We start from the raw sequence: 71,329 nt of genomic DNA, 5'->3' as shown, positions 1-71,329 counted from the left end.
GGGTGAGGAAGGATGGGCAGAGGGGATCCCAGGGGTCCTTGGGGGGGGGGGTGGGCATCTGAACAAGCAAGTGCATGTGCACAGGGTGTGTGTGTGTGTGTGTGTGTGTGTGTGTGTGTGGCTCGCAGGCCAGCTAGCACCCTCCTGCCACTCCTCCTGCCCCTAAAACTCACTCAGTGCTTGAATGGAGAAAGCGAGAGGTGGGTCCCCACTGTAACTCCTGCACTCATGACAGCACACAAGTGTTCTTGTGGGCCAGGGGAGGTGACGGGTACAGAGCCCTGCACCCCAACTCCTTTGAGGGGTCCCTTCCCCCAGTCTCTATCATGCTCAGGAGCCAATACCCCTCCCCCCTCTCTGGGCCTCAGTTTCCCACTCAAGACTGGGGTTGTCATGATAGTCTAGCGTGGAGGGTGACCACATATCCCGTATATTTGGGGTTCCCTCGGTGCAGAGCCAGAAGAAACCTTAAGCACTGCTGGGTGTGGCCCCAAACCAAAACAATTCCCAAAACGGGGTAGGTAGGGCAGCTAAGTTTTCCAGAAATGCTCACGATTCTCCCTATTTTCCCAACACGGATGTCTGACAATCACTAGAAATCCACTGGGCAGGATCTGGGGGGACCGACCAGCCCAACCCCGGCCTCCCCAGGGGCCGTCTGCCTGTGGTTGGCTCCACTCACCACACTCAGCAGACCATGGATGGAGGCCGGGTGGGCCCCGTGAAGCGGCTCCTTGGGTGCAGCGAGGCCTCAGGGCTTGGCTGTAGCAGTCCTGCAGCAGCCCCCAACCCTGCCAGCCTCCAACGGCCTGTGCGCAAAACAAGGAAGTGGGGTGCGGTTACTCAGGGGGACACGTGATGGCCGCCTGGTAGCAGCATAAAGGAAGGACCTGAAATCCCAGCCTCACACCTGGAGTCCCACAAACAGACAAGAACCGCATGGACAGGTTCTGGGAAGGGTCCCAAGCTGTTGGTGGCCGAGTTGGGGTGAGCGGTGGGGGTGTCTTCTGCCATGAAGAGCAGCGAGTGGCTCCTGAGCAACATCTCAAGGGACCTGAGGGTCATCAACCACCTCCTTGGGGAGGGAAGGACCCTCTCCTCCTCCCAGAGCCAGGCTCGGCATGACCAAAAAGTCCCATGCCTCAGTTTACCCAGAGAATGATGCACCTTCTGGGTGTGCCCAGAGCAGCCAGTGGCCAATTCCCTGGCCAGGGTTGGTGGGATATGTGGTCCTGCATGGTCCCTCTCTCAAGCCTCAGCTTCCTTATCAACAGAAGCTTTGGGGCCTTGGGCCCTGTGCCCAGTGCTGGGGAGTGAGCAGGATTGTGAAGCTGAGATGGGGTCAGGGAGGGGAAATCGAAGCTGCCTATGATGCTAGCCTTGCTTGCCACCCCAGGGTCAGGCAGAGCAGGACATGAACCCAGGCAGGCAGGAAAGCATTGGGCACTCCTCATCAGAAGTGAGGATATGAACCCTTGGCAAACAGTTGGGCTATGTCCACGGCGTCCCTGTCCTTATCCCAAGCCACACACCCACGGGTGGGCTGAGGACATCAGACTGTCAGGCACCACAGCCCCTGACCTCTTGGGCACTGAATGGGAGTCCCCCGCCCCGCCACATCAAAGAGTCCTTGATGGCCTGTGACCTTGATGGCCTGGTGGCTAAGAATCTGCTCACCTCACCTGCCAGCCAGGGCCTTGGGGAGAAAGAAGCCTCTTGGAGCTGTTTCCAGCTCAGCTGCTCAGTTGCAGGTGGAGGTGGAGGGAGAGAGGGATAGACAGGCAGACACACAGCTCCCCTCTAGCAAATGGAGTTTGGGGTCATGGGCAAGGCAGGAAACTGCATGCCGTGGATGCTCAGGATTTCAGGGCAGGCCAGGCCAGGCCGCGTGTGTATTCAAGGAGCACAAGCAAGACTCCAGAAACGCTATCAGAAGGGGGCCAGAGCCATTGGACAAGGGAAGGTGTTTGCCTTGCAGGCAGCTGACCCAGGTTGGACCCCTGGCATTCTGTAAGGTCTCTGAGCACCGCCAGGAGTGCTTCCTGCGATCAGAGCCAGGAGGAACTCCTGAGCATAGCTGGGTGTGGCTCCCCAAACAAAATGCCAGAAGGAAGAACTGGAATGATCTCAAAACTGATCTGGGTTTGATCACACACGTGACCTGGACAGTCAGTCCCTGAGCCCTATAAGGAGTAGTCCTGAGGGCAGAGCTAGGAGTGGCCACTGGGCGTGGCCCCAAAACAAGACAAGCAAACTGTCCCCCAAGATCACGGCAGGGATGTGAGTTGTACAAGTGGTAGCAAGAGACTTGCAATTCACTCCCCAACATTGTCAGTTCCAGGAGTATCTGGGTTTTGTCCTCAGCACTGCCAGGGTGGGCCCTGGTGCCAAACCATCAGGTCAGGAGCGCTGGCATGACCCCAATCCCCAGTACCACGAGAGAAATCCTACCTAGGGCATAGTTGGACCCCACTCTCTGTGCTCTCCTTACTTACTCTATATTCCAGGGCAGAAGCACTTAAGAAGCTCAGGGGTTGTTTTTTTTTTTTTCTTAATTTTTGGACCACACCAGACAGTGCTCAGGTGTTACTCCTGGCTCCGTGCTCAGGAATCACTCCTGGAAGGATCCTGGGACCATATGGGATGCTGGGAATCGAATGTGGGTCCTTCCTGGGTCGGAATGTGGAAGGCAAACACCCTAAGCTGTGCTATTGCTCCGTCCCCTTTTTATTATTATAAATTTTTTGTTGTTTTTTGAGCCACACCAGAGGGTGCTCAGGGCTTGTTTCTTCTTTTCTTAACTTTTGGGCCACACCAGACGTGCTCATGCATTACTCCTGGCTCCGTGCTCAGGAATTACTCCTGGAAGGATCCTGGGACTATATGGATGCAGGAGAATAGAACCCGGGTCCATCCTGGGTTGGAGTGTGCAAGACAAACTCCCTACGCTGTGCTATTCCTCCTCCTCCTCCTCCCTCCGGGGACCCTATGGGATGCTGGGGACAGAACCTGGCTTGGCCGCATGCAACTCAAACGCCTTCCCCACTGTGTAAGCTATTGCTTCAGCCCCATGAGCTATTATTTCTGGGTGAGGGGTGCAGGGCAGGTAGCTGCCCCTCCCCAAGAGTGCCAATGAACCCTGATAGCAGACACAGAGAAAATAGCAGGTCTTGGAAAATGGGGCGGTGGTGGGGAAACAGGAAAGCTTGGCTCCTCGGAACCAGAGCAGCCGAGGAGCACATATGTGGCTCACTTCCCATTTGACCAATCCCATTTCCCTAAAAGTGGGGAGAAGGCATGAAAACACAGGGGTGGCCCCTCGCCTCAAACGGTGGCCTCAGCTCAGGGAGGGGCTCAGAGAGGCTGCGGTTTCCTCTGGAGCCCTGAGGTGGCAGATGGATACACAACAAAGCCAAGGTCGCCTGTCCTAGTGACAACAGGGACTTGCAGAACCCAACCCTGGCCCCACAGGGTCTCCCCACAACTAGGAGGAGCCCTCTAACTGCTACACTTAACCCCCACCACAGTGAGAGCTGTGGTCACGGGCCAAGGAGGGAAGAGGAGGGGGTCACAGCCAACTGCCTGCACCTCACACCCCACAGTGACCCCACCCTCTGCCCCCACATCCTCTCACCCAAGGAGGGCTGCACTCATGTCCCACAGATAGGCCGCCACAGCTGGGGCTCAATTCCCTTCTTTAGGGGACGGGGCTTCAGGTACAGGTGCAGTTGCCACCTTAAGTAGCACCGGTATTGGCCTCCACGTGGGGAGACAGCAGAGTGAACCCCATTCTCACTTCCAAGGTCCCGCTGGGCCCCAGGATGGCAGACAAGGAGACTCAGATAGATGCTCCAGGTGCGTCTCCCGCATCCCGGTGCCCAGCACCTGGGTGGGCTGCAGACTCGCTCCAGGTGCCCCAAGCCAGGTGCTCTGCCCTGAAGGACACAGGCCAGACACAAACAGGCTGATGTGGCCCCCAGGGCTCCAGGGGCAGCTCCTGAGCTTAGATTTTAGATCTAGTGCTGCTGGGACCCTCCTGCAAGGCATCCTAGCTCTGTGCCGCCCAATCGGCTTAGCCTGGGAACATTCTGGAAGCAAAATGCTGTTGAGTAGGTCACCCATTCAGGGCCAAATGTGCCAACCAGCTCTGGGGGTTCAGCAGACAAGCCGCTGTCCCGGCAGTTGACTCTCACTTTAGGGGAGTCCAGAGACCTGTCTCTGCGCTGGCCTTGGTCTTCCAACCCCAGGCATCAACAATGACGCAGCCAGGTGGTTCCCGTCCGTTGTGGGGAACTTTGCTTCCCCTCAGTGTAATGAAGTCACCGAGAAGTTCAGCCTGAAGAAAGAGCATTTCAGTTTTGCTGTCATTGCCCAACTCCCCCATGGGGATGGGCAATGGCAGGCAATGGGTGCTTTAAAATGTGGGTGACATGTGCGATATATATGTATATATGAAAAGGTGGTATGGTAATAATACCCAAAGATAAGAGACAAGGGCCAGGAGGACCAGTCCGCAGGAGGAAGATTGTCACCAAGAGCGGAGAGTGCAGTTAGGGCAGAGAAGGGAGCACTATGACAAGGAGGGTTGGGAGAGATCACTCTGGACCGGAAGTGGGTGTTGAAAGGACATAGTGATGGTATGCATGATATTCTTTTAGTAACAACAGTGCAATACTGTGTAAAAAAAAAAAAAAAAGGAGAGACAGAGAAAGAGAAGAAAAATGTCTGCCCCAAAGGCAGGCAGGGGAGAGGGAAATGGGAAGGAAAGGGGATATTGGGAGTGGGAAATGTGCACTGGTGAATGGTGTTGGACATTGTAGGGCAGAAACTCAACCATGAACAACTTTGTAACGGAAACAAAATAAAACAAAACAACAAAAACCAGGGACCAGAGTGATAGCACAGCAGAAAGGGTGTTTGCCAGGCACGTAGCCAACTCGGGTTCAATCCCCAGTAGCCCATATAGTGAGTGCTACTGCCAGGAGTACCCACTGTGCTGAATCAGGAGTAACCCGAGTAACGCTAGGTGTGACCCAAAAAACAATATGAAAAACCACACCAAAAAACAAGCCCAATTGTATTATGAACGATGTTTAAATAAAGTAATTAAAAATTTAAAAAGTGGGTGACAGGACTGGTGGTAGGGCACTGGCCTTAGACGGAGACATAATTTGGATCCCCGACACCCCCTATCCACCCCAGCCCACCAGGCCCTGAGCACATGTCCAGGTGTAAGCTGATCACTGCTGGGTGTCGGGGATAAACAACCAGAAAAAGTGGGTGGTCTGAGAAAAAAAAAGTGGGCTGTAGAGAAGGGGCAGGAATTGTCCAACAGTGTAAATGTTGGTGTTTGGGAGAGAACATAGGGTTCAGGCATTGGCCTTGCACACAGCCAACAACCCCTGAGCACTGTCAGCTGTGACCCAAACAGGAAAAGAAAAGGCACCCCAAAAAGCAAAAATGTCAACACTATTGTCACCATATGACTTTAGGTACTATTTAAAGAAAACATATGAGTTATTGGATGGTATTCAATTTTTTTCATGGACATGAACCTTGGAATTTTAAATTTGTTTTAGTTTGGCTTTCAGGCCACACCCAGCAGTGCTCAGGGGTCGTTCCTGGCTCTGTACTCCAAATCACTCCCGGCAGGCTCAGGGGACCATGTGGGATGGTGGGGTCAAACCCGGGTCAGCCATGAGCAAGGCAAATGCCCTATTCGTTGTGCTATCGCGCTGGCCCCGGAATTTATATTGTTTTTGGGTCGCACCTACTGGTGCTCAGAGCACGCTCCTGGTTCTGTACTCAGGGATCACTCCTGGTAGGCTTGGAGAACTATATGGGATACCAGGGATCGAACCCATGTCAGTTGTGTGCAAAGCAAGAGCCCTCGCCACTGTACTATCTCTCCTGCACACTGGAATTCAACTTTTACTCCTCAGTGTTTTTTTTCTTTCTGGTTTTTAGGCCACACCAAGAGGTGCTCACAGGTTACTCCTAACTCTGAGCTCAGGAATCACTCGTTAGGCTCACGGGCCTGACTATATGGGATGCTGGGGATCGAACCTGGGTCAGGTTCATGCAAGGCAAATGCCCTTCCTGCCGTGCTATCATTCCAGTTCCCACCTCCCTGTTTTTATTCATTATTCAAACAAATTGCTTTGTGGGCTTAGAGAAAGAAGCTTCTAGTAGGCAAACCCACGCCTCAAGAGCTCAAAGACTGGTCAGGGTAGGCTGGACTAGAAAGCCAAGACCGAGAGTATCATCTGCCACCATCATCAGGCCAGGGCACCTGCACTTGTCCACTGGAATATGATTCTGGATGTGTTGATGCTCGTAGTTGGGTTTAACTCAGCGGAGGGAGGAAAGCCCGGTGGTCCTGCTGCCATGTGGGTGAACATTCTATCCAACCAGTTGAGACTAAAACCATAAAGCTCAGTACCAGGGACACAGCCTGCCAAGCTCTGCTTCCGTCCTCAGAGTTGGACTGAACTACCCTGGGCCACCATGTGACATGGCCTCCATAACAAGGCTCCCACCCTTGCGCCTCAGGGTCTTTCCCTTCCCTGTGCCCCACGTCCCACATCTGAGGTGTGGGGACCCACAGCAATGGGCTCATTTGTAACAAGGACCAACAGCTTCTCCTCCAGATCATTCTAGAAAACGTCCCCTGGAAGCCCACACAGGAATAGGAGGGTTGGTGGTGGCCAGTGTCCGTGTCTGTGTAGTCTCACTACGAGGAGGGGGCTGTCTGGCTGGGAAATCTGCCCCCCCCCCCCACATTCGCCTCTTCGTGCCACTTTCCGGCCCCTCCCTCTGCCGGCTGGTGCCCTTGGTGAGATAAGAACTCCTGTGTCACTGGGAACAGGCGTTGCGGCTGCACTCGGAAGTCCACAAAGCCGTTCTCCAGGTTATGCTTTATCTACCTCAGATCCAAACGTCTGGGGCCGGAAACAAACCTGCAGCAACTTCCTGTTATTTATGGGGTAACTTCCCACTTCTTGGGTCTCGTCAGCATAGCCCAGGGTCTTGGGGTTGGCACTTAAGCTGAGGCACCCAGTACCACCACCCTGCCCAGGGTCCTCCCCTGCTCCCTGGGGAAGGTCCGGTGTCCCCAGGGGCTCCCACTGACCAGCACTGTACCCAGTGCAGGGCAAGAGATGGATGGGTCCCAAGGGGGCAGGCAGCCGGGGGGTGGGGGGGGAGGGAATCTGTGACCCATATTGGAGGGGGAGGGAATCTGTGACCCATATTGTGTTGCAGTTGGGGCTCCCCTGGCCCTCAAGCTGGTTCCTCCCCAGTTCCTCTGCCTTCCCCGGACCAGTGCGGAGCCCCCGCTGCTTTACTTAGAAACTCTGGCTCTTTGCTGTTGGACCACACTTGGAGGTACTCAGGGCTTGCTCTTGGCCATGCTCAAGGGACCATACAGGATGCTGGGGATCAAAACCAGGTTAGGAGCATACAAAGCAAATGCCCTAACCCCGGTACCATCTCTCTCCAGACCATCTGGCTACCTCCATCTGCAACTGCCTACCAGGTTTCTCTCTCCCGACCAAGGCCCCTTACAACTTTATTCCCGTCCTGGGGCCTCTGTTCAACCACTTGGTCTCCTCCTCTCTGCCCTGATCCCCTTCCCCACAGATAGGATTTTCACCTATTGAAACTAAGCTGGGGCCTCAGATCTAACGCTAGCACAGATGAGGCCCCGAGGGTTGAATGCTCCCCTGAAAGTCTCTCCCAAAACTCACCGCTGGCCCATCCAACTCTGAGCAATCTTGAGACTTCAGGACTAGTGTGGGGCAGATTCCCAACCATCAGTCAGCAGCAGCTCAAGCATTCATGGTTCTGTGAACAGAGGTTTACTTTCTCAGGGCCCAAGAGAGTCTAGCAGTGAGGGTGCTCACCTTTCATGTGGTTTTGGTGCTCTTGCCTCTATGCTCTGAGATCATGCCTGACAGTGCTCAGAGGAACAGATGTAGTGCCAGGAAGCAAACCTGGATTGGCTACATGCAAGGCAAGCCCCACTGTACTCTCTCCAGCCAGGCATTAACTTTCAACACTTGAGAATATGAAAGCTTATAGGATGACTAGAAAAATTCAGTCCAGCAAAAATGACACAACTGCTACCTCCACAGAGCAACAAGATGTGCTTTTTTTTTTTTTGACTTTGGAATTATGTGTTGAGGGGCCAAAGAGATAGCACAGCAGTAGGGCATTTGGTCCCCCAAGCCTGCCAGGAGCTATTTCTGAGTGCACAGCCGGATGTAACCCCTGAGCGGTGCTGGGTGTGACCCAAAAACAAATAAAAAGGAGTTCAGTATCCAAATCTGAAGTCAGGGCTGTTGAATAGTTTTCTCTGGGCAGTGATTCTAGTTAGCTGAGCCACAGTCAAGCTCATGTAAGGGCATGGAGCAAATCCGAGACTTTTGGTCTAGAAATGCTGGTCTGTGGTGATTTCTTTTGGTTTGTTTTGAGGCCATTCCTGGTGACACTCAGAGATTACTCTGGCTTAGAAATTACTCCTGGCGACTTAGAGGACCATACAAGATGCCAGGTATAGAACCCAGGTTGGCTGTGTGCAAAGGCAAAGGTCCTCCACTGCTGTACTATCTCAGATTCACTTTTCATTCATTTATTTTTTAAAATTCATTTTTGGTTTTGGGGCCCAAACCCAGTAGTGCTCAGAAATTACTCCTGAGATGCTGGGGATCAAATCCGTGTCTGCCCCAGGTGGGCCACGTGCAAGGCAAACAAATGCCCCACTGCTCTGCGATCACTCTGGCCCCCCCAGATTCACTTTTCAAATGTTTCCTCTTTATTCTTGGTCATCTTTAAAGTTTTCTGGGGCCGGAGAGATAGCATGGAGGTAAGGTGTTTGCCTGGCATGTAGAAGGACGGTGGTTTGAATCCCGGCATCCCATATGGTCCCCCAAGCCTGCCAGGAGCAATTTCAGAGCGTAGAGCCATGAGTGACCCCTGAGTGCTGCCGGGCATGACTCAAAAACAAAAGAAAACAAAAAAGTTTTCTATTTGCTCCTTTTGTAGGGGGTGGAGGAACCCCCCCCCCCCCGAGCCATACCCAGCAAAGCTCTGGGCTTACTCCTGGCTCTAGGCTCAGAGGTCACTCCTAGGGGTGCTTAAGCAGTGGGAATTAAACTAGGTACAGGGGTCCTCAAACTTTTAAAACGAGGTCAGTTCACTGTCTCTCAGACTGTTGGAGGGCCGGAGGGTCAGACTAATTAAAAACAAAACAGGAGCCGAAGCAGTGGAAGCGGTGGCAAAAGCCCTAGGGCGTTTGCCTTGCAACACGCTAACCTAGGACTGACCACAGTTCCACCCCCCAGCCTTCCATATGGTCCCCCAAGCCAGGAGCGATTTCTGAGCTCAGAGCCAGGAATAACCCCTGAGCATTAACTGGTGTGAGCCACCCCCCCCCCAAAGCCAACAACCATGAACAAAGTCCTATGCACACTGCACATCTTATTTTTTGTTTTTGGGCCACACCTGGTGGCGCTCAGGGGTTACTCCTGGCTCTGAGCTAAAGAATCACCCTTGGCAGGTTCAGGGGACCATATGGGTTGCTGGGCATTGAACCCGGGTCCATCCCAGGTTGGCCACATGCAAGGCAAACGCCCTACTGCTGTGCTATTGCTCCAGCCCCTGCACATCTTATTTTGAAGCAGAAAAACAAAACAAGGGCCGAAGAGATATCACAGCGGTAGAGTGTTTGCCTTGCATGAGCTGACCCAGGACAGGCAGTGGTTTAAATCTGGGCATCCCATATGGTCCCCCTGCCCCCCTCCCCCAGTACCTGCCAGGATCGATTTCTGAGAGCAGAGCCAGGAGTAGCCCCTGGGCATTGCAGGGTGTGATTCCCCCAGGGGGAAAAAAAAAACTGAAAGCAAATACAATATTGAACAAGTAAAATTAAATCAACAAACTTACCAGTGTTTCAGTGGGAACTAAGGGTCTGCTTTTGGCGGGCTGTAATTTGAGGACCCGTGCCCAAGGCTGAGAGGAGTCCTCAAGAGACAGAGAGGAGGAGGGGAGTTGGAAAGCGTGGTGCACACACCACACATGCACACTGTAGTCCAGGACACTGGCTGCTAAGTAGGACAGGCAGAATCGGCAAAAACATCCGGCCGGTAGCCAGAGTGATATAGCACAGTGGGTAGGGTGTTAGCCTTGCACGCAGTGGACCGGGGTTTGATCCCTGGCATCCGTATCCCACAAGGTCCCAAGCCTGCCAGGAGTGTTTGTTTTTTGTTTGTTTGTTTGTTTGTTTTTGGGTCACACCCAGCAGCGCTCAGGGTTTCCTCCTGGCTCTACGCTCAGAAATTGCTCCTGGCAGGAGCTCTTGGGGGACAATTTGAGATGCCGGAATTCGAACCACAGTCCTTCTGCATGCAAGGCAAACACCCTACCTCCATGCTATCTCTCCGACCCCAGGAGTGATTTCTGAGCGCAGAGTAAGGAGTAACCCCTGAGCACCACCAGTGTGGCCCGAAAACAAAAAACAAACAAACAAACGGCTATTTTAAAATGGTGAGAAATTTTCCTTCAATAAGAAAGGTGCTTCATGGCTGGGGTGATAACACAGTGGATAGAGTGCTTGCCTTGCATGCGGCAGACCCAGGTTCAATTCCTGTCATCCCATAAGGTCCCTTATGTCTGCCAAAAGTGATAGATGTCCTTGGTGGACTGCATGTGGCCCATGGGCCACAGTTTGGGGACCCCGAACTAGGATCATATGCAAAATCAAGTGTGTGATCTGCTGTCCTCTCTCTGGCTCCCGTGGCATTCTTTCAATGATTAAACTACATAGAACACACTGGTGGATTGTACCAGCCCATCTCCAGAGCTGGTTTTCACTCTTCTGGGAAACAAGAGCCTCCCTCTAGTTTCTGCGAATGAAGGAGTAACAAGTCTCAGTCTGGGGAGAAGGGGAGAGCACAGAGACACCTGGTTTGGGGGTGTAGTCGCTGGTGGAACACTAACCTACACTCCACCATGTCCTGCAGTGTGGGAAGAGGTAACGTTTTTGGCTCCAAAAGGCAACAAGTTGTGTCCCAGAGGATTGGAGCTGACCCCGAGCCAGCTGGGGCCCACAACATGCAGGCAGCAAGGGCCACTGAGAGTTAAAAGGACTAGGAAGAGCCAACGCGACTGTTTTCTATGCAGAGGACTTCAAGCCCGGCAAGGGAAGTTGCTCAGATCAAAGCAGAAGTTGCCCCTGACATCTGGGACAGACGTGGTGACCTCGAGCTCCTGGCACAGCCAGCACGGTGGCCCGAGTCAGACACCAGCCACAAACACCCCCCGAGCCACGCGTCTGCCCCCTGACTGCGAGTACCACGGGGGTTCCACAGGGCAGATGCCAACTTCCACTTCCTGCCAGTGGTCCCTGGTCCGGTGCCTATATCTCCAGTCATGGGGCAAGTCAGGGTGTCTTGAGGAGTGGCGCATCACGACAGTGACCATCTTGTTTACACACTGGCAGTACTCAAGGGAATGCTTGGCAATGTTCACCTGGGGAGAAAGGACTGATCTACGCTGAAATCCTCCTGCTGAATTAAAAAAAAAATATCAGCCAAACCAAGAGACATGTCTTCTGAGGAAACAAGGACTCATCAGGAGGCAGCAGCTGGGAGGGCTCTGCAGGGTGGTTCAATGGCCCTTTCAGGATAAAAAAAAAGAGAAATGAAAAGAAGTAGAGAACATGCTTACACCTCACCCAGCTGAGAAGGCTGTGAGTGGGACTCTAAGTCAGTGGTCCCTTCAGGGCACCCCAACTCCATGCCCCTCCACTACCCGGCTGAGCCCACACCTGCCCAGGACTTACCAGATATCCGGCAGGGAGGCCAAAAAAGCACGGACACACCATTTGTAATCAATGATTTTTTTAATCTTTGAAAATGGAAGCAAGTGTTTTGACAGAATACTATGGCCGCTCTATAAGAGCCAATCTAGGAGTGATTCACTGGTTCTCCTCTGGGACAGCACGATTTTGGGGGTGGGGTAGGGGGAAGGGATAAAAGGACAAAATAAGAAAAATGATCCACAATGCTTCAGGCACCAGACTGGCTGGGCCTCTAGTCTTTAAATTAGTCCAGAGCTACACATACTAAGATCAGGGTACCTTTTCCTTGCCTCTACCCTATACCCCTCTTCTCTTTGAGCCAATTTCCTCTGGTGTTTCACCGCCAATACATTTAAACTAACAAATGAACAAAAAAAAAACCAAACAGAATTTGTTATCAGAACCTTAGAACATTTCTGAATCTTAAACATGTCCCCAATAGATCACATGGATTAAAACATGGACAAGCTTGACTACCATTGGAATTCTTGTTTCTTTTACTTCTCATTATCCACTTCAATATTAAAAATACCACACACATGTACACACACACGCACATAAACACACATACGAAGCCACATCATACATTCAGGTGCCCTAAAACTGTGGAGACAGAGGTCCCAATGTTGGTCAAGAACATGGTACCTTTCCCATGTGAATGGTCCCCCCAACTTGGCTGTGCTTTCCTTCCAGCCAAGCTCACCACATGATGCTCCCTCTGGTTCTCTGGACACGCCCTGGGACAGATGCCTCAGGCCCCCAATGCCTGTCTTCAAGCTCCCTGCATGGACCCAATGGCACTACTTGCTTTGTTTTGTGTTCGACCATACTTAGCCCTTTCCAAAACATGCCTTCAATCTTGTTCAAACACGTGCAAGATGAGAACATGGAAACAGAGAGAGCTTGGTAAGCGCAGGCCTAGAATGGGGGTGCCAACCTGTCTTGAGACCCCTTTGACTCCCCCCAGTCTGGGGGAGTCTCTGTGCTTTGATACCGCCCCTGTGGTATCAGGGGCAAGCCTTGGGACTGGGCACGATCATAGCACTGCCTTGCACCCCGGGAATGCTACATTCTAGACCATTCTCCTGGGCCCAACTTTCTCCAGCCCCTTCCTCTGGTGTCAGTCTGCCTGTGGGCGGGCTGAAAGGCAGGAAGAAGAGAAGGGAACATGGGAGGGTGGGGCGGGGGACCCCTGAGAGGAGGCTGCTTGGCAGGAGAGGTGAGGGCAGAGGTGCCGATGGCCTCGGACAACCGCTCACAACCCTCCTCCAGCTCAGTGCAAGGGTAGAACGGGGGGGAGGGTGGGACACATGGGGAGGAGGGACTGTCTCGAGATGCCCCTCCAAGCGCCCGAGTTGCTTTCTGTTTCTCAAGAGCACGACGAGCTGCAAAAACTGACCACAAGGAACAAGGTCTTGCTCCGGGCACCTGTCAAGTATCGACCAAGACCTGAAATGTGATGTTTCAAGTGAAGAATGTTCCGGAATCTCTGGGGGAGCACATGCTGTGGCTAGAGAGGCCAGCTCAGGGTGGGGGGGTGAGGGGGCTCGAAAGGAGAGCAATGAAAGAAACGACAGGCTCTGAACTTTAGGGATACAGAAGACCCAGTGGAATGTGGGGTGGTGCCAGGGACCCCAGTGGTTCTCCAAGTTCTTGTCCACTACAGGCCATGCTGACCAGCCAGGGCAGCTACTGTACAGACTGTTTTCAGACACGTGTTCATACAACAGGATCTTTTCTTCTCTGTGTTTAGTTTATAAACATACACAGTGCTATCCCTTTCAAATTAAGGTAGAATTAAAAAAAAAAACAAACAAAAAACAACCACAACCCATACACACAAATACTGCAAAAAGTAGTAAAAGGCACAGAGAAAAAAAAAAGCTACTTTTGGTTTTGGCAACATTAAGGGGGGGAGGAAATATAAAAAGCAATGTGGCATTGGTCCCTATTTGTTTCAACAAACCAAACCAAATCAAAACAAAAAAACCCCAGGACTTGGGCATGACACTGAATCAGAATTTGTTGGGTTTTCTCAAATTGAAATAGATAGAATTTTTAAAAGCATGTTTGTCTTTTAAAAGTTTCAGCAAGTCACATTAACACTTAAAACATTCCCCCTACCCCACCCCACCCCCAAAAGAATAAAGCTTCCGGATTAAAAAAGCTGACTTTGAAATCACATTTTGTTTCTGCAAATTTGAGGGGTGGACAGAGTTGGGTCTGGAAGGCGGCCTGTGTTTGGTAATGGACGTGCCCTTAACGGCAGGTGGCAGGGCCCCCCTTGCACCCTTCCCGGGACCACACCCATCCCAGCTACCAGGCAGCAGTTCTTGCTCCCATTTGGGGGGTGGATGGCGAGCCTTCAGGCCGCTATCTTGGCCATCTGTTGCTCTAACTTGGAGATTCGCTCGTCTTGATTGCAGATTGTGTCTTTTATTGATTTGATCTCTTTTAAAATCTCATCCAACTTGGCTTCATTTTGCTAAGGGGACAAACCAAAAACAAAGTGGGGAGGTGGATGGTTAATGAGGTTAATTAAAAAGCAGTCAACATGCTGGAGCAATAGCACAGCAGTAGGACGTTTGCCTTGGGATTTGGGACGGAACCAGGTTCAATTCCCAGCATCCCATTTGGTCCCCCGAGCCAGCCAGGAGTGATTTCTGAGTGCAGAGCCAGGAGGAATGACTAATCTCCACTGGGTATGGCCCCAAAAAACCCAAAAGAAACCAACAAAAAAAGCAGTCAACAGGGGCCAGTTGGACAGCACAGCAGGGAGGGCATTTGCCTTAAATGAGGATGACCATGGCTCAATTCCTGGCATCCCTGCAAGGAGTCATTTTTGAGCAGAGCCAGGAGTAACCCAAGCACCTTTGGGTGTGGCCCCAAAACCAAAACCAAAACCCCACCACACAGCGCATCTCTCTCCCGGGTCTGGTCTCCCTGGCCCCAGTATGCTGCCCAACAGTATGTCCCCAGAATAAAGCCGTGTATATCCTCCACAGGGAAGGGACAGGGATAGGAGCTGGTGGGGAACTAATTGCCGAGACCCAGCACCTCATTTGGCTGCCACCCCTGGAACTCACCACGCTGCTTGTGTCTGCAGTTTTCTTGGGGACGCTGACCAGGTCACACTTCCGGTTTGCAGAGGGCTTGCTGTCCAGAATGTTCTTCTTCACCACCTTGAGGTCCCTGTTCTTGCCCGGAATGTAGCCATGCTTGAGGGAGATGAGGATGGGGTCGGCGTTCTTGCCCTCGAACCACTCCTCTGCCTCCAGAGCTGCTTCTGGCCCAGCGGTGTCAGGGTACAGATCATCTTGGAAAAGGTCAGACTGCGAGAAACATTTTCGGGGGAGGCCCCTTAAGTAAGAGAAGGCAGCCAGGCCCAGGGTCTTGGATGCCAGGGAAGCCAACACTCACCTTCCTGGGGACGGTCATGATGATGGGCTCGCACTTTCGCTCGTGGAGTTTGAAGAACCTTGGAGGGTAAACAGAGACATTTGAGACAGAGGTCAAGTGAACTGTAAGATTTCGACTATGCACAGTGAGGATGGAAAATGCTCAACCCTGCCCCTCACAGGCTCAGCCCTGTGTCTCCACTGTAGGTGAAAATGGAGATTAGACGGGAACTGGAGACAAAGGTCAGGGGTAGGGAGAGGAGCAAACTTTCTGGCAGTGGCCCAATTCCAATGATTGGGGGGAGGAGGGCAGATTAATGCTGGTGTACATGCCCCATGACAATGAGCCAAGGATAGGAGTGATAGCACAGAGGAAAGGACATTTGCCTTCCGTGTGGCCAAACCAGGTTTGATTCCATATGGTCCCTTGACCCTGCCAGGAGTAATTCCTAAGTGCAGAGCCAGGAGTAAGTCCTGAGCACAGCTGGGTGTGGCACAACAATAGAAGCAAAATAACAAATAAAAAATTCCCTGCATGTAACAGGTCTTTGGGGACCTGACCCCCAAGGACCAGAGATCTGGCTCAGCATGCCGGAGGCCCAGCTCATCTCTTACACCAGCAGAGTGGCTGCCAAGTACTGAGCCAGGGCAGCCCCCTGGCACCACCAAATGTGGGCCAAATTAAAAATTTAAAACTTAATTTTTTTTTTTTTTGGTTTTTGGGCCACACCCAGCGTTGCTCAGGGGTTACTCCTGGCTGTCTGCTCAGAAATAGCTCCTGGCAGGCACGAGGGACCATATGGGACACCAGGATTCGAACCAACCACCTTTGGTCCTGAATCGGCAACTTGCAAGGCAAACCCCGTTGTACTATCTCTCCGGGCCCTAAAACTTAAATTTAAAACAAATTAAAAATTAAAAACCCGGGGGCCGGGCAGTGGCGCAAGAGGTAAGGTGCCTGCCTTGCCTGCGCTAGCCTTGGACGGACCGCGGTTCGATCCCCCGGCGTCCCATATGGTCCCCCAAGCCAGGAGCAACTTCTGAGCGCATAGCCAGGAGTAACCCCTGAGCGTTACCAGGTGTGGTCCAAAAACAACAACAACAACAAAAAAAAAAACAAAAAAAAAAATTAAAAACCCGGCAACAAAGTAGCATCCAGACAGTTGATATGTTTAGCAGTATCCAACTCTTTAGCCAGAAAACGAAGAAAACAGAAGGGCTCAGAGCCACAGCACAGCGGGGAGGGCATTTGCCATGGGTGCAGTCCATCTAGATTCCACCCCAGCATCCCATATGGCCCCCTAGGCCCTGTCAGAACTGGATGTTCTGAAAATGAGCAGCACAAAGGGGAAGAAATGATATATATGATGTTGAAATGCCCAAAGCCAAGCTAATTTAACACATTGGGTTTGTCTAATTTAAGATCCAGAGCCAGGGGCTAGCAAGATGGCCCAGTGGGGAGGCAGTTTGCCTTTGCAGACTGTCAACATAAATTCAATCCTTGGCATCCCGAACGCCTGTTACACAAACAACCACCAACAAAGATCCAGAGCATCCAAAAGGGAGCCAGGCCATGACTCATCCCTCTGCAGGGTAGGCCAGGGTATTTGGTCCTGAGAGGACAGGCTCTTGCCCATGTGCTTTCCCAGGGATATGGCCAGACCCTTCCTCTGAAGCTGAGAGGTGAGGCTCCCTAGTAAGAGGGCACGGGGGTGGGGTGGGGTGAGGGGAGGTGGAGAGTCAGTGCAAGGGGAAGGTGCTTGCCTTGATGCAGCTAACCCTCTGTACCTCATCTGGCAGGTGAAAGGCATGTAGGCGGCTCACCAGGGCCCACTGTGACCCAGGGGGACACAGACATCAGCCCCGCTCACTCCTCACCTGGCGATCTCGCATTTGTTCACATCCAGTCCTCGCTTAGCCATGTAGCCCATCCCTCGCTGAGGCTCCTTGCTGCTGAATGTGTTGAGATAATGCACGTAGGGGGGCTCATCCGTGATCTCAAAATAGCGGATGCTGCTGTCGCCCTACAAGAAAGCAGGCAACTCTGGGGTGGGGGGGCTCCAGAGGCCACCAGCCCCCCTTCTCTCTGGCCGGCAGCAGGAAGTGGGCCTCTCCCGTGCCACACCTCTCCTTCAAGCACCGCTGTTGTTCACCACAGTTCCCTCCTTTTTAATTTTGTTTTGGGGGCCACACCTGGTAGTGCTCAGGTGTTAATCCTGCTCTGCGCTTAGGAATCACTCCTGGCAGACTCAGGGGACCATATGGGATGCTGCAATAGCCCCAAACGCCATATTTTCACCCAGAGAAAGTGGTCTGGAGCAAGGACCAGCACAGGACATAATCGAAACAAAGCTGAGAGTAATTATGTGTGGATGAGTAGCAATCTGTCTTGTCAAATCAGCTGCCTGCCAGAACTGTAGGTTTGATTGAGTCAAGAGACCAACCCTGGGCAGAAGAGTAAAGGACAGAAGGCCTATCCTGAGCTAGTCTCTGTTTGCCAATCTGTTTTGGGTTAAATCAAGTTGTAAGAATACAGAAACAAAGAAACCAGGGATGGTCTTGGTTTTGGGTGGAATCAAGTTAAAAGCTGTAAGCGAATTGGGTGAAAGAAACTGGACCCGGTTCTGCCGCATGCAAGGCAACCAATAACCATCCTCCCTGCTATTCTATGGCTCCAGCCCCCTGAAGGCTAAAGGTGACATCATCAGCCAAGGCCCAAGTCAGAGTGGAGGAAAAAAGGAACACGTCGTTCCTCTCTGATGTCAACACTCCAAGAGCATGCCCACAGAACACGAAACAGAACAAAAGCCTCATCTAGAGGGCAGCTGACTACAGGACACTATTCACTGGTACCGAGTGGTGCCACTGCGGGGGCCCGGGGCACGAACAGAAACAAGCAGGAGCTGGTAACAAGGGAAAGGCTTTGGTTATGGGAAATGTGCTTTCGTAGTCCGCCTTTCCCTTCAGAAGACCGTTTAGCTCTTTATCTTGTGTACGCTGATTCCAGGCTCTGCTCACTTAGAACAGTCTCTGAGCTACCACCAGGTGCTGTCAGCCTGAATGGGAAAGGCAATGCCTCTTGGCAGAGAGATGAGGTAAGAGCATCGCTTGTAGAGGAGTGACAGAAGAAGACACACATGTGGACAGGTCTTATCACACTCAAGCTACACACCCCACACTCAGGGCTCCTGTTGGTTTCCCTGTTTGAAATCCCTATGACAATGGGCAAGAAACTCCATGTGCCATCTGTGTTCTGCATATTCAGGATAATTTTCTACCTAGTGCTCAGAGCGTCTAGGCAATCACTTATTTTTTGCTTGTTTTGACACAGTGGGCAAGGTTAAGGTATGTGTACAAAACAGCTGTTAATACAGGCTGACTTAAGAAAAACAGACACCAGGGCTGGAGCAACAGCACAACGGAAGGGTGTGTCTGCTTTGTACGTGGCTGACCCAGGCTCAAACCCTAGCATACCATATGGTCCCCCAGACATGTAGGAGTAATTTCTGAGGGCAGAGCCAGGAGTAACTCCTGAGTGTCACTGGGTGTCGTCCTCTCCAGAAAAAAAACAAAAAACAAAAACAAAAACAATAAAAGGGGGGCAGGGAAGGCAGTCAGACAAGATCTCATTTTTTTTTTTTGGTTTTTGGGCCACACCCACTGACGCTCCTGGCAGTCCGTCAGGCAAGGCAGACACCTTACCTCTAGTGCCACCACCCGGCCCCAAGATCTCATTTTCTAAGGGAACTGACCTACAAACATACACACACACACACGCACGCACGCACGCGCGCGCGTCTGTGGTGTGGGCTCAAGAAGCTCGGGCAGATTCCAGCTTTACCGAGCAGGGGGCGGCAGTGCTGTTCAGAAACTCATTTCCAGGACACAATTCGAAGGCAGGGCTGGAGTCACACACAGTCCAGTGGGGAGGATGTCTGCCTTGCACGAGGCTGACCAGGGTTCAATCCCAGAGGTGCCCTACCACAGAAGTGATTCCTGAGTGCAGAGCCGGGAATCAGGTCTGGGTACTGCCAGGTATGGCTCCAAACTCAAAAAGAATGTCTAAGGAAGCATTGTGTAAGAGACTAAGGGTGTTGGAGTCACTGAAGTAGAGAGCTACCACAGGCTGATCAGTGGAAAGGAAGCGTTTTCCAGCTCAGCATAGGGCCAAAACCATGACAGGCAGACAGACAGTCTCTCGTCTCATATATATATATAATATATATATCTATCCCCCTCTCCCCCCACCCTCTCTCCCTCCCCCTCTTCTTCTCTCTCTCTCTCCCCCTCTCCCTCCCTCCCTCCTTCCCTCTCTCTCTCCTTCCCTCTCTCTCTCCTTCCCTCATTCTCTCCCTCCTCCCATGCCTGGTGTTCTCACCTTTCTCTGCAATGCCCACCTACCCTTGGGCTGCACATCTTTGTGCTCTAAGGGAAACTGCAGTGCTGCTGGGGGTGGGGCCAGCCAGGGTGGCAGCCTGGAGCTGGCAAAGGCAGGCATTTCACCACTGTGCCATGCCAAGACCCACACCACAGAATCTGAAGTCCCAAACTTCAGGAAGAACAACCCTCTGGAGCAGGGGTCTCAAACTCACGGCCCGCAGGCCAGTTGCGGTTTGCGGACCTCCGTACAACATTTTGTGGCCCTGCCCTAGAGGAATCTTTTAGTTTAGTTTTGTTTTAGTTGTTTGGGTCACACCCCCTAATGTTCAAGGCTTACTACTGACTTTGCACTCAAGGATCACCTCGACTTTGCCTCCTGCGTTCCCCAGGTAAATTGAGTTTGAGACCCCTGCTCTGGAGGGACCTGGAGGCTTCAGCAGCTCAGCAAACTCAGTTCTGCCAAGTGGTGCATGCAGTAACCATCTAACTGACCAGTTAAGCTCTGCCAGATTTCAGCCATCAGTCTGGGAAACAGGCGAATTCATCTCCCATACTACAAAGAATTCTTGTTTCTCTGTATGTGTTTGTGATGGGGGATCAGGGGACCAAACTCAAGGCCTTACACGCCTGCATGGCCTGTCCTTTGAGCCTCCATTCCTGATCCAACAGAGAAACCTCAGGACTCACCTACCACAGTGTCACCACCGGCAGGCCTGCCTCTCAAGTGCCCAGCCCAAGATTTCGCGATTTCGCTCCCACACATCCCCCAGTGCCCAGTCCCTGCTCAGTCTCTTAAGTCTGCATCCAATCCCGACACTAACCCAGCACAATGTCCTGACTTCCTATCGGTTTTGGATTCCTGCAAACAAATGAAAACGTCATCATGCTATCCTGCTCATCTCTGCAAAACAGGACCTTTTACGGGACTCAAGTCCTAGAAAACCTTAAACTCGCGTTACCTTCCCACACAGGTAGATGATGCTGGTGTCGGGGTCATAGAAAGGCAGCAACACCCCATTGCTTGTGTCCATTTCGTGAAGGGCAATTGGTTCCTGCATGTTTTTCTGGGGAGTAAAAAAGAAGTGAGTTAGTTTCCTTCCTTCCTTCCTTCCTTCCTTCCTTCCTTCCTTCCTTCCTTCCTTCCTTCCTTCCTTCCTTCCTTCCTTCCTTCCTTCCTTCCTTCCCCCCTCCCTCTCCCCCTCCCTCCCTCCCTCTCCACCTTAGGATACATCCTTTACCCTTGCTAACTTAGCCTTTTCTCTCAAGTGCGAACATGCCTAGGTATGGCTCATACGGAGAAACTAAAAAGGAGTCCCCACCCACTGAAGACTGTGCTGAGCAGGGCCCAAGAGGCTGCTTGTCTTGCTTACAATGGACCTGGGTTCGATCCCTGACATACCAGACAGTCCCTACGTCCTGTCAGGAATGAACCTTGAGCACAGAAGTGGGAATAAGTTCTGTGCACAGTTGAATATAGTCCCAAAACCAAAAATTAAAAAAAGAGGGGTGTATAACTATGCTGATTCAATATCAGAAATGCATGTAGTGGTGTGGTTGCAGGCCAGAGATAAAAGAGTCTTTCTCTTTGTGAATTTTTTTTTGGTTAAGGGTCACACCCAGCAGTGTTCAGTGGCTACACCTGGCAGGCTTGGGGGACCATCTGGGATGCCAGAGATTGAATCCAGGTCAGCTGCACACAAGGCAAATGTTCCACCACTGTGCTATCACTCTGGTCCCAGTGAATAATTTTTTTAAATACTCTTTTTCAGGCCCGAGCAATAGTACAGTAGGTAGTGCTTGCAAGGCAAGCTGCATGTACCCAGTCCAGGTTCAATCCACAGCATCATATAACCCCACTAGGAAGTATCCCTGAATGCAGAGCCAGGAGTAAGCCCTGAGCACCTCTGGGTTTGGCCCTTTCCCCAAACCCCACCTTTTTCTTTAAATGCATTATTTTATTTTGTTTTTGTTTTTTGGGGCCACACCCGTTTGATGCTCAGGGATTACTCCTGGCTAAGCGCTCAGAAATCGCCCCTGGCTTGGGGGGACCATATGGGACTTGGGGGATTGAACCACTGTCCTTCCTTGGCTAGCACTTGCAAGGCAGACAACTTACCTCTAGCGCCACCTCACCGTCCCCTAAATGCATTATTTTAGAAGCTAAAAGATACAGGGAAAAGAGTAAAATCACCCAAATCCTGCAATACAAACTACACACACACACACACACACACACACACACACACACACACACACACACACACACACACACACACACGAGTTTGCTACTGTTTACCACCCACCATGTAATTACAAGTAAAATAACTAGCCTGACTACTTTTTCTCAAGCAAAACTACTGTGATTTTGACAATACGATCGTTAAAAATGACAGGAACATGGCTGGAGAGATAGCACAGCGGTAGGGCATTTGCCTTGCATGCATCCAACCAGAGATGGACCTGGGTTCGATCTTTGGTATCTCATCTGGTCCCCTGAGCATGCCAGGAGTGATTTCTGAGCACAGAACCAGGAGGAATAACCCTTGAGCGTTGCTGGGTGTGACCCCAAAACCAAAAACAAACAAACAAAAAAAGAACAGGACCAGGTTTATGACTTATTTATAAAACAATGGACTCTCCCAGAGAGCTCCTTGGGGAGTATCAAGAATCATTTTAGGGCCCAGAGAGATAGCACAGCGGTGTTTGCCTTGCAAGCAGCCGATCCAGAACCAAAGGTGGTTGGTTCGAATCCTGGTGTCCCATATGGTCCCCCGTGCCTGCCAGGAGCTATTTCTGAGCAAACAGCCAGGAGTAACCCCTGAGCACTGCCGGGTGTGACCCAAAAAAAAAAAAAAAAAAAGAATCATTTTAAACTTGATTTGATTATGGAGAGAGAAGGGGATACCCCAAATAATACTCAGCGAGGGCCCCAGATCTGTGCCTGCAATGCCTGGATCAATCTAGGGCTGGCAGCCTGCAAGGTACAGCTAAACCCCTGTATTATCGCTCTCTTCCCCTCCCCTCCTCCTCTTTCTCCCTCCTTCCCTTCCTCCCTCTCCTACCTCTCTCTCTCTCTCTCTCTCTCTCTCTCTCTCTCTCTCTCTCTCTCTCTCTCACACACACACACACACACACACACACACACACACACACACACACACACACCAGGCGACACACAGCATAGGGGTTGAAAGCACTTTTCTGCATGTAGGAAACCCCAGTTCCATCATCATGGCATCCCATATGGTCCCTAAGAGGGCTTCCTGAACACAGAATCAGAAGTAAGCCCTGAAAACTGTTGGGATGACCCCAAATCCAAAGATAGACACAAGTCCAGTGAAATATGAATTGCACACCCAAGTTTTGTACCCATGTCCAGGAACCTACATTGAGGACCCTGGTCTTGGTTCCGACCCCAAAGATCCCCAGGAGGGAGCGTGATACGTACCGGGCTCCAGAGTGCCAGCTGCCTCTCGCTCATGCGGCTGAAGCCGGTGGTGAAGACATTGCCATCAGCAAGGAAGATGGCCCGCATGGGCCTGGCCCCCTCGTGCGCTTTCTCCTTCTCCTGGGAGACACACAAGGAGGCAAGTCACGAGCACTGCAGCTGCTCTGGTAGAGGGTGCTGAGCCACACATCCCTGAGTCACCCACAGGCTTCTCCCTCCCCTCGAGGCCTAGGCAAGGAAACAAAAGGGACACCGAGGGATAGGCCAGGAGCAAGAACAAGTGGAACAAGGCACCATCTCTAAGCGAGAGCCTGGGTTCAACATGGACTCAAGCCTGATTAAAAGTCCAATAAAAGTCCAAACGGGCTAGTGCAATAGCACAGCAGGGAGGGTGTTTGTTTTACCTGTGGCCATCTCAGATTAGCTCCCCCAGCATCCCAAGGGTCCCCCAAGCCCATCAGGAGCAATTTCTGAGCATAGTCAGGAATAGCCCCTGAGTACCACCAGGTATGACTCAAAGAAAAATAATAATGAAAAGGACTTGGGATTTCTTCTGAATTAATGACTAGACTTGTGGAAAACGGGAATAACACTACATGGGAATAATGCTAAGAGAATGGTGATGGGGTGTGTGCAGCAGAGAGATGGCTCAGAGGGCTGAGTATGGGCTGCAGGCACAAGAGCTCCCATATGGTCTCTCCCCATCATGCTGGGGCAACCTCCAAGAAGGAGTCACCCCAAAGCACCACTGGGCATGGACACCCCACCCCAAAAGCAGCGGGGTGAGTGGGAGACACACAGCCCCTATCCACTGCTGAAAATGGACTGTGCAGAGCTATGAACATCGTGTGTGTGTGTGTGTGTGTGTGTGTGTGTGTGTGTGTGTGTGTGTGTGTGTGTGTGTGTGTGTACACGTACGTCCATGAAAACTTACAGCCACGATCTCCTGTTTCCTGGGGTCGATGACCCTCACTTTCTTGTCCTTGGACGCTGTACAAATGAGGCTGCCGTTTCTGTTCCAGCTGACGTTATAGATCATGTCTGAGTGCATGTCGTCCAGGTGGATTAGGGCTTCCCCTGTCCCCACGTTCCAGATGATGATGGCATTGTCACAGCCTAAAATCGAGCAAAGCTGCCCCAGTCAGAGACTAGCGAGCCCTGCATACACAGACAGACCAGGGAACCACCAAGGAGGTGAGGGGGCTGGGCAGGAGCTGAAGGGGAAGTGACAGATTAAAGGGCCCGGAGAGATAGCACAGTGGCGTTTGCCTTGCAAGCAGCCGATCCAGGACCAAAGGTGGTTGGTTCGATTCCTGGTGTCCCATATGGTCCCCCGTGCCTGCCAGGAGCTATTTCTGAGCAGACAGCCAGGAGTAACCCCTGAGCACCGCTGGGTGTGGCTCAACCCTCCCCCCCCCCCCCAAAAAAAAAACCGTCTCCGTTCAGCACAGTGGGAAGGGCGTTTGCCTTGCACACGGCTGACCTGGGTTTGATTCTTGGTATCCCATATGTTTCTGAGTCTACCAGGAGTAATCCCTGAGTGCTGCCAGGTGTGGCCCCAAAACCAAAACGAACAAAAAAGAAACAAAGCTCATTGCTTTCCAGAGAGGCTTGAAACAAGAGGGTTCAATTAGTACTGAGGGTGCTCAATGCAACATCCGGGCAGAAGCATTGGGAGAGTGCTGTGGGCCGAGTCACCATTCGCGCAAACATCTTTGTGATGGAGGGAGAGAAATAGGCCGAGACTGACCTGATGGGATATGCTCACACGGGCATCATGGTGGCACCAATGTCCGAAACTGAGCCCAAAAGAGGCTGCACTGGTGACCAAGCCACAGGACCACCCTCATTAATGCCACCTTGACTGCTTGCCTACCAGCCTGCCTCGGCCCCAGCTCCTAGGGGCACTGTTACAGCACTGCTTACAGTTTACAGGATCAACAACTGAAGCAAAATCAAGGATGGGGAGACTAAAGTCCACATCTTACCTCATAAGCCAATCTTTGCAAACACTTTCCCCAAACTAACCACCAATAATACGTCTTACTGATAGACTGGCCACCTAAATTACCTACAGGCTAAACAATGGAATATGGGAGGAAAAGCTGATCAAGAAAGAGGCTAGGGCCCGGAGAGATAGCACAGCAGAGATAGCACAGCGGCGTTTGCCTTGCAAGCAGCCGATCCAGGACCAAAGGTGGTTGGTTCGAATCCCGGTGTCCCATAGGGTCCCCCGTGCCTGCCAGGAGCTATTTCTGAGCAGACAGCCAGGAGTAACCCCTGAGCACTGCCGGGTGTGACCCAAAAAACCAAAACCAAAACAACAACAACAACAAAAAAAAAAAAACAAAAAAAAAGAAAGAGGCTAAAGAGCTGGAGCTGATTTCCAGGATAGAGACTTGGCCTTTCCTCCACCTTGTTCACCTCAGGTAACTTCACCCCATGACTGGATCACATATTAAAATATGCAGAGCTTCACAAGCCGGCAGGTGCTTCCGCGGGTTGCGGCCAGGCTGGGCCTGACCTATATGAGAACGGGACCAGGAAAGTTCTGCAATGAAACCCCCCATCTGAAATTTCTTTTCTCCCCTTGTCAATCTGGGGGCGCTGAGAACATCCAGAAGTCCCAGACACACGTCCCTGATAATTTTCCATCCAAAGCAACCCTATGTCTTCTGAAATTTGTCAGTGGTTTTAGGAGGCTCCCTGGCATGAAGTTTTCGAACTGCCATCTTATGCACCCTGATACAGGATGGGACTGTGTCCCCTCTCACTTTCTTATGGTATCAGTTACTTACAATGCACCTGGTTTAAAATGCGCTCTCTCTCTCTCTCTCTCTCTCTCTCTCTCTCTCTCTCTCTCTCTCTCTCTCTCTCTCTCTCTCTCTCTCTCTCTCTCTCTCTCTCTCTCTCTCTCTCTCTCTCTCTCTCTCTCTCTCTCTCTCTCTCTCCCTCTCCCTCTCCCTCTCCCTCTTTGGTTTTTCGGGCCACACCCATTTGATGCTCAGGGGTTACTTCTGGCTAAGCGTTCAGAAATTGCCCCTGGCTTGGAGGGATCGAACCTCAGTCCTTCCTTGGCTAGTGCTTGCAAGGCAAACACCTTACCTCTAGCGCCACCTCGCTGGCCCCTTAAAATGCTTTCACAGGGGCCAGAGAGAAAGCACAGCAGAAAGGGTGTTTGCCTTGCATGCGGGCAACCAGGTTCAATCCCTGGCATCCCCTTATGGTTCCCCCAAGCCTATCAGGAGTAATTCCAGTTTTTTTGTTTGTTTGTCTTTGGCCAGATTCAGCAGTGCTCAGGTTACTTACTCTTGCTCTGCACTCAGGAATCACTCCAAAAAATCAAAACCAAAACAAAGAAATGGAAATAATGACGCTCCCTCTGTGAGGAGATGTTGCAAGTCAGCCCTCCATCCCTCCATCAGTCAACCTCATCAGGAGCTGACTTGCAACAAGGAGAGATTATGGTTTTTATTTAGTCCCTTTTCTCTATATATCTCTGCGATAAACACACACTCCTTGTTTCAGGAGAAACATTAAAAGTGGTTTTGGGGGACCAGAGAGATAGCATGGAGGTAAGGCGTTTGCCTTGCATAAGGAAGGATGGTGGTTCAACTCCTGGCATCCCATATGGTCCCCCGAGCCTGCCAGGAGCGATTTCTGAGTGTAGAGCCAGAAATAACCGCTGAGCGCTGCCAGGGATGACCCAAAAACCAAAAAAAAGTTTTGGGGGCCACACCCAGTGGTGCTCAGACTCCTAGTGCAATTTAGAGGTCCACATATGGTGCCAGGGATCACACTTAGTGAGCTGTGCAAGGCAAAAGCCCTACTACGATCACTCTCGCCCCAGCAAAAAGCAGGAGCCTCTGTGTATGTGCCCCTTGCTCCATGTTTGTGCGCACGACCCACTTCTGGTGGCACCCCAAGGCCTGCTCCAAATCTACACCACACACGCAAAATCTACGGCTCTCAATCCTGGGGCACTGCAGAGAAGAGAGAGGGTAGCGAGTTCTTACCTGCGCTGAGCAGTACGTTGCGGGCAGTCGGGTGCCAGGCCACAATGCCAACCCTCTTGGAGTGGCCTTCGAGAATCACTACTGGTTCTGTCAGGGACAGGGTGAGTCCATTCTCAGGGATCTGCCAAACCTGGCGGGAAGGAAGGAGAGATGAGTGCCTGAGGACTTCGGCCTTTTGGGATCATGCTGATCCCAGCCACCTTGCTAGTGAGACTAGGTAGCAGGGACGGAGCAAAGGCAGGGGCCTTGGGACCAGCAGAGAACCTCATCCAAGTGAACTGGAAATCCAAGCGCAGAGTCACCATAAGGCCTGCAGTGCCACCTCTCTGCTTTTACTTGCAATTGTTGTGGTTTTATTTTAAATTATCTGTTAAGTTTAAAACTATCCAGTTGGAAGCTACAAACATTAAAAATAAATTAGTAAAATAAATGTTTGTGTTTTTGTTTTTTGCTTGTTTTGTTTTTTGGGTCCAAAACAAAGAAGTAAGCCCTGAGCACTGTCAGGAGTGGCCCCAAAACAAAACAATTCTACAACGAAGAATTGGTGACTAAGTATCCGTATCTTATTGTGGATATATTAAAAGTTTCTCTTTCAGATGGTAAAATGCTCTAAGTTGTGTGGAATTGGTGGTTAAAATATAAACATGAATATATTAAAAAAAAAATAGCCTGCGGGGCCAGAGAGATAGCATGGAGTTAGGGCGTTTGCCTCGCATGCAGGAGGTTGGTGGTTTGAATCCCAGCATCCCATATGGTATCCCGAGCCTGTCAGGAGCGATTTCTGCGATGCCAGGTGTGACCCAAAAACAAACAAAAACAAAAACGAAACAAAAAATTGCTTGTCTGCACTGGGCTGGTAATAGTGCTTTAAATTCCTGGACAAATGGGGCCTCACAACAACACTGAATTTTTTAAAATACTGTCACCCTCAATTTATATAAATTGTATCTATACCAACTGTATTTATAAAAAACCAATTTATAGGAGTCAGAGGCTGCCTAACATTCAGAAAAAAAAGAAATAACAAAATGGTTAACTGGCCACAGGAGCCTACTTAACTTTCAGACAATGCTGTTATTACTTCATTGTTTTTTTGTTGCTGTACTTTTTCTCTTTTTTTCCTTTTCTTTAGTAATTTCACCCCCAATTACTTGGAAACACATGTATTATAAGCAACTATATTTAAATAATTTATACATAAAAGCAAACAAAACTTAAACTACCATGGAATTTTTATAGACATTTTGTTTCATTGTTTTGTTTTTGGGTTACATCCAGCAGCACTCAGGGGTCACTCCTGGCTCTACGCTCAGAAATCGCTCCTGGCAGGCTTGGGGGACCATATGGGATGTCGGGATTCGAACCACCATCCTTCTGCATGCAAGGCAAATACCCTACCTCCATGCTATCTCTCCAGCCCCTTTAAAAAGACATTTTATTTATTTATTTATTTATTTATTTATTTATTTATTTATTTTTTGGTTTTTGGGTCACACCCGGCAGAGCTCAGGGGTCACTCTGGCTCCACGCTCAGAAATCGCTCCTGGCAGGCTTGGGGGACCGTATGGGATGCCGGGATTCTAACCAATGACCTGCATGAAAGGCAAACACCTTACCTCCATGCTATCTCTCCGGCCCCTTAAAGACATTTTAAATGCCATGACCTATTTTATAATATGTGCATATGAGAACATTAGAGAAATACCCATTAAAAGAAAGCCATTCACAACCACAGAAAGTGCAGAAAAATGAAAAAAAAAATATTTTTTAGGGCCCGGAGAGATAGCACAGCTGCGTTTGCCTTGCAATCAGCCGATCCAGGACCAAAGGTGGTTGGTTCGAATCCCGGTGTCCCATATGGTCCCCCGTGCCTGCCAGGAGCTATTTCTGAGCAGACAGCCAGTAGTAACCCCTGAGCAATGCCGGGTGTGGCCCAAAAACCAAAAAAAAAAAAAAAAAAAAAAAAAAAAATATATATATATATATATATATATATATTAATGTACAATAAGGGAATAGGCACAGAGTGATAGCACAGCGGTAGGGTATTTGCCTTGCACGTGGCCAACCCTGGATGGACCCAGGTTGTATCCCCGGTATCCCATATGGTTCCCTGAGCCTGCCAGGAGCAATTTCTGAGCGCAGAGCCAGGAGGAACCCCTGAGACCCACCAGATGTGCCCCTCCCCCAAGAAATATACAAAGGGGAAAACATACTTGTAAGACAATACCCAGCTATTAACCCAAAACAAAGAGATACCCCCAATTTCCTCTTTCCTTTTCACCTAGCCCTCTGATATGTAAAGGTCCACCTGGGTCTTACTCTACCACCCCCCTCAGATGAATTTTGGCTTGATGGGCAAAGACAGAGACCAGGACACAAAAAGCCACTAATTCCATAACTCACACCTGACTGATCTGAGGAGTTATCAGACACAGAATAGTATCTATTTCACTAAAACAGTTGCTAAAATAGAGGATTTCTACTCTTTTAAGTAGTAGGTCTGTCTTGAATCCTTCTAGAAGACTCTGAGAAGAACTGTGGTCTCCCGTGGTCTCATTCATTACAGCAAGCAGCTAGAAGCAGAAGTAGTGAGGATGAAATAGAGAGCCCTTACTGGAGGCTCGCTGGAACCTTAAGGGGAGTCCTATTGGACGGCTCACTGGAGACTCAGTGGAAGGTGTGAGTTTAATGGAGAGGGGTCACATTCTGTGAGTCTCAGGGAAGCTAAGGGACAGCAGCAACACCACAATACGAATAGCAATATGATATGACAGCAGTACGAAAATGATGTCATGTCAAGTTTAAGAGGAGGCTGGCATTGAAAGTTACCTCTACCTGTTTACACACTGACATCAAATATCTAAGTTTACCATGAGAAAAGATTGTAAGCAATAAAAGTCATGGCTGAAAAAAAAAGTCATGGCTGTCAGTGAAAAATTCTATTCGACTGTGGAAGAAGATAAAGCAAGAAATCAAACTATCCTCTTTGGCTTAAAATTCTAAAGGAGACAAATTTATTTCTAAATAAAATGACTATGTTCAATTCTATTGTCATTCATATAATTAAAATATATTGTTATTCTGATAATGAGGAAAGCCAGTATGTAAGTATATATTACAGATATTTATATAATTATACAATAATATATAATATAAAATATATAAAGCATATAAAATATAAAATATAACCCCTTCTTGCAAATAATAGCAAAAACAGAGCAGCTTTCTCAGTACCCAGTTTAGGACCTCACTGAAGAATTTCTCTTGAGCAAGGCTGATGAGAACTACCGCAGGGAAAGGCACAAAGAAACCCTACTTTCCTCCTCTGTATTCCACGCAGAACCCACTCACTCACTCACTCTCCCCCGGGGTCGTGTGAATATCTCCTGCCACCATGTGCACTCTCCCTGCTAAGCAACATGTTTATTCTTGGGCTTGGGACAGTGAGGAGCTCCGCATGGAACAAGGCCCTCTGAACAAAGAGGAGGGCTGCTATTCTGGGCAGGAAGAGCAGAAAGCAACTGCTGACTGGGTCAAAGCAAGTCAGCAGAGAAATAATAATGAGCTGGAACTCGAGTGACTCAACAGGAAATGCATCTCGCAGGATTCATTATGGCCAGGCATAGAGCGGGCAATGCCACCTGCTACCACCAGGTGGCACCCTCCGCCGGGGCCACGGGCTTCTTGTGAGGACAGTGAGCCTTCAGAGGCCCCAGAAAAAACTGGGTTTCCTACTTCCCAGAGGAATTCTGGAGGGCAGGGAGGGAGGAACTTGTGACATCAGCGAAACTCAAGGGCTTAACCCCTTTCCCATTCACTCACTACTTATGATCCCACTTCTTCCTTGGATTATAAGGAAATCGTTATTATGAAGTAAAATCACCTGTTTGTTTTTTAGTTTCTTTGACCACACCCGATGGCCCTCAGGGGCTTACTTCTGGTTCTGTGCTCAGGAATCACTCCTGGGGGGCTCAGTGACCTTGTGAGAAGCAGGAGATTGAACCTGGCAAACACCCTCCCCACTGTATTATTGTTGGGACCCCTGAAAATACTAAAAAGTAAATGTGTGTTTGTGTGTGTGCAAGAGCATACCCAGTGATGCGTGTGTGTGTGTGTGTGTGTGTGTGTGTGTGTGTGTGTGTGTGTATGTGCAAGAGCATACACAGTGATGCCCAAAGCCGATTCCTGGGACTATGTGTATGTGTGTGTGTGGGGGGGGGGTTGCTGAGGATTGAACACAGACAAACTTTTAAAAAAAAATTCTTCATCTTATACATTTCCTCCACCCCAGGCCATGACTCCACCCTCCTCGGTTCACCTATTGACTGAATATAGGCATTGTGCCCTTTGATCACCCATTCATGGGCTCGTGTTACTTGAGCAGGCCCTAGAAGGCAGGCCCTCGGCCAGGCAGCAGGGCAGGGAGGGTGAGCAAGGAGCTGGCCCAGCGCCCGAGGAGGCCAAGGCAGCCAAGACCAGCCAGGACTCAGCACCACCGCCAGTGCCCACGTGGGTCAGAGGATTTGCTGGACCTGCTGGTGTGAGCTGGCAAAGTCTTTACAACAGTGGCAACAGTGGCCATGAAATACGGCTGGCACAGGGCTGGAGCTTGGGCTGAGAGTGCAACCTTGGAGCAAAGGCCGTTGAGCTGGGTGTATAGTACCTAGAACTGCTGCAAAAGCATCCCCTGCAGACCATTCACCAGACCTTTCTGGCCTTTAGAAAATATGACAACAGGGGCTAGAGAATAGATAGCACAGTGGAGAGAGTACTTGCCTTGCATGCAGCCGACCAGGGTTTGATTCTTGGCATCCCGTACTGTACCCAAGTCGGCCAGGAGTGGTTTCTGAGAACCAGCAGGTATGGCCCAAAAAGCAAACAACAAGAACAAAAATGTGATGCAACAAAATGGCCCTTGCTGGGGCCCAAAATGGTTTGTCAAGTGAAAATCTTCAACAAATGCTGCTCAGGGATAATGATGTGTCCTATGCTACCAGGAATCCAGGCAGGCTCTCTAAAGAGTGAGCACCCCAGAGGCTGGCTGCTGGGTGGGCGGTCAGGGGGGAAAGCTTCAGAGTGAAGGGACAGTGTCACGAACTAGAATGACCAAGCTGCTCAGCTCAAGGGCTCTGAACTGGCGGCGACGCTGTTGGTATCCAGGGCTGGATGACTCCACCTAGGAACAAGCCAGAGAAGCCGCACCTGGAAAGTGCTGAGAGTCTGTGGGCCTTCCTTAGGGTGGTGGAAAAGATACTGGCCCGATGTGTGGGGGCCCAGCAAAGATAGGGTTTCATGGAGCTGGGGAAATGGCTCTAAAGGGCACAGCCAAGCTGGTCTCCCAAATTGCACCCCTGCAATTTGATCTCCCACTTTAATAGTGGCACAATGCACACCAAGTAGCCCTAAACCAACTGCCAGGTTCCTTAACCCTCCCTCCCCACACCCCCAAATAAAATCAAGAGGGATTTCTACAGAGGCCTGGGATGTGGACCACATAACAGGGTTCTTGGATGATTTGGACTTCCCATGTCCATCCCTCACAGGCATTTCCAGCCTGCCCACTTGTAGGATCCTCTGTTTCCTGTGAGATCCTGAGGGCCAGTGCCCCAGTGACACTGATTCAGGAAGGACCGGATAGGTAAAACCTGTGGCATTCCTGAAGCCCTGGCCCACTTAGACTCTCTGCTCGTGGGAGAAGCAGCACAGACACGGAGTCCCCCCAGGCTCCTGCCCATCATCAGCTGTGACAGTGAAACACAGCCATAATTCAGCACTTGCCCCCTGCACACACCCCGAAAAGGAAAATACCTGGCTATTGTGTTTGCAGTGATCGTTCTTGCTCTTTTTTTTTTTTTTTTTTGGTTTTTGGGCCACACCCGGTAACGCTCAGGGGTTACTCCTGGCTATGCGCTCAGAAGTCGCTCCTGGCTTGGGGGACCATATGGGACGCCGGGGGATCGAACCGCGGTCCGTCTCCTTAGGCTAGCGCAGGTAAGGCAGGCACCTTACCTCCAGCGCCACCGCCCGGCCCCTCGTTCTTGCTCTTACCACTACCACTGCCCCCATGTTCTTCGCCTGAACAGCAGGACTGGGGTAAAACAAGTCTTGCCCTTTGCTGAACTCACTACCTGCCTTACACAGTGTTGAAAGTTCCAGGGTCATGTAGAACACATGAGCTCAGGCCTGTGATATTTCCAAAGTTCTGCAATAACAATTTGCCTTAGAAACAGAGGCAGGGAGACCGGGGGAGGGGGGGAGTCTGCTGGGCCCAGAGTGGGCATTTAAGCATGCCAGGGTCACAAAAGCCAATACCTCAACCAGATTTTTACAAACACAATGTTTGTTATTGAAATTATTTTTTCTTTGAATGGCTCACTATTACGGCAATGTTTCTATTTTGCTGTTTTTGCTTTTTTTTTTTTTCCCCCAAAAAGTTTCCTTATATCAAGTGTGGGGGGAGTGGTTTGGGGCCACACCTGGCAGTGCTCAGAGATTACTCCTGGCTCTCTTGGGACCAGATCAATAACACAGCGGGGAGGACATTTGCCTTGCCAGTGGTCTATCCAGCTTCAATCCCTGGCATTCAATCCTGGAGCCAGACAGGAGTGATTTCTGAGAACAAAGTGAGGAGCAATGCCTGAGAGATGCCAGGCCCCATACTAAACAAAACACAAGGCTTCTTAGTTCCTGCAAGGGGCTGGGAGGGGACTGGTGAACTTCCAACTTCCAGCAATTAGGAAGCAAATGCCTCTCGGGGAGTCGGAAGCTTCACGGGGAGGACATGGCTCCATGTGCTCTTCGCTTGTCCAAATCACAGAACAAAGTGATGTCTCGGAAACAACACCCTCCCTCTTGACTATTTCTAAAACATAAAAGGGACACATATATCTCCTTTGTATATCTCAGATGTATTCCCTTAACATCTTTAACTCTTTTCCAACATCCTCATATAGTGACAAATTTGCCCACTGGTTTTGTTATTTGATTGATTGATTTTCCTCCTTTGAGATCTGTTTTACTGGTAGAAGAGTATCTCTGTATAGATTTCATGTTTGAACCAAAAAAACAAAACACAACACAATACAACATGGAAGTTTTGGGGCCGCAGCAATAGCACAGAAGATAGGGTGTTTGCCTTGAATATGGTTGACCCAGGTTCAATCCTCAGCATCCCATATAGTCCCTTAGCCTGCCAGTAGTTGTTTCTGAGCACAGAGCCTAAGCTCTGCTGGCTGTGCCCCCAAGAGCCAAAAATAAATAAATCGCTCCTGGCAGGTGGGGGTAGAGGGGCAGAACTTACAGGAAGTTAGAGATTGAAGCAGGGTCAGCTGTGTACAATGCAAATGCCCAAAACACTGTACTATCACTCCAGTCTCTCAGGTTAACTTTTTAAAAGGGGTGTGAGTGGGGAGGAGGGGGGAATGATCAGTCCTGAGAGCTTTGAGCTGAAAGAAGTGAGTGAGTGAGTGAGTGAGTGAGTGAGTGAGTGAGTGAGTGAGTGAGTGAGTACTCCTGGTGGTCCTGGGAGAAAGCCCCCCTTGGAGCACTGGTCAGGGTTCCGGCAGCACTGGTACCCTTGTACGTGGGATGGCGGATACAGAAAAGAGCAATCCGATGTCTGGCCACCTCCTTCCTGGCACACGAGGTTCCACTGTGGCAAGAGCACAAGCTCAGTGCCATCCAACAGAAAAAAGGCGGCACAAGCGCAATTGGGTTTCTTCCAAGCAGCATTTGGAAAGCTCCACCTGTCTGACGCTTCTGTTTCTCCAACACCCTCAAAGCACAGAGTGTTCCTGTTCCAGAAGCGGTGCTCTCCTCTCCTAATCAATCACCCACCACACATTTGCAGCTGGGCTAAGTCACTCAAGTTACAGCCATAAACAAGGCAATATACCCCCCTCCCATGAAAACTTAGAAGGAAAATAAAATTGTTTTTGCTGAGGGACTGGGCAGATTAAACTGCAGGGAGGGCGTTTGTTTGCCTTGATTGCAGCAGACCCAAGTGTGTCCCTGACATCTGATAATGGATCCCCAAGCCTGCCAGGAGTGATTCCTACAAAGCCAGGAGTAGCCCAAGGGTCACCAAATGTGGCCCCAAAATCAAAACAAATAAAAGACGAATTAAAAAAAATGAGAAATCTGTTGAGAACTCTCATTCTGTGAGTTGGAAATGGCCCTACTGCTACCCAAAAGCCGAAAAGCCTGGGAAGAGATGGGTTTGCAGCAGGAGGGCTGGTGCAGTGCCAGGAGATGGCGTGAAGCGTGGCTCCCGGAAACAAATCCGAGGTAAAACACTACCCCGACTGTGGGTAGCTGTGGGCAGCTTCAAGAGCATCTCCCAAAGAGGGATGCGTGACTGGAAGGCTGGTATCCCTCTCTTCCAAAACTGCAGCTAAACCCCACACCCTGCCATCAGATCAACATTCACTAAACCAGCACATTGGAATACAAGATATTGGGATATACTAGTATATGCCAAAAATACAACCAGCACTTTAGAAATCTGTTGTTGCTGTTTTGGGGCCACACCCAGTGACATTTAGGGGTTTCTCCTGGTGCGGTGTTCAGAAATTACTCCTAGTTTTTTTCTTTGTGTGTGTGTGTGTGGTTTTTGGGTCACACCTGGCAGTGCTCAGGGGTTATTCCTGGCTCCAGGCTCAGAAATTGCTCCTGGCAGGCACGGGGGACCATATGGGGCGCCGGGATTTGAACCGATGACCTCCTGCATGAAAGGCAAACGCCTTACCTCCATGCTATCTCTCCGGCCCCCAGAAATTACTCCTAGTAAGCCAAGGGAGCCATATGGGATGCAGAGGATTGAACCCGGGTGAGCCCATAGGCAAGGCAAATGCCCTCCCTGCTGTGCTATTGCTCTGGCCTCAAGAACTTCTCTTCTTACTGGCATCATCTTTGCCAGCGCTAAGACAACGAGAGCTGAGCATGGTCGTGATCTGTATGTGCTCGGGACTCTTGGCCTTGGGCTCTCTTGCCACAACTACAACTTGTAGCCCCTAGATCTGGGAAACAGTAGGGGACACCCCGTTTTTTAGGAGGGGCAAGGAATACAGCTTTAGAAAAATCAAAGGAGTATTTTGGGGGGGGGGTTTGGGCCACACCTAGCGGTGCTCAGGGGTTTCTGCTCAGAAATAGCTCCTGGCAGGCACAGGGGACCATATGGGACACCGGGATTCCAGGACACCTTTGGTCCTGGATCGGCTGCTTGCAAGGCAAACACCGCTGTGCTATCTCTCCGGGCCCAGGAGTATTATTTTCTACCAACAAGCCTCTAAACTGAGCCAGGCTGGCTACAGGGCAAACAATATAGCTCAGGTAGAGAATCAAGGAACTGGGGGGGCAGGGATGTTTGACAGGGTGGGGCTCCTACTGTGCCTGTACTCGGTGACTGGGATCTAAACCCCATACTACAAGACACCACTCCCCCCACCCCTACCCCGGCCAAACACTTCTGGGAACCCCTCCATCCTGCACAGAGCTGGAAATAGCTCTGAAACACTACTAGGCATGAAGAATGGAAGGAAAGGGGAAGAGGACAGAAAAGGAAGAGCTGGAGGGGATAGAGGGGCAGCACTACGAGCAGTGCATGCTTGGAGGCAGATGGCCCAGGTTCCGTCACTGGCCCCATATCAGCAAGGAAGGGGAAGGGGAGAGGGAGGAAGGGAAAGGAAAGGGGAGGAAGGAGCCATGTCTCAGATTGAGCATACAGTGCTCACTTTCCTCCAGGAGGACAGTAGAAAGGGGGTATTAAGCAGATGTGTAGAAGATGAAACATTTCTTTAAACGATCGTTTCAACTGCTATGCTATAAAAATTTTTAATTATCTCAATAATGAAAAAACGTTTTGGGGGGCCTTAAATGATTAAAACATGAGTGTCACAGCTACAAGGCTAAAATCTTATTTAACTAAGAAATGTTTAGTCTAGGGGTCAGAGATAGCAGCAAGACGGGTGCTTAAGGGCATGTGATCGCCCCAGATTCAATCCCTGTTGCCTCATGTGGTCCCCCAAGCCCCACCAGGGGTGTCTCCTGAGTGCAGAGCCAGGAATAAACCCAATAGCAAACCAACAAGGTTCAGGCCAGTAGTGTCAATAAAGGGGGCAACATCAAAGGGTTCTGGAATCTTGCTCTTCATAAAAGCATAAAGCAAGCAGATAACTATGAAACTGGGTCAATTTGACGCACAAAACCTGGTGCTAACCCCAAGTGCAAGGAGATTAATGGAAACAGTCATGGGGCTCAATGGCACTAGCAAGTGTGTGGGGCACTTGGGGGCAGTGGGGGACCCTCAATGCTGTCAGAACAACAGACCAAAAACCAAGTGACAGGGAAGGAAGCAGGAAGGGATTTTGCCCTCTCCCAGTGTCCAATATGGGGGCCGAAGCGATGGAGACTAGGAACTCTAGAACCATTGACCAGAGAGTTGTGCCTTCTGGAATGGCCTCAAACTGAGACACACCTCCTGGCAGTGGAATCAAATCTGAGCAGGATGGAAACCAGAGAAAGTGGGCCAGGGCCTGTTAGAGGGTTCCTGAGCTAAGAAAATGGGGGTGGATGGGAGAAATTCATCAAGGACCAATATTCACTCTCAGGAAAAAAATAAAAGACAATAGTCCTACAGGCCACAGATGGATGCTCCAAAGAAAAGAAAAAAAAAATGATCCCATACTATTTCAAAGCCAGCTCAAAAATGTTAAGGGGGCCGGAGAGATAGCATGGATGTATGGCGTTTGCCTTGCATGCAGAAGGACGGTGGTTTGAATCCCGGCATCCCATATGGTCCCCTGACCCTGCCAGGAGTGATTTCTGAGGATAGAGCCAGGAGAAACCCGAGCGCTGCCGGGTGTGACCCTAAAACCAAAGAAGAAAAAAAAATGGTTAAAGAAAACATAAGCATAAGAAGGAAACATAAATTAGAACTTGAAAATCCAAGTTGGTGGAAATTAAAAGAACTTAGGAACAATAGTCACTGGAGAAAAAAAAAATCAAGGAGCAATAGTATAGCAGGGAGGACGCTTGCCTTGCACACAACAGATCCAGCATCCAGTATGGTCCCCTGAGCACTGCTAGGAATAATCCCTAAGCATAGAGCGCCAAGAATAATCCCTGAGCATCACTTGTACGGCCCCAAAATACCCTCCCACCAAAATTAAGAAAGACCCTAAGAGCAGATAAACACAACATATAGACCCCAAAGGGTGGGAGAAATGCAAGAAGCCCCTTCCCCCAGTTTCTTTAACTCTAAAAGAAATGAAGGAGGAGGAGGTTTGGAGAAGGGTCTCTGGAGAGGGTAAGGTGAGTCCCAGGCAACCAGAGCAACAGCACAGGATGCTGAAAGCTCAGAGTTGGTGGAAATAAGAACCTGAAAGCAGATGCTGAAACAGCACTGCCAGTATGAGCCCGTAAACTCTAACGGCCAGCAAACGGTATTCAGAAACCTGCTAAGTAAGGGGTGGGGTGGAATCTTGCAACATCTAGGTAAAAAGAACTTGTATTTTGTCAAAGAGATGAATGTCTCGTTTTTGACAGCAACATCTGCTGCCAATAGTAAGTGGGGTCACACATTCAGAGACTCAGGAAAAACCATGAGCTCAGGGTGTTGCAGCCAGAAACCAACTCGGGCACAGAGGGCAGAGCAGCAGCCACTAGGCTGCAACCTGGGTTCCCACACAGCCTGCAGGGGGCCCGGATAGTCCCCCAAGAGCTCCTCCCTCTCTTGCTGACCACAGAACCTTGCTACCCTTTGCCTTCCTGTGGCCTGTCCTATAAGGAGGCCCCTTGGTCTTATGGTAGTGTGCCCACATTCCTGCAGTTTGTTCTTGTGGCCTCCTTGGAATATCTGGGGCCAAGTGGGCACTGGTTGAGAAAGATGATCAATGTGAGCAGGGAAAGGTTGGCAGGAGGGCTGGCCTGAGAACAGCAAGCAAAGGTACTACAGAAACGAGTGCTAGTAGGGCCAGAGCGATCGCACAGTGTGAGGGCATTTGCCTTGCACACAGCCAACCTGGGTTTGATCCCCAGCATCCCATAGGAGCCCCAGAGCCTGCAAGGAGTGATTCCTGAGCAGAACCAGGAGCAATCACTGAGTCAAGCCAGATACGGCCCCAAAACCAAAAACCCCAAATATTAATTAAAAAAAATGTATCTTCTTCAATCCAAGATTTTGGGGGGGTTGGGAAGGGTGTTCCCAACTGTCCAAGGGTGGGTCCCAGACCTCCTACACGCAAGCCCATAGGGTTACAGCTTCCTAGCAGTGGGGATATTGGAAAAAAAAAGGAGGGGGACAGAAATGCAAAGTAAGAGATGGGTCTGGATCCAAGTGCACAGAGTCTCCTCCTTTACAGGAGATATCTGGGACATGCGATGACCAGCTAGCAGGCCCCTGGCACGGAACTGCCCCTTTGAAAAGAACAAACTTTTTTACTGTGATTCCAGCGCCAAAATCCTGAACTCATGGGCCAGAGAGATAGGACAAAGGTTACGGTGCTTGCCTGGCCATGAGCCTGCCCTTTACCACTTGGCTCTCCAGGAGTGCTCCCTGATTGGCCATGCAAAAAGCAAACTCCCTACCCGCTGGACTATCCCTCCAGCTTCCCAAGATCATTCTAGTTCACCTTCACTTGTCCCATGGAGCTTATGTGTCAACTACCACTTAACATATATGTACATAATAAGGCATTATAGCATAAAGTCTTGATAAGTGTAATATTAGAAAAGGTTCGGTGGCCATTCAATTTTAATATTGTTAAAGACTGGCATCACTGAATGGATCATCAAAACTGCTCTGATGTCCTGAGTTCTTAGTCTCCTCTCCATACAGTCTGGAGGTAGCAATGTGTGTCCCAGCCCAAGAGACTCCTGAGAGCTCACCATAACCGTGCAGTCTTCGGAGCCACTGGCGATGACCTGGTCATTGTGTGGGCACCAGTCTATGTCGAGCACTGGTCCTGTGTGGCCGCAAACGGTAGGGTAGGATTTATCGATTCGACCAGTCTGGAAGAAAGAAAGACCAAGATCATTTCAACTCACAGAGCTCCTGTTTGTGTTTTCTGGGTTCATTCTCCTGTATGACCTCCACTTCCCTGTGACCAAGAACTGAGAAATTGTTTGGCTACGTGGGTGCTAAAAGCCATATGCCATTGATTTACCCCATTTGTATCTCTGGAGGGGCCGGAGCAATAGCATAGTGGTAGGTTGTTTGCCTTGCAAGCAGTGAACTGCAGATGGACCCTGGCACCCCATCTGGTCCCCTGAGCTTGCCAGGAGCAATTTCTGAATGCAGAGCCAGGAGGAACCCCTGAGCAATGCTGGGTATGACCCAAAACCTGGGGGGAAAAAAAAAAGAAATAGAACACATTTTGGGGTGGGAGAAATAGTACAGTGCGTAAGGCATTTGCTTTGCAGACAGACGACCCAGACTGGATGCCCAGCATTATATAGTGCCCAGAGCACCACCAGGAGTGATTTTTTTGCGGGGGTTTTGGTTTTTGGGTCATACCTGGCGCGCTCAGGGGTTCTTCCTGATTCCGAGCTCAAATTGTTCTTGGCAGGCCCGGGAGACCCTATGGGATACTGGAATTCAAACCACCATCCGTCCTGAATCGGCTGCATTCAAGGCAAATGCCTTACAGCTGTGCTATCTCGCAGGTCTCCAGGAGTGATTCTTGAGTGCAGGAGTAACCCTGAGCAATTCCAATATGGCCCAGAAACCCCAAACAAACAAATAGCAGAAAAGAATACAAAAACCTTCTTTGGTTTGGGGGCCACACTCTGCGGTGCTCAGGCATTACTCCTGAGGGGCTCAGGGGACCCCCACAGAGTGCCAGGGATTGAGCCTGGGCCCACCGTGTGAAAGCGAGCAATCCACCTGCTGTGCTACTTCTCTGGCTCCAGCCAGGAGTACATTTTGTTGCTGCTGTGGGCAATAAGCCCTGTCACAATTTGCTTGCTGACACATGTGGCTCTAACAAGTCAACCAGCTTGTCAGGATAATTCTGAGGCAGCCAAGATGAGCGCTGCTGTGCCACAGACAGACAAGAGTTTATTCTTCCTAACAAACAGGCTGGTGCCAGCCAGTGCCAAGGGCCTCTGGGCTCCAAAAGCAGATGCCCGTATAGTAATCACTGCAGCCAAACAACGACCCCACTGTTGTCACTCTGACCTTCCCCCAGTAAGATTTCACTCATCTCAGGATCGATCATTCTGTGATGTTTCTGCCTTTTTTTTTTGTTTTTGGGCCACACCCGGCGTTGCTCAGAGGTTACTCCTGGCTGTCTGCTCAGAAATAGCTCCTGGCAAGCACGGGGGACCATATGGGACACCGGGATTCGAACCAACCACCTTTGGTCCAAGATCGGCTGCTTGCAAGGCAAACGCCGCTGTGCTATCTCTCCGGCCCGATGTTTCTGCTTTGACTCAACTGCGGGCCCCTGCAGGCAAGCAGGATGAAGGATTCCAGAGATCTGGGATTAGATCTGGGATCTACTGTTTGAACTGCATATGGCAATGGTCCTCAAACTATGGCCCTCGGGCCACATATTGTATTTATTCCCATTTTGTTTCTTCACTTCTAAATAAGATATATGCAGTGTGCATAGACATTTGTTCATAATTTTTGTTTTTACTATAATCTGGCCCTTCAACAGTCTGAAGGACAGTGAACTGGCCCCCTGTTTAAAAAGTTTGAGGCCATATAGCCTGAGTCCCACTCTCTCAAGTTTCTACTTGTCACCTATGAAATGATTCTATTTCCCTTTTCATTTGTTTGCTTGTTTGGGGCCACTCCTGGCAGTGCTCAGGGGTTCCTCCTGGTTCCGCACTCAGAAATTACTTCTGGCAGGCTCAAGGATACTGTAGGCCCCATGCAAGGCAAATGCCCTCCCCACTGTGCTATCACTCTGGCCTTTAAATTCCCTTTTAGGGTTACACCTGGTGTCGTATAATGTCACCAGTTACTACTGAGAGTCTAGAAAAAGCCTTGGGATGGTGCAGTATTTATTGCCTCATTCTGAATCTGGAAACAGGAAGGGCAGGATGCACTCCAGATCATACCTGCACACTTCATGGCCAGTCAAGGGGAGCTCATTAAGAGAAGGAATGGAAGGGCCAAAACCTGGAAAGATGGCTGGGAATTTTCTAGGTCAAGTTAAAGGTGTTAAGTCTTCAAAATCAAGATGCCTAAGTCCCAAGTAGCTTCTTTAAAACTAAACACATATTATCTGGCAACTGACAGCTGTAGCCGTGACCTTTGACAGCCATGGGCAGTGGAGGTTGGGGGGACCAGGCCACCTCAGCTTCCCAGCTGCTTACACTGAGAAGAGAGCACCTCACCCGCTAGCAACAGAACTGAGCACCCCAGGTTTGAAGCCAATGTTAGTGCAGCAGACCAGTGCAGCTCTGAGGACTGGCTGCCACTAACTGACCACTGCAGAGAGGAAAACTAACCTCAAAAGCACCCAGAGAAAAAAGAGCTTAAGAACCAAATAGGACAGGGCCAGAGTGATAGCACAGTGGAGAGGGCATTGGGCTTGCACGTGGCAGCCTGGGTTTGATTCCTGGCATTCCAGAAATAATTTCTGAATGTAACCAGAAGTAACCCCTGAGAACAACCACTGGGGGTGGTTCCAAAACAAACAAACAAACAAACAAATAACAAAAACAGATAAGCAACAATGTTTAAAAAAAAAAGGAAGATAAACATCATCAAAGAATCACATCCCTGGGGCCAGACTGACAGTAGATCAGGGAGGGCATTGGCCTTGCACACCGCTGACCCGGGTTCAATCCAACATCCCATCTGGCCACTGCCCCCATCCACCGGCATGGTCTCTGAGCTCAGAGCCAGAAGTAATCCCTGAGTGCTGCTGTCCAAAATGGAGTCACATCCCTGGAGCCAGGGAGAAAGCTCAGAAGACTGAAGCTCAAGTCCGACATATCGAAGCTCCTAATCCAAACCCCAAAACCACACACCTTCCAATACCTCTGGCCCCCAGCACAACAGGCCCAAGCAGTACCATATCACTGGCCAAGTCTCTGCCAGGGCTCCCTGTAGTGCTGCCGAGCCCCAACCTCACACACAAGATAAATGTGATCACACAATACTTTAAGGACCGGTTCACCCCAAGACAGTATGTCAGTAAGGGTTTGGGGGTTGTTTGTGTGTCTTTTCCATCTCTGAAATCCTTGTAAAAATCTCTTAACGAGGGAGCCGGAGAGATAGCATGGAGGTAAGGCGTTTGCCTTTCATGCAGAATAACGGTGGTTCAAATTCCGGCATCCCGTATGGTCCCCTGTGCTGCAATTTTGAGCATAGAGCCAGGAGTAACCCCTGAGCACTGCCGGTATGACCCAAAAACCAAAAACCAAAAACCAAAAAAAAAAAAAAAAAAAAAAAATCTCTTAACGATAGTCTCATTTTCTCCTTATATAGCTGTTGAATTTTGCTTTGTTTTGTAGCTCTACAGTTGAATTCAAGTTCATTTTGACGGGGCCAGAGAAATCGAGACAGCAAAGCAGGCAGTGTGTTGTCTTGCTGACCTGGGTTCGATCCGACTCTCCACTGAGTATTACCAGAAGCAATTCCTAAGTATAGAGCCAGGAGGAAGCCCTAAGCATGGTGAGGTGTGGCTTACATACACAACAAAAATACCCACAATTTTTTTTCCTTTGAGCGATCAGTTAGGAGACCACAAATCAAGCTACAAAAATCAATCAGGGAATTGCTATCTTCCAGAGCATAATACAATTAAAAAGTGAGAGAAACTGGGGCTAGAGCAATAGGGCAGTGATTAGGGCTCTTGCCTGGCATGCGGATAACCCAGGTGCAATCTTCTTCATCCCATATAGTCCCCTGAGATTCGCCAGAGTAAGCCCTGAGCAACCCTAACCCTAACCATAAAACAAATAAACAAAAATTGATAGAAACTAAAGAAAATTTTTTCACACTCATCAGAAAAAAAACTGATGAAGTAACACAGTAATTACAATGACCATTAAAATGTAAATGAAGGGGTGTAGAGCATTTGTCTTGCACTTGGCCAACCTGGGATGACCTTGGGTTCGATCCCCAGCATCCCATATGGTCCCCCTCCCCCCAAGCCTGCCAGGAGCAATTTCTGAGAGTAGAGCCAGGAGTAACCCCTGAGCAATGCCATATATAACCCCCCGCCCAAATAAATAAAATGTAAAGAAAATAGGACATGGGGCCGGAGAGGTGGAGTTAGAGGTAGTATAGGACAGACTGCGGTTTGATCCCCCGGTGTCCCATATAGTTCCCCCAAGCCAGGAGCTATTTCTGAGCGCATAGCCAGGAGTAACCCCTGAGCATCAAACAGGTGTAGCCTAAAAACCAAAAAAAAAAAAAAAGAAAAGAAAATAGGACATATCAAATAATGTTATAAAACATTGAAACTATGCTAAGAGGGGACAGAGAGATAGCATAGCAAGGCGTTTGCCTTGCCTGCAGAAGGACGGTGGTTCGAATCCCAGCATCCCATATGGTCCCCTGAGCATGCCAGGAACGATTTCTGAGCTTTACTAGAGCCAGGAGTAACCGCTGAGCTGGGTTGTTCAGGTTTCTGGTTCCTTCCTAGAACTACCAAGATTAAGCCCATCATCAAGCCCAAAGTAGCTCCTTAGCACTGCTAAATCAGACCCAGAAGAAAAAGCAAGAAAACAAAATGGGCCAAGCCTCTAATTTGAGAAATTAAAAATTAAACAGTACATCCAAAAAATATAAAATCATGAAAGAGATTAGTAAGAAAGAAAATATGTAAGAAGCCAAATCAACAAAACTAGATAGGGTGCTTGCTTCGGCAGCACATATACTAAAATTGGTTCGATACAGAGAAGATTAGCATGGGCCCTTCGCAAAGATGACACACAAATAACAAACCTGGATAGGATGGAGGGGGGATAAAAGGCACAGATTCTAAATGTTTTCACAAGAAACACAACAACTAGAGCAATAGTGCAGAGGGAAGGGCATTTGCTTTGTATGTGGCTGACTTGGGTTCAGTTCCCAGCACTCTACTATATGTAGACCCTGAACCCACTGAGGGAAATCCTTAGTGCAAAGCTAGAAGCCAGCCCTGAGCACCACCAGATGTGGTCCAAAAATAAAAAAAAATAATAAATTAGAAACATAGATATGGTTAAAATTTATAATATACTATATACATTTGATGGGAAAAATGTGAAATCTCCGTGAACTCCAAGTAAAAGAAATGTAACATATAAAAAACTACGGGGGGGGGGGGGGGGCGCGCACAGCGGAAGGAAATTTGCCTTGTACACTGCCAACCCAGGACAAACCCAGGTTTGAGTCCCAGCATCCTATTGGTCTTCCGAGCATGCCAGCAGCGTTTTCTGAGCTTAGAGCCAAGAGGAGCCCGAGTGCTGCTGGGTGTGGCCCAAAAACCAAAACAAAAAAAATATCCAAACCATAAACTGAAATATATGAAGGAGTCAATACTCATCACCAATCACTAAAATGTCTCAAATTGGAGCCGGAGCGGTGGTGCAAGCAGTAAGGTCTGCCTGTGCATACTAGCCTAGGACAGACTGAGGTTCGATCCCCCAGTGTCCCATATAGTCCTCCAAGCCAGGAGTGATTTCTGAGAACATAGCCAGGAGTAACCCCTGAGAGTCACCGGGTGTGCCCTCCCCCCCCCCCAAATAAGTCTCAAATTACTAGGTCCAGATATCTTTACAGGTGCTTTTTACCCAACAGGAATATCATATTGGGGTCAAACCGACAGCTTTGCAAGTAGGGTGTCAGCATTTCCTGTAGACCCCTGGCACTGCCAGGAGGAGTGACCCCTGAGCATCTGGTGTGGGGCCCAAACCAAAAGGTGGGGGGAAGGGTTTTGAAGAGAGTAATTTTATTCTCTGGAGGCTATAAGTATTATTATTATTATCATCATTATTATTTTAGTTTTTGGGCCACACCTAGTGACGCTCAGGGGTTACTCCTGGTTATAAGCTCAGAAATTGCTCCTGGCGTGGGTGTCCATATGTGATGCTGGGGGATCGAACTTCGGTCTGTCCTAGGCACCGGCAAGGCAGATGCCTTAAAGCTTGCGCCACCGCTCCAGCCCTCTTTTTTAAAGTAAGGCAGACTGCCACGTGCAGCACCTCATTTGGTTGTGTCTAGAGCTTAGAAGCTTGACTACCCTACGTTCCCTTACAAATAAACCTTGAGAGCTTGTTTGGAGGTTCTAGCAGGGGAGCGCAGCTACTTGTATACCCTCGACCAAAGAATGGTCTGTCTCTATTTGGGGAAGGCCGTCCTCTTCAACAGAGCATGCAACTTTGGGAGGGACACACACAGAGCAGTGAGGAAGGAAGGGGACACCCGCCTAGCCAGGCAGATCAGCGAATCAACCCTGGCGATCAATGGGGTGACAGATGTCACAGCCAGATTGCCCTCACATCCTGGGGGCTATAATTATTGATGCAAACTGCCTTCAAACAAGAACAGGAATTCAGCAATGAGTTGTTCTAAAAAACAAAAATAAACAAACAAAATCCCCACCAAAATCCATGAGCACAGTTACAAAGACAAGTGTAGACTGGAAGAAACTCTATCCACTCACAATGGGCATTGGGGTGAGAAAGGAATTCCGAAGAAAGGAAGCCAGAAAGCTGAAAGACAGACGAAAAGGCACTCACTTTCACTGGTCATTAGGGCAATGAAAATCAAATCAAGGAGGCACCATGTTACACCTGTGAGGACTGGTGCAGAATTGTATGGGTCAGTGTAAAAGCTGGCACAGGTTGTCTGGGAGACAGACAGCATTGCAGGCTGCTCACAGAGAGCCAGCCAGTGTCGTGACCCAGAAGGCTGGCGAGTATTTTGTCCTTGGGAGCCCTGTCCCCTCCATCCACAACCCAGGGCTGAGCTGGAAGTTGCTCCTGAGCACTGCAGGGCAAGCCTCACAGTAAATAGCTGCTCACAGGCACCAGATTTCATGTCCTTTTCATGGTGACTTGGAAGTGGATGGGAGTGGCAGCCCACTCACAAGGTTTGTGGGCATCTGAATATTTTGCCCAATTTGGGTGTCACAGCACCATTTGAAGAAGGCAATTCAACTGTCCTTTGGAACAGGGATATGTATCAGCAAACCTTGTTTCACATATGTAGTAAGTACCTAAAAATAAGAGACCTACCAGCTTTGAAGAAATGATTGATTACCTCTGAGAAAGAGGATAATAAAGGGGGGAGGAAAATATTTTAGCTACATTTGTTATGCTTTATTGTTTTTTGGAAAAAGATTATGAAGCAGGGTAAAACTATTAACATTTGTTTAATCTTGTGGGTGAGTATATGCATATTATTCTGTTTGAGCTCTTTCCTACTTTTTTTTTTTTTTCCTTCACACCCGGCGGTGCTCAGGGGTTACTCCTGGCTGTCTGCTCAGAAATAGCTCCTGGCAGGCACAGGGGACCATATGGGACACCGGGATTCGAACCAACCACCTTAGGTCCTGGATCGGCTGCTTGCAAGGCAAACACCGCTGTGCTATCTCTCCAGACCCTCTTTCCTACTTTAAAAAAATAAAAAGTTTTTTTTTTTGTTTGTTTTTGTTTTTTTTTTTTTTTGGTTTGAGCCACAGTCAGTGACGCTCAGGGGTTACTCCTGATGTACTCAGAAATCACTCCTGGCTTTGGAGGACCATATGGGATGCCGAGGATTGAAATCCAGGTCCGTCCTAGGTCAGCTGAAATCCAGGTCAGCTGCATGCAAGGCAAACGCCCTACTGCTGCTCTATCGCAAAAAAAAAAAAAAAGAATTTTAATTTGAAAAGTATGAATTAGTTATTATCCTTAAATATTATTTATTTATGGGGCAGGAGTGTGTGTGGAGGCCATACCTGGTGATGCTCAAAGCTTATTCCTGGCTCTGCACTCAGAGATCACTCCTGAATGTGCTCAGGGAATCAAACCTAGTCACCCTACTCAATGTACTATTGCTCCGGCCCCTAACGTAAAATTAAAAAAATGCAAACAACTCTTAAGAAAACCATTTTTCTCTCTGAACTGCACTTAGTAGTTGCTACAGGGCCCTCACAGGACTAAACAGAGCCTGAGCTGTATTCATGTGATCTTTTTTTTAAATAAATGTACTAACGGTGTGATACTCAGGGGTTACTCCTGGTTTTGTGCTCAGGAATCGCTCCTAGCAGCTTAGGAGACCATATAGGATGCTGGGAATCGAACGAGGGTCAGCAGCTTACAAGCCAAGGACCCTCCTGACTGTGTTATCAATTGGGCCATGTTTTGTGTTTTTTTAACTTTTGTGCAGGTGCTAATTCTCCCCGAAATCCTCACAGGGCAAATCTAATAATGGCAAAGTAAGTAGTGCCTGGATTTTGCTGTCCTAGACTGCCAAGGACAACACTAATATGCATTTCTCCCTGACCAAGGAAAATAATTGCTCAGAGGAAGCAATTTCTACAGGAATATGGAAGTAGTAATGGCGGCTGTTCTTGGTCACATCCTCAGACTCACACTCAGTTACTTTTGAAGGTTGAAGTTCATTCTGTCTGGCTAAAAGTAAATAGTAAGTCACCAGTTCTCTTCCCCAGGAACACTTTTCATAGAAGCCACACACTTAATTCTACCCTTCCTGGCTCAGTCCTGACAAGTCTATGGCACAGAAGTTCTAAAGCAAGTGTGTGCAGAGGTCTGTGCTTCACTGGTTTAATGTTCCATTGTTGGATATCCTGGGTTACCTTAAAAGGTAGCTCACCTATTTCCTCCCAGTCTTGCCAAACAAACAAACAAAAAACCCAGATCACTAGCCCTTTAAGAGCAATTATATTATGTGCAGAAACTATAAACAAACTATTTTAACATCTTCAATCTCACAGCTACTTCTGTGAAAAACAACAAAACATGTTATGCCATTTCCAAATGAAGAAGTGAAGTGAGGTCCCGGAGAAGGGGTACAGCGGGGAGGACGCTTGTCTTGCACAAAAATCAACCCATAGGGTGCCTCGAGCACCGCCAAGAGTGATTCCTGCACTCAGAGCCACAGTGAATGAAACACGGTTAATAAGATGTGGCATCTTGCAAACAGCTGTTTCCTTCTCTAGTTATGGCACCACTACAAATTCTGATAATAAAACCGAAAAGTAACATCATATTGCAGCAAGAGAATGGAACCAATTATATGACCAGGCCTGAAGCGATTGTAGATCAGCGAAGACATCTGCCTTGCACACAGCTGATCAGGGTTGGTTCCCCGGCGTCCTCTATGGTCCTGAGTGATTCTTGAGTGCAAAGTCAGGAGTAAACCCTGAGCATCGGCATGTGTGGCTCCCCTCCCCCGCCAAAACACACACACACACACACACACACACACACACACACACACACACACACACACACACACACGAGAAAGACCATAACAAAGGAGAATAAAGGGAGAAGCAAGTAAGAAAAATGGGTATTTTAAATATACAGTTTATACAGTAGATGTTCCACAGCACAAATTCAAGTACCAAAGTATCTGCTTTTCCAAGGACTCAGACCCCAACAAAATCACATCAGCAAGACACAACCTCTCACTGGAGGTGGACAGTGACGTTATCTAAAGGATGGGGTTGAGCAGATACAAACTGCCCAGGTCACGTCTGTGAGGAGCGAGGAAAGCGCACAGTGAAGGGCCTTCCTGCTATGGGAAGGTGGCATGCATCATTCCCGGAAGGAAGGCACCAAGATCAACCAGGAAGCTCAGGGGAACCACACTTGCTCATCAACCAATCGGTGAATAACCAGGGAGCCCACATTATTTCTTCACCCGTCTGTGAAGGCCCATTGAGAACCAGCCAGAGTGGTCACACTCACTGGCATCTCTAAGCCGAAGCAAATGCCTGTGGACCAGATGAATGACAGAAATACCAACCATGATTTATGTTAATAAGGATGGGTATTGGAGGGGGCAGAGCGATAGCACAGTGGAAAGGCTGACCCAGGATGTACATAGGTTTGAACCCTGGCATCCAAGCCAGGAGCGATTTCTGAGTGCATAGCCAGGAGTAACTCCTGAGCGTTTTTGATATGGCCCAAAAACAAACCAAAAAAAGACCACCACCACCTCCCCCCCCCAAGAAAAAGAGTGAGCCTTGGAGAGGCTGGAGCAATAACAAAGCAGGTAAAGTGTCTGCCTTGCATGCAGCAACCCAGGTTCAATCCCCGGCATCCCATCACTGAGCCTGCCAGGAGTAATCCATGAGCACTGCAGGGTGTGGCCCAAATCCTCACCCTCCCTAAAAATAAAAGAAATAGCCTTGGCACTTGTCTTATATGCAGCCAACCTCTATCCCTGACACCCTTCATGTCTTTCGAGCACTGCCCCCAAAACAAAACAAAATTATTTTTAAGTGGAGGTTTTGTGCTCTGGAGAAACCCATGTTCCCTCCTGAATACATACTTCTCTCCCCTTATATTTCTTTCAGCAATTTTCTTTAAATAAAATTATTTTGCTTCACTTAAAAACAAACAAAAAACCTAGCCTGGGCTGGAAAAGGCAGTAGTAGGTAAGGCCTTACCTTGCATGCATTGGTTGTGACTGATTCAAATCCTGACTCTGCAGATGGTCTCTAGCACTGCTAGGTTCCCTGACCACAGAACCAGGAGCAGCCCTCGAGTACTACCAAGTGCTCCCACCACCCACCTCCCCAAAACTACTGTTCAGAGCCTCGGGAGATAGAGATCAAAAGGCCGGAGAACATGTGATGCCTGTGGACACCTCTGTGTTGTTCCTAAAGCCCTGAGCCCCCCCCAAGTATCACCTAAAAACCAAGAAGGAAAAAACTTCAGCAAACTTTCTAGCAGGTAAGTTTCATTTCAGTCACTTACACTGCAATTCCCTGGTTCACTTACAAGCCTCCAGCACAGACTCGAATATAGGTTTTATGAACTTCTCTAGCTAACTAAACAAACAAACAAACAAGCCCCAGAGTGGCAGGAATGACTCCCAAGAGGCTTAAATTAAATGGCCCACGCTACAGACCCCAAAGTCTCAGTTCCAGAGCTGGTGTACAAATTGGGCATTCCCTACAGAAGATCAGGGCACTAGCTAACAGCCCAAACTTTCCAGAGATCCATGGCCTGCTAGGGGCCCAGCACTGGTGTAGCAGGACAGCCCCTGAAGAGGTTGACTGATGGAGGGATGGAGAATGAGGCCCTTTTCTTCCAGCTCGGAGCACGTGTCTGCCACCCTGTCTAGCCCACGGTTCTGAGGTGAAACGGTGGGTAAACAGCTCGCAGACAGTCAGGCTCGTGGAAATATTTGCTTTATTCGGATGGACAAAACTGAAGTCCAAAGACTCAGATTCAGTTCCAGCCAGCAAAAGCCTCTCGCCTTCCACAGACCCTTGCTCTTATAGTCCAGAGTCAGGTCCCACCCAATGGTGGGATCAGATACCAACCAATGGTGGAAGCAGAATCAGGTCCTACCCTAGGGTGGGGGCAGAATGCCAGGTCACACCCTAGGGTAGGGCACAATCACCTAATCAGATTAGGGTGAGCAACATAGTAATCCCCCAAAATATTTACATACACAACACACTGGGACCCCAGGTTCTGGGAGCCGGCACAGGCGAGGAGTGGGCACACACGCGGCACCAAGTGGTACCGAGAAGCTTTTGAACAGGCTGTCACCTCTCGAGGAGACAGAAACCCTGCTAGGCACAGCCCTGTGTTCAAGAGAATCTCCCGACTCCGAAGGCTAATGCATATGGTCTCCCAAGCCTGCCAGGAGCAATTTCTGAGCATAGAACCAGGAGTAACCCCTGAGCGCTGCTGGGTATGACCCAAAATCAAAAAAAAAAAAAACAAAAAAAAAACCCTCATTACTGGCATTGGGAGAGATGTACTGAGAATTCTGAACTCGGCGTGGAGAATTTGAGGTTCAGCATGTGCTCTGAAGCCCAAGAATAGTCTTCAGCTCAGCATAAGGGTTCCATTCACCCTGCAGAGTTCAAAGGGAGCCCAGAGGACGACAACTGAGGAGGGACTTCCTTTCTTTTTCTTTATTCCACCCACTTCCTTTTTCTCATTCGTGTGTGTGTGTGTGTGTGTGTGTGTGTGTGTGTGTGTGTGTGTGTGTGTACACATCCATGTTCTACTCAATCTCCTAAGGCCTGCTGCTTCTAAAGACTGAGCTTGAAGCAGAGTACCGTGTGGACGCAGATGTGGCTTCCTGCATAGATGGAGCCACACATGTCATGACATGACAGTAATAGCTCACACCCCTGCTGATGGCCAGAGAGATGCTACAAAGCTAAGGCGCTTGCCTTGTATGCTGGCACCACATGGTTCCTTGAGCATGCTGGGAGTGACCCACCCCCCAGCTCCCATAGAGAGCCAGGAGTAGCGCCTGAGAACTAGCAAGTGTGGCCCTTGCCACCCCACCCCATACCCACCCTCCCAAGGGTTCTGTAGAGGCTTTATGTTCACCCTCGTGGGTTGAGGCCTCTCGAACCAAGCACAGAGATTGGGTTCCCTGGCCTGTGTGGGAAGCTGCCATGGAGGGCCAGTATGAGCCTGCTCACCTGCTTTAAGTAGACCAGGCTCTGTGGGCACAGAAGGAAACGCCCAGCAAGTCAGGTTGATGGTCCTTTAAAACCTGGGTTCAGGGCCTGGAGTGATAGCACAGCGAGTAGGTATTTGCCTTCCACGTGGCCAACCCAGATTTGGTCCCCCCAGCACCGCCAGGCAGGTGTGGCCCCCCCAAAGCCCTGAGTTCAATGTAGAAAGTTCATTTGCGGGTTCGGGGGGCCACATCCAGCTGTGCTCAGGATCACTCTCGGTAATGCTCTGGAGCCAGAGGGGCTTGACTGACCTCAGGCCAACTGTGCTCAATACAAGCACCCTTCCACCCGCTCACCAGACACTATCGCTCTGGCACCAAAAGACCCACAGAAAATCCAGCTTAGGAAAGTACTGTAACTCAGTATTTTATAAAAACAAAACTAAACAAAACAAAAGTCAAAGGATTAATGTGTCCTCACTGGGCCCTGCCTCCCTATACAACAGCAAATGGGGAAATAACCACATATTGCCTAATTTCCCTAACTTGCCAAAAACCTATGAAAATGGAAAAACCGAATCATGGCAGGTGAGTGATTCCACAGGATATTCAGGATCTTAAGCATACAAAGATGCTATGAACTGGTCAAATTAAATTTCAGCTGCAAAGCAAAAGAAAGCCGAGAGGAAATGAAAACAAAGCATTCTGTGTCGGCTTGAGCGAAGAGGCACAAGATTCTACATCACTCCCATCCCAACACACACACACACACACACACACACACACACACGCACGCACGCACGCACGCACGCACGCACGCACGCACGCACGCACGCACGCATCACACTCATTTTCATGCGAGACTCAGAATCCAACCTGGCTGCCGTAGGGGTGTGGAAAATAGGCCAAGGTGAAGGACCAGCTCTTCTCAGGGGTGGGGGGGGGGGGGAGCTGAGGTGTCCTCAGCAGACCAGCTCATGTTTGGCAGTGTCAGAGCTCAGCAGGAGGGCCAGAGGGAAGATCCAGTACAGAAGTGTGCTGACTCGGGCCCGGAGAGATAGCACAGTGGCCTTTGCCTTGCAAGCAGCCGATCCAGGACCAAAGGTGGTTGGTTCGAATCCCGGTGTCCCATATGGTCCGTTCCCCTCCCCACTCCCCACCCCCGTGCCTGCCAGGAGCTATTTCTGAGCAGACAGCCAGGAGTAACCCTTGAGCACCGCCGGGTGTGGTCCAAAAACCAAAAAAAAAAAAAAAAAAGGAAGTGTGCTGACTCAGGGTTTAGTGCTCAGCCAGGCGAGAAGCCCAAGTCACAGTGGGCTTCCTTCCAAGGAAGACTATGTGTGCTTCTGCCCTGAACCCTGGTGGCTCCACTGGGTGGGAGCAGAGAAGCCACAACAGGGGAGTGGTTGGTGTGAGAGGTGGTGTTTTCTTCTTTTTTTTGATCTTTCAAACCACACCTGGCAGTGTTCAGAGCTGCTCCTAACTCCATACTTGGAACCATGCCACGCTGGGGACTCAGCCCAGGACTCCTGCATGCCAAGCCTGCGCTCCGGCCCTTAGAGCCCTGTCCCTGATCCCGCCATTCCTGGCTAAAAGGTGGTGCCTGACCAACAGGAAACGCTGAAGTGGGTCTGCTCAACGCCGGGGTCTAGCCCCAGAGAACTGCCTTTTCCAGCAACGCTTGCCCAGACCCGGCAGGGCCCCCACTTGCCTCTCCTGCCGGTGCCACACAGCCAGGACAGGGTTAACAGTTCTCTGCACTTGACTCAGTGGCTTCCCTTCCCCTCATTCTCCAGATCCCACCATTCTCCGAGCGTGCAGCCAATCCAAGCACAGGAAGGAACTGCTCCTGGCCGGCTGACAGCCCTGGCTGCACTGATGGCCATATATGGGCAAAAACCACTGTCAGGGCCCGGCACTGCGGACAGACACATCAGCCGCGGGAGCGGCCCGGAACTACACAAAGGACAGGGCCTGCTCCTCACCCGCCTGCTCTACCCCGCTCGGCCTGAGTCACAGCGGCTGTCATTAGAATTAGCCCCGGGCCGTGGCGGGGTTCCCTCTGCCAGGACTCTGTGCGCCATTGTAGAGTGAGTGCCGCCCCCTCTCCCCCCTTCCGAGCTCACCCCACCCTAGTGAGCTGCCATGGCATTTCAAGTGGTAATAAGGCCAGGCAGCATGTGACATCATCTGGGAAGCATTGTTCTGCACCTGGGGCCCTCACACTGCGGGCATCCCTCAGCCCCTGACTTTAACAGCCCAGGTTGAGGGCAACTGTAGGCAACTGCACCAAATGGACAGCAGCTTGCCACCAGCGAGGACCCTGGACCCTGGGTCAAAGAAAAACCAAAATCCTGCATCCCCCCCACCCCCAAGTAACCAGGCACCAAACCAATGTACACATCCATCCACAGGGCTGCTGGCAATGCCACCTGGGCCCCAGCGGAGCACCTCGGTGGAAACTGTCCAGCTGGCTGTGTTCAGGGCGGGGAAGCGTGGCCAGGGGAATCCAGCAGGTGCTGGCAGGGCTGGGTCCTGCCATCCCATCCTGCTTTACTTGACCAGGCACTCCACTAGCTCCCTCCCATGTCAACTGCCAGGCTCATGCTCGATGCGCTGTCGTGGCCTCCCCTAGAGGTGTGGCACAGAATAAGCAAGAGCTTTCCAGACCCGAAGACAATTCTCCAGGCTGAAAGGAAAAAACAAAAGAATTAAAAAAATAAAAATCAGGGCCCGGAGAGATAGCACAGCGGTATTTGCCTTGCAAGCAGCCGATCCAGGACCAAAGGTGGTTGGTTCGAATCCCAGTGTCCCATATGGTCCCCCGTGCCTGCCAGGAGCTATTTCTGAGCAGACAGCCAGGAGTAACTCCTGAGCACCGCCGGATGTGGCCCAAAAAACCATAAATAAATAAATAAATAAATAAATAAATAAATAAATAAATAAACAAACAAACAGACAAACAGATAAATAGATAAATAAATAAATAAAAATCAGGGGCTGGAGAGATAGCATGAAGGTAGGGCACTTGCCTTGCATGCAGAAGGACGGTGGTTCGAATCCTGGCATCCCATACGGTCCCCCAAGCTTGCCAGGAGTGACTTCTGAGCGTAGAGCCAGGAGTAACCCCTGAGCACTGCCGGGAGTGACCCCTCCCAAATAAAATAAAATAAAATATAAAATAAAATAAATAAAATAAAATAAAATAAAATCAGAGCCCTGGCAAGCTACTGTTTTTGTAGTGAAGCCCAATTCCGAAGAAAGAATAGATGTTAAGTGCCAATGATATCAGCTTCAAAATGCATCCCTTCCCACCCACCCCCAAAAACCTAACAACCTTCACACTAAAGAAAAGAAAGCCAAAAATACACACAAAGAGGGGCCAGAGCTATAATACAGTGGGTAGGTTGTCTGCCTTGCACAGACTGACCTGTGTTTGATCCTCGTCATCCCATATGATTTACTGAGCACCAAAAGGAATGATCCCTGAGCTCAGTCAAGAGTAACTCTGAGCACTGCTAGGTGTGGCCCAAGAACAAAAATAAGAATGTGGAGAGGGGGGTCAGAGAGGTAACACAGAGGGCAAGACATTTGTTTTACATGTGGCTGACCTGGGTTTAGTCCCTGGCATCCCAATTGGTCCCCAAGCACTGCCAGGAATAACCCTAAGCGCAGAGCCAGGAGTAACCCCTGACCACATGCCTTGCATGCATAAACCAAGTGGGAGGACTGTTAGTGATGGAGGGACGGGGACTACAAGCAACCAAAAATGGGGTGGTGGTGGTGGGTGTGTTCCCCTGTGCACTTTGGTGGTGGTGCACATCAAAACCACAACATCGGGTGAAATACTGGAAACCAGTGAGGTTTCTAATCCTCACTGAAGTATCTGTCTACACCAACATGGAGCAGGGCCTGATGGTGCAACCAGCTGGGAGGGAAAACAAGGCTGGAGTCATGTAGCTTCTCTGTTTCTTTTTTTTTTTTTTTTTTTTGTAGTTTTTGGGTCACACCCGGCAGTGCTCAGGGATTATTCCTGGCTCCAGGCTCAGAAATTGTTTCTGGCAGGCACGGGGGACCATATGGGACGCCGGGATTCGAACCGATGACCTCCTGCATGAAAGGCAAACGCCTTACCTCCATGCTATCTCTCCGGCCCCAGCTTCTCTGTTTCTTGACCATGACACGAAGTCAGTCTTTTCTTGAGGTGAGACAGGAAGATACTCGGCTGACCTTGCTAGGTTAGCCAACCCCAGTGCAGAATGGCGCTTACCCCAGCTGTTCGTAGGAGAACTGAGGAAAGAAACCCACCAAATGTTGCATGGGGGTGTGGTGGGGGGTTGTTAAATGGCACAGAGGTGAGTGGGCCTCTACCCCAAAGCTCTCCTCTGGTTCCTCTTACACCCCACCTTCTCCCAGACTAGACCAGCCCATCCCCAGGGTGCAGGTGTCTAGAGGCGCTGTGGGGACCCCACCCCATTCTTCACCTTGCAACCAATGGTACCTCTTCGAACTCACCTGTTTGGTGGCTTGATTGGGCTCCTCTGTTCCACCCTACACTCCTACACCCAGGAGGACCCCGGATTCTGAGGAAAAGGTCTCTTTTCTGTCTTCCTTGACCACTGAGCCTGAGCTACAACTAATTCTCCAAGTATGTGAGGCAACCACACTGCTCCCTGTTAAGAGTGTACAGAGCACTATTACTGAAGCTCCTTGGGCCCTGGCATCTAGCAGGTGCCCCAGAGTCTGGGAAGGGGTTACATAGATCAGAGATAGAACTTTCCTATCTGAGGACCACTTCAGACTTCTAAAACAAGTAGGTCTTTGTGTATGCTTTGAGATACGTTGGTCAAATCAGTTGCTTGAAAAACATTTAAGTATATACTATCAATGTTAATATACCAGACTCCCACACACACCCCAAAAAAACAGTAACATGATCATAAGTTACACACATGACAGTAAGAGTTATGCTGGGCTTGCGCACAACTGACTGGTGACCCAAACTTGGATGCCTCTGACCAAATGAAAGTAGCATGGAACGCTGAACAACTAAATCTTGCCAAAAAGCACTAACTAGCTCTTGTGCTTAGTATAGAATCCCTCAAACATTCACCTAAGATCAATTTAAGATGCAGACTTAGGAGTCAGAGAGATAGTAACAGCAAGTAAGGCACTTGCCTTGCATATAGCAGACCCAGGTTCATCCCCTGGTATCCCATATGGTCCCCTAAGTCTGTTAAGAGTGGCCCCAGAGCATAGAGCCAAGAGTCAGCCCTGAGCATTACCAGGTATGGCCCGAAATAAAAAAGATAAAGTCCAAAGGGCAGGCTACTACCAATATATTAAGGTATGCAAATGTCTTTTTTTGTCTTGGGTCATATCTGCACACAGGAATCACTCCTGGTGGTAGTCATGAGGATGCTATGCAGTGCCAGAGTTTGAACCCAGATCAGATGCATATGAAACAAGCAGCTTTATACATTGTACTCCCGATCCAACCCATGTGTTTGTATATAGTTCTTTTTCTTGGCAGGGCCACACTCGGTGATGCTCAGGGGTTACTCCTGACTATGCACTCAGAAATCGCTCCTGGCTTGGGGGACCATATGGAACACTGGGGAGCGAACTGCGGTCTGTCCTAGGTCAGTCATGTGCAAGGCAAACAAACACCTCACCGATGCGACAGTGCTCCGGCCCCAATATCTAGATTGTTTTTAATGTCTTTTTTTCTAGTTACTTTTGATTGGTTTGTCTAGGGACCACAGCAGTGCTCAGGGGTCACTATGCGGGATGCTGGGGCACCGTGGTGGTGTTGAGGATCAAATATCAAATAACTTGCCTCACTGAGCTCTCTCCAACCCTACCGATTTTGTTTATTTGTTTGTTTGGGCCACACCCGGTGACACTCAGGGGTTACTCCAGAAATCACTCCTGGCAAGGTGGTCCATATGGGACGCCTGGGGATCGAACCTAGGTCTGTCCTGGGTCAGCTATGTACAAGGCAATGCCCTTCCGCTTTGCTATTGCTTCAGCCCGTTGTTATTTTTTTTTTTGAACAGAGAGGTAAGAAATGTATTTAGAACTTTACAGGAAGGTTGCTAGGGACCTAGAGAATTACAATGATTTACAACATCGTGAGTCAAGTACCATATTCTAAGACTAGATTCTATTATTAAATGCTATTTAACTGGAGACCCTGAAAGAAACTACTTGGAAAGCAGAAAGACCTCTTATCTCACGCAGTTGAGCTCATGTCACTTATCTGGACATATCTACTTCAGGGTCCTCCTGACAACAGAGCAGCAGAGTCTACTTTCAACATGGCTCAGCTCCCTCAGGGATGGTCAATAGATGCTGGTGACTGGCAGAATCCCAAGAGGCAAAAGGTCCCCTCCGACTCCACAGGACCATCTAAGTACCCTCACTACATGGCGGCTCCAAAAGAGACTAAGAGGATGCCGACATGCCAACGTGCTCCTACGTCCGGATCTCAAAGAAGTGGTCTAGTTCATAACACACCAGGCCACCATTTTCCAGTGTACATACTGGCCAGATCTTTTCACATGGGGAAGGGACCCAGGGTGAGACTCACTGATGGTTGTCTAATAGACAAATCTGGAGCAGTCTGTCCTGAGGACCACCACAGAAATAACCATGCAGTTTCATTCCCCATTCATAAGAATGTCAAGAGGTCAAGACATAATTCGGGCCTGGAGAGATAGCACAGCGGCGTTTGCCTTGCAAGCAGCAGATCCAGGACCTAAGGTGGTTGGTTTGAATCCCGGTGTCCCATATGGTCCCCCGTGCCTGCCAGGAGCTATTTCTGAGCAGACAGCCAGCAGTAACCCCTGAGCACCGACGGGTGTGGCCCAAAAACCAAAAAAAAAAAAAAACCAAAAAACAAAAAACACATAATTCCAGCTCAATATTTCTCAACCTTTTCTGACCAGGGCCTCCTTCCTCTGCTCCCTGCCTTGTTCTACCGGTTGATCCTCTACCCTCAGGTCATACCCCCTCTATTTCCCCAAATTTCCTTGTGACCCCATGAAATAGGGCCCTGGCTGAGAAAGCTGTTCTAGACAATATTCCCAGACCTGTCAAGTGACTGAGACAATATTCAATACAATGTGATAATGTGGGGCGAGTGGACATAACGGACAGTACAGCAAGTAGGGCTCTAGACTCATATACACCTACCCAGATTCCATCCCCAGCACCACATGGTCCCCAGGAGTGACCCCTGCACACACAGCCAGAAGTAAGCCCTGAGCACAGCAGGGTGTAGCCCCCAAACCAAACAAACTAATGGAATGAACAAAAGCAGATAAAGAATCAAGGGCAGGTTCAGATTTCAGTTGCTTAAGGATAATAACCTAAGGCAGACATGACTAGTAAGGAGAAATGTCAACTACTGGTAAAAATGAATGGAGATTTCTGAGAAAGCACATAGGGGATAAGGCACCTGTTGTGCATGCAGCTGACCCTAGATTGATCCCTGCTACCCCATGGTCACCTGTCCCCCATCCCCATCAAAAGCACAGAACACCATCAAGTATGGCCCAAAACTCCCAGAGCCCATAGGGAAGAGCCACCAGGAGTGATCTCTGAGCACCACCAGGTGTGACTCAGGTACCCCTCCCCCAAAATTTAAGGACTGGAAAAACCTCTAAGGCAAATTATTGTCAACCAAGGTTTTCTCTCAGAACATTACAGCTATGTGAAAGAGAGAGGCCTTGTTGCCCTGCAGGTATATAATGAATTCATTTCTCTCCTATGTACCTAAAACTTACAGAAAATCACCCCTGATAGAAAACATGGATTCACATAAATTTTTTTTAATAGGGCTGGATTCTTTCACAAAATCCTCACTGATAAAGACTATAAAGGAAAAGGTAGCTCAGACGTAAGGCCAAATTCCAAGTAGTTTCAGATTCCTAAAAGCAGGGAGATAGAGTCTGCAAAGGAATCACACAGAGCGAAAGCAGAAAGGCTAGTGGGGAGGGCTCGTCTTGCCTGGCTCTTGTCATGCCAGGTTTGATCCATGGTATCCCACATAGCCTCCCCAAACCTGCCAGGAGTGACTGTAAGCACATCCAGGTATGGCCTCACCACAAAAAAGAGGAGAAGGGGTCAAGGCATGACTTAAGATTAGCAACAGACACACCGCCATATCCAGGCCCTGGGCACCATGACTGGCAAAATGGGAGGAGTCCCGGGAGGAAGAAAAAGAAAACCAAGGAAAAATACCTCTCCCAGTTGTATCTTCGGACCGCTAGAGAAACCCTGAAACTGGGTTTTTCTCACACCTTCCTCCCCTTATGGATGGGACTTGGGGTTCTCAGTGCAAACAGGGACCCTCGATACTGCAGGGTTTCTCAGAGCCCCACATCGCAGAGAAGGCTTGTTGATGCCTGTGTTAATACATGGAAGGAGACGAACCCTGGGTCATGGTGAGGGGAAAGACCTTAGCGCCTGCCCCACAGAGCCACACTCTGTCCCACAGACCCACTCTTGGAACAGCCGTAGGAAGAAAATGCCCATAATCACATCCCAAGAAGCCCTCATAGCACCAGAAGGCAAAGGAATCTCTGGGCTTAGCTCAACTTCCCACGGGGCTCCCCTCACCCCACTTCCAGGACTCCTCAGCAGAAAGCAAACTTAGCACCCACAGTCTCTAACAAGCCTCCCAACAAGAGCCCCATGGGCTATGGACTTAACTGGGCACATTCAGTTCTAAGGGCACCTCTGCAGTGTGTGTATTATTCTACCCTTTCGTCTCTGTTCACTTTCCGTTCCCAAGTCCTGGGAGGCACAGTTCATGACCCACCCAGATTCAACCTCAGGCTTCACAAAGCTGAAGCTATCACCAGATAGCAAGGCCTATCCAGTGCTGATGCTACTTTTGAAGGTAAACAAACAAGCAAAAGAAACACAGGGACAGCTCCAGAGAGATAGCATGAAGGTAAGGCGTTTTGCCTTGCATGCAGAAGGACAATGGTTCGCACCCCAGCATCCCATTTGATCCTCCAAGCATGCCAGGAGCGATTTCTGAGCATAGAGCCAGGAGGAACCGGAGTGCTGCTGGGTGTGACCCAAAAACCGAAACAGAAAAAGCAAACAAACAAACAAATAAACAAAGAAACTCAGGGCCAGAGCAATAGCTAGTACAGCTAAACCTCTGCATCTGCAGCCTGTATGGTCCCTGGAACCCCACCAGGAGTGATCTGATCACAGAGCCAGGAGGAAGCCCTGGAGGAAGCCCTGAGCACTGCTGAGTATGCCTCTGCCTCGAAAAGAAATCTCTCATTGCAATGGAGCCAGAAAAATACTACAGTCGGGCAGGGAATCTGCCTTGTACACGGCTGACCTGCCTTTGTTTCCTGGTACCCACTAAGGCATCCTGAGCCCACAAGAAGAGATCCCTGAGTACAGAGCCAGGAGTAAGCCCACAGCACTGCAAGGCATGGCCCCAAAAGAAACCAAAAAACTCAGTGTAATATTTAAAAACATTATTTTTCATTTTTATTTGGTTGAGGGGGGCTCCAATAGGTAGGTGCTCAAGATGGGGCTGGAGCAGTGGTGCAAGTGATAGGGCATTTGCCTTGCATGTAGCTAACCTAGGAATGGACCATGGTTCGATTCCCTGGCGTCCCATATGGTCCCCTAAGCCAGGAGCGATTTCTGAGCATACAGCCAGGATAACCCCTGAGCATCACCGGGTGTGGCCCCAAAACAAAACAAACAAACAAAAAAAAAAGGTGCTCAGGAGGCCCAAGGCCCCTTTAGCAATCCCTGACCAGTCAGGCCAGACTGAAGGTAGATCCAAGGATGCAGAGCTGCCTGGGCCCTGTGGGGTGCTAGAGCAATGGAATCACCCACACTGTATCCTGATATACTCGGGGATCAGGTAGGTGGAGAGGGGATCAACCTGCAGGGGTCGAGCTCAAGAGCTGTACTATCTCCCTGCCCAGAGGCTGGATTTAAGATCAATATATACATATTTAATATGGATAATAAAGAGTGTCCCAAAAAGATAGGAGAGTTATATGTATAGGAATTAAGGTGCGCTCACCTTGCTGGTGGCCAGACCTGGTTTGGTCTCTGAGGCAGGTAGGGTGTTTGCCTTGCACATAGCTGACCCAGGTTTGAATCCAGGCATCCCATATGGTCCCCCCACCCCCAGACTACCAGGAGTGATTTCTGAGAGCCAGGAATAAGCACTGAGCATCACTGGGTATGGCCAAAAAAAGGTGGTCCCTGAACAGAGTCAGAAGGCCTAAGCATTGTCTAGTATAGCCCCAAAACAATGATTAAAAAATATAAAGAGGGCCCGGAGAGATAGCACAGCGGCGTTTGCCTTGCAAGCAGCCGATCCAGGACCAAAGGTGGTTGGTTCGAATCCCGGTGTCCCATATGGTCCCCCGTGCCTGCCAGGAGCTATTTCTGAGCAGACAGCCAGGAGTAACCCCTGAGCACCGCTGGGTGTGGCCCAAAAACCAAAAAAAAAAAAAAAAAAAAAAAAAAAATATAAAGAGTCCCCAAAGTATCATTCTATCCCCTCATCCTGCAATTCCTCAGTATTCCTAATAAAACCTGTTTTTTAACTTAAAAACAAAATCCAAAACAAAACACATCTTGGAGCCAGAAAGATAGAACTACAAGTTAAGTGCTTGCTTGGCAAGCCTAAGCAGCCAACTGTGCCCTGTCGTCCCACATTCTGTGATCTCCCAAGCCCTGCCAGGAGCCATCCCTTAGTGCAGAGGCAAGGAGTAAACCCTGAGCACATTGCTGGGTATGGCCCAAGCACACTCAAAAAAATAAAATAAGGGGCCGGGCGGTGGCGCTAAAGGTAAGGTGTCTGCCTTGCCAGCGCTAGCCTAGGACGGACCGTGGTTCGATCCCCCGGTGTCCCATATGGTCCCCCAAGCCAGGAGTAACCCCTGAGCGTCAAACGGGTGTGGCCCAAAAACAAAAAAAAAGCCTAAATAAATAAATAAATAAATAAATAAATAAAATAAATAAAAAATAAAAGTTAAGAAATAGGAGGTTGGAGTGATAGGCTTGCACAGTCAACCTGGGTTGAATTTCTGGCTCCCAAGCATCGCCAACACTATCAGGAGTGATTCCTGCTAAACTAAAAGAGACAAATACTGCAGTACTAGCTAATCGACTGGGGGAACTCAGGGAAGTAATCACCATGAAAACACACCAGGGGCTGGAGAGATAGCATTGCCTTTCATGCAGAAGGTCATCCGTTTGAATCCCGGCACTCATATGGTCCCCAGAGCCTGCCAGGAGTGATTTCTGAGCATAGAGCCAGGAGTAACCCCTGAGCACTGCCGGGTATGACCCAAAAACCAAAAACCAAAAAAAAAAAAGAAAACTCCACACCAGTGCTCCTAGGGGGAAGATATTTTTTGTTTTGTTTTGGGGCCACACCCAGAGGTGCTCAGGGGTTACTCCTGGCTCTGAGCTCAGAAATTGCTCCTGGCAGGATTGGGGAAAAATATGGGATACCAGGGATAGAACCCGGGTCCGTCCAGGGTCATCTATGTGCAAGGCAAACACCCTGCCGCTGTCCAGGGTCGTCTATGTGCAAGGCAAACACCCTGCCGCTGTGCTATTACTCTGGCCCCGACAAGTTTCTTCTTTTTTTTCTTTTACCTTTTCATTTTTCTTTTGTTGGGGGCGGGGGCGCACACCCAGAGATGCTTAAGGGTTACTCCTGGCTATGTGCTCAGAAATCCTGGCTCCTGGCTTGGGAGACCATATGGAACGCCAGGGGATCGAACCGCGGTCAGTCCTAGGTTAGCGCAGGCAAGGTAAACACCCTACCGCCTGTGCCACTGCACCGGCCAGGCCAACAAGTTTCTTTGAAGCAAATCGACACAGTGTCACTGCTTAGGAAAGACGGGGTGAGACACTTGCCAAATGAGACACTTCATCCACATGTGACCACTTGAAAATAATCTACTGTGCCTGAACTCCCACAAATCTCGCTAAGCTAGGAAATACCAAAGGCCTCTTTCTTTTTTTTTTTTTTTTTTTTTTTTGGTTTTTGGGCCACACCCTGTGACGCTCAGGGGTTACTCCTGGCTATGCGCTCAGAAGTTGCTCCTGGCTTCTTGGGGGACCATATGGGACGCCGGGGGATCAAACCGCGGTCCGTCCTAGGTTAGCGCAGGCAAGGCAAAGGCACCTTACCTCCAGAGCCACCGCCCGGCCCCAAAGGCCTCTTTCTAACCTATAGGCTTTTTAATGGAATTGGAGAACACAGGCATTTGTTAGCTTCCAGACCGCACAATGAAACCTAAAGTTTCCCAAAGTTTAGAAATGCAAAGACTCAACAATGTGAATGTTCAAAGGGCTAGAAAACAAATGTTTTCCATGTGGGAGACCCAAATTTCAATTCTCACCAGCCTCCCACGTACTGCTGGAAGTGGCTTCCACCCCCACACATAACAAGTTCCTTTAGGGCTTCTTCATTTCCTTGTTCAATTTAAGGGGGAAAATGATGGGTCCGGAGCAATCACACAGCAGGTAGAGTGTTTGCCTTGCCTGTGGCTGACCCGGGTTCGAGCCCCACTATCACATATGGTCTCCCAAGTCTGCCTGGCCTAATTCCTGAACACAGAGCCAGGAGTATAACCCCTGAGCACCACCTGGTGTGGCCCAAAAACCAAATAAAGAAATAAACAAAGATCCAAAAACCAGGGAAGAAAAGGTCTAATTTAATCCCTTAGTCAAAATTGCAAACAGAACAGCTGAGCCCCGAATCTTGGCGATGTTTGGCTGACAGGCTAAAATTCCACTACCAGGCCCAAGAGAGAGTGCAGTGAGACAGAGCACTTCTGGGCTTTGCATGCGGCCAGTATGGTTTGAGTTCTGGTACCCAGAAGACCCTGAGCACTGCCAGGTTTGGCCCAAACATCAAAACAAAACCCACCACAACCGAGTCAGGCTTCCAGGAGTCAGAAAGAGCAGCACAGGAGGGAGGTAAAGCGCCAGTCTTGTACACAGAGGCAGTAGTCACAACCCTGGTTTAAGGCTTTACACGTCACACGGTCCCCTAAGTACTGCCAGGGTTTCAGTCCTGAGCAGAGAGACAAGAACAGACCTTGAGCAATACTGGGTGTGGCCTTTCCCTCCTGCCCTCCAAAAAAGGCACTTTCCATATACTTCTTGCTTCTGGTGACAAAAGCAAGTTGGGGAGACTAAGGCCATGAAACTCTGAGCCCCCGTTTTACATGAGGAAGCCCTAGGTTCAGTGTTGCTGCAAGGTTTCCTAGGCATAGCCAGATACACCCTCCCCTAAAAATGTTGTGGACATCAAATAGAAGTGACGTTTGATTCAGACTCCAGGTCCAAAACCAGCTAAGCATAGTTCTAACAGTGAAGACTATACTATTTGCCAATGAGGGGCGATTTTCTACATAAAAATAAAAACACTCATGGGGCCGGGCGGTGGCGCAAGAGGTAAGGTGCCTTGCCTGCCTTGCCTGCGCTAGCCTTGGACGGACCACAGTTCGATCCCCCGGCGTCCCATATGGTCCCCCAAGCCAGGAGCAACTTCTGAGCGTTACTGGGTGTGGCCCCCCCCCCAAAAAAAACCAAAATAAATAAATAAATAAATAAAACACTCAAATTTCTATTTGAGGAAAAGATCCTTTAAAATAAGCTCAAAGGATGCTGGAACAACAGCACAGTGGGGAGGGCATTTGTCTTGCATATGGAAGACCCCAGTTTGATCTCCAGTATCCCATAAGGTCTCCTAAGCCTGCCAAGAGTGCAGAGACAGGAGTAACCCCTGAGAGCTGCCAGATGTGGCCCAACACCCCATCAAATACACTCAAGGGGAGGGGGAAGGAGAGAGGGAGGGAGGGAGAGGGGGGAGAGAGGGGGGAGAGAGAGAGAGAGGGAGAGAGAGGGAGAGGGAAGGAGGAAGGAAAGGAGAGGGAGGAGCCGGGGAGGTGGAACTAGAGGTAATACGTCTGCCTTGCAAGCGCTAGCCAAGGAAGGACCTTGGTTCGATCCCCCAGCATCCCTTATGGTCCCCCTAAGCCAGGGGCGATTTCTGAGCGCTTAGCCAGGAGTAACCCCTGAGCATCAATCGGGTATGGGCCAAACCGAGGGGAGAGGGAGAGGGGGAGGGAGGGAGGGAGGGAGGGAGGGAGAGGGAGGGAGGGAGGGAGGGAGAGAGAGAGAGAGAGAGAGAGAGAGAGAGAGAGAGAGAGAGAGAGAGAGAGAGAGAGAGAGAGAGAGAGAGAGAGAGAGAGGAGAGAGAGGAGAGAGAGAGGAGAGAGAGAGAGAGAGAGAGGAGAGAGAGGGAGAGAGAGAGATCAACAGGTTGGGGTTGGGGATGCATTTATGAGGCTCAGTCTGATGATCACCAGCATTACCTGGTCCCCTATGTACCTCCAAAAATTGACACACATCCCCGTCTAGCAATGGTCCAGGAATCCCCCGACTACCACCAGGGCCCCAACACTAAATACATTCAGGGACCCACAATGTTGCCAGGAAGATGGCACATTCGAACACATTTCAGGTGTCCCTAGGGCTCAGCTCCAATCTGTGATGAGATGGTCTACTGCAGACGCCACGTCCCTCGGGCTGCACAAATCAATACCAGATGTTGAGATGCTTTAGTCATGAGTGGCAGATAGAAAGCAAAGTGCTTTTCCCAGCACAAACTGCCCAGAGGAAGACACCAAACTACAGTGGGAGCAATTCTGGCAGAAGCTCACTGTGAGAGCCAACTTGAGAATCACAAGGGATTGCCTCACCCGGTCATCCGCATGGCCCAGATGGAGGTAAGGCACAATTGCCAGCAGAGCAGAAACACCGCTACAGGGACCCCACGGTGGCCTTCTCACCTGCTCCCAGCACCCCTCTCTCGACGTGAGGACTCATCAAATGGTTCCTTCTCCAAGTTAACAGTCCTGAGATTTCTCATTAAATGCCAATGTCGTTTTTGTTTAACAGCTTAGAGGGACCGGAATTATAGCACAGTGGCTAGGGCATTTGCCTTGCATGAGGTTCGATCCCCGGCATCCCACATGGTCCCTCAAGCCTGCCAGGAGCAATTCCTGAGCCCAGAGTCAGTACTACCTCCAAGTGCCACCGGGTGTGGCCCAAAACAAAAATGAACAGCTGAAAAATGTCCAATCTCTCATCTTCTCCCCCCATATTGGAAAGGGCTTCTGAAAGAACAAAGCTGAAGTTAAGAGAGCTGGGAAGCACCCTAGGAGGAAAAGGGGATGTGACCCGAGAACCAGCTAGGATAAATAGAGACCCAGATATCTGTTTGTTCACACTGCACAGATCCTATGTGGAGACTTACTAGGTTGTTCTGGAATATAGTCCTAAGTTCTCGAATCTCATTTATCAGCAGGAAATACAAGTTGTTGGGATTGGCACTAAAGTATCCTCTTTGAATGCAGCCAAACTACATTTGATCCCAGTGGTGCCTTGATCCCAGTGGTGCCGCCCCTCCCCAAACACAGAGCTAGAAGAAGCCCCAGTATATATTAGGAGGTATGGGTCCAAACCCTCTACCCACCCAAACAAAATATAGATATTGTGAGTGCAGAGTCCTAAGCATCACTGAGTGTGCCCAGAAAAAAAACAGTCATAAAATGCAAATGAAAAGAAAAAGTCAGCCCAGAGAGATAGCACAGCGGTGTTTGCCTTGCAAGCAGCCGATCCAGGACCAAAGGTGGTTGGTTCGAATCCCGGTGTCCCATGTGGTTCCCCGTGCCTGCCAGGAGCTATTTCTGAGCAGACAGCCAGGAGTAACCCCTGAGCACTGCTGGGTGTGGCCTAAAAGCCAAAAACCAAAAACCAAAAAAAAAAAAAAAAAAAAAAAAAAAGTCTCACCAGCCCTGCAATTCTTAGTGAATATCCACCTCCAAATCACTGTCTTCTTAGGAGAGAAATTCCAAGCCCAGCGTAGCCAAGTGCCAAGTCCCGCTACTTACCTTGTGCAGAGGAAGCACCAGGAACGCTCCTCCCCCACTCGCTTCGATGATGATGGCAACAAATCTGGGGTTGACGGCGCAGAAAGAGCTGTCCCAGGTCACACGGGACACTCGGATGTCATCATAACACTGGTCGTTTTTCACAGCCTGCCCAAACACATGCCGGAACTTGCTCTGTCGCACCACTCGCCTCATCGTGTCTGCAGAGGAGCAAAAATGATGTTCAATTCTATATGCCTGGGACCAGCACCAAAAGCATTGGCCTTGCACATGCCGACCTGGGTTCCATCCCAGCATCCCATATGGTCCCAAGCCTGCCAAGAGTAATTTCGAAACGCAGCTGGGTGCAAAAACAACAACCAACCAACAAACAAACAAAAAACACAAAAATTGACCTCTCAATTCCTGGGGCCTGGGTGGCAGCCAGCTCTTGGCGGGCATGAGAGCCCCAGACCTCTGAGTCCAGCTTCTCTTCAAACTAGACATTCTGAGCACAGGACGAAGAAGACAGCCAATGCTCTGCATCTACTCTGCCAGCGCCTGACACTTGTCAATACCATTCAGGCAGGAGTAGCCAAAAAAGCTTCCCCAATCCCCCAACAGTAAACCATACACTGCACACAGAAGCCAGAATGGGGTCAGCTGGTCCCAGAATCCCCACACCACCATCTGCACAGCCCCCACCACTGCCACCAGCACGTTCCCACAAGAGCCCCCAAAATACCCCAAGCTGAAGAAACAACATGGGGTCCAGGGGCACTGCTGCATGTACAGAAGCTCTAACAGAAGTTCTAACCCCCAGCACTACAGGAGACCCTGAGGCAGCCAATGTGTCCTAAGGGTTCCCTGCCGCTTCAGTGCCTACCCCCAAGTCCTAGCATGGGCCTTTCCAGCCTCACCTGGTTGGATATCAGGGTATGTGGCTTCCCATCACTGCTTGGGAGGGCCTCCAAAAAAGTTACCTTAGGAGAAATCAGTCATGCCATGCAGGTCATCATCCTTTATAGGTCAAGTTTCTATGCATTTGAAACATGAAAAGCTCAACTGGAAAATGCTGGAGGGCCATGAAAGAAGGTCACTTCCCAGGAAATACAAGGGCATTTCTCTTCCCTCCTTCTGCAGGCAATGCACATGATCTCACATGCATGCTGCTCTAGGTTCAATTCCCAGCAGCACAAGCTTCCTCCCAGCCTAGCTCCAGGGCGACTCCTTCTCAATGAGCTAGGAACCACCCCAGAAGTCCCAAAACCAGAAAGAAAAGAAAAAAAGAAGAGAAAAGGGGCCGGAGGAATAGCACAGCAGCAGGGTGTTGCAAGCAACCAATCCAGGATGGACGGTGGTTCGAATCCTGGTGGTCCCCGCAACGAAGGACAAGAGATGGGAAAGGCACCTCTTTTATATGTAAGAGCAAATGGGGTACACAGGCAGGAGATGTGATGAGCAGACATGACCATCTTGGGAAAAGAGGCTCAGGAAAGGATGTCAGGCCAGGCCTGGGGGAGCCCCATGCTCCCCACACACTTTCCCAAGAGCAAGGATGGGGTGGGAAGAGGGGCTGCAGCCTAGATGGAGCCAGACCGAGGAGCAGCTCTGCACTCAGACACCTTCGTCCCAGTGCCATGACCCTCAGGGAACAGCAGACACAAGCTGGTGGCGCTCTGGCCTATGGGGCTGCCAATCCCTGGCGCCCAAGGCTCTAGAACACAAGCCGGCAGGCCAGACTACAGATGAGAACTCTCCCCCCACCCGCCATCCCACAGAGATCAAGTCTGATTTTTATCCCTTGCTCTTACTTTTCTTCTTCCTTCTCTAAGGCCAGGGGATCACTCTCTTGTGCTGCTTGGACAACCAGGATGGTGGCTCCACGGGGAGGCTCAGGGCTGCTGAGGGGTATCCAGGCAACCCCAGCAGTAAGCAGGGGCCTCAGAAACACACCTGACAGTGCTCAGGGTCCCCAAGGCTGCACCTTTGCAAGACTTGGGGCCATGTGATGTGCCAAGGACTGAACCAGGCACAGACATGGGCAGGGGTGGACCTTGCCCTAGCACCTCCCAGGCCCCCATGCTGCACTTTTCTTTGTAAAGAGCATGCGAGAAGAGTCACAAATACAAAAATTAGAGGCCATTTTCCCTTGACTCAAATGAGCTAAATACCATGTAGTGTCCAACGACAACATAAACATTAATTATAAAGAAGTTGAGTGTTCCAATATCTTTATTATAAATAAATAAAGCTCTTGACTATCTTCACTGGAAGACATGATACAAAGTAGTCCTATACCAGGTTCCTCCCTTGCCTATGGCCAATCCTGATTCCATGCCCAGCACTGGGGTGTGATCAAAAGCAAAGAAATTTATGAGGCTAGGAATGTGGTTCATCGACAGAGAACTGGGTACCCGGCACATGTGAGAGGCTCAGGGTTTGAGTCCCAGCATTAAAAATAAAAATTTCAGAAAAAGAAACTAGGTCCAGAGCAATAGTACACCAGGTAGTGTGTTAGCCTTGCACATCCCTGGCATCCAATATGCGACCCTCAGCTCTGCCAGGACTAAGTCATGAGCACGGTTGGGTATGGCCCAAACACAAAACGAAAATAAGCAATAAATGGGGTTGGAGCAATAGCACAGTGGGTATGCCTTGCAAGGTGTGCCTTGTACACAGCTGACCTGGGTTCAATCCCCAGCATCCA

The 71,329-nt window shown here is 49.7% G+C and overlaps 1 protein-coding gene and 1 non-coding gene across 2 annotated transcripts; one reads left to right on the top strand and one right to left on the bottom strand.

Annotated features, from left to right (window-relative positions):
- Window positions 1-14,028: 14,028 nt before the first annotated feature.
- On the bottom strand, window positions 14,029-68,835 carry CORO1C (coronin 1C). Its single transcript, XM_049767815.1, has 10 exons — window positions 68,641-68,835; window positions 39,991-40,113; window positions 27,103-27,232; window positions 24,021-24,202; window positions 23,087-23,206; window positions 20,598-20,702; window positions 17,137-17,282; window positions 15,281-15,338; window positions 14,947-15,192; window positions 14,029-14,345 (listed from the first exon to the last, which is right to left on the bottom strand). The coding sequence occupies exons 1-10, from the start codon at window positions 68,833-68,835 to the stop codon at window positions 14,226-14,228; spliced, it is 1,425 nt and encodes a 474-aa protein (XP_049623772.1). The 3' UTR covers window positions 14,029-14,225.
- Window positions 44,922-45,028, top strand: LOC126002347 (U6 spliceosomal RNA). Its single transcript, XR_007493082.1, has one exon. It is a non-coding gene; the product is annotated as a U6 spliceosomal RNA (small nuclear RNA).
- Window positions 68,836-71,329: the final 2,494 nt, after the last annotated feature.

This window comes from Suncus etruscus, chromosome 2, assembly GCF_024139225.1.
Source record: "Suncus etruscus isolate mSunEtr1 chromosome 2, mSunEtr1.pri.cur, whole genome shotgun sequence".
Taxonomy (NCBI): Eukaryota; Metazoa; Chordata; class Mammalia; order Eulipotyphla; family Soricidae; genus Suncus; species Suncus etruscus.
Note: the sequence above shows the minus strand (reverse complement) of the source record. Positions and strands in the feature narration are given on the sequence as shown.

Bases quoted from the DNA above. Each gene is read 5' to 3' on its own strand.
- CORO1C (XM_049767815.1), bottom strand. From the start codon at position 68,835: ATGAGGCGAGTGGTGCGACAGAGCAAGTTCCGGCATGTGTTTGGGCAG. The intron at 15,339-17,136 runs GTGAGGAGTGAG...TTACCCTCCAAG, and splicing joins AACAAATGCGAGATCGCCAG to GTTCTTCAAACTCCACGAGC. The intron at 14,346-14,946 runs GTGAGTTCCAGG...TTGTCCCCTTAG, and splicing joins CTGCAGACACAAGCAGCGTG to CAAAATGAAGCCAAGTTGGA.